At 45.2% G+C, this 72,089-nt stretch overlaps 1 protein-coding gene across 1 annotated transcript; it reads left to right on the forward strand.

The window, feature by feature from the left end:
* Positions 1 to 10,087: 10,087 nt before the first annotated feature.
* On the forward strand, positions 10,088 to 43,799 carry LOC149441066 (V-set domain containing T-cell activation inhibitor 1-like). The gene is made up of 5 exons (XM_089657801.1): positions 10,088 to 10,211; positions 10,587 to 10,769; positions 19,380 to 19,712; positions 35,688 to 35,966; positions 43,160 to 43,799. Exons 1-5 carry the CDS (start codon positions 10,088 to 10,090, stop codon positions 43,201 to 43,203), a joined length of 963 nt encoding a protein of 320 aa, XP_089513927.1. The 3' UTR covers positions 43,204 to 43,799.
* The last annotated feature ends 28,290 nt before the right edge of the window (positions 43,800 to 72,089 follow it).

The raw sequence follows: 72,089 nt of genomic DNA on the forward strand, positions 1-72,089 counted from the left end.
TCCAGGGGGCCCGTGAAGCCTCCCTGTCACATTTGTTTTACACTTGGACAGGATGGGCGGCATATACAGAAACCGATCCTCTCCATTTGGTAACCGGTTGTGGGCCACAATGAAATGGTTCCGAATTTAATTTTTATTTTTCATTTTGAATAGTACCTTGAACATTTCACTCATGAAACCACTGAAAGCCAGCTTCTTCTCCTCTCCCCCTTGTCGGTATTCAGTGGCTACAGGAGGGAAATGTTCATGGTACTATTCAAAATGAAAAAAAAAAAAATGTTAAATTCGGAACCATTTTGTTTCATTGTGGCCAGGGCTGCTGTTAGAAACCACGGGGCCCCATACAGCCAACCTGACAGGGCCCCCTAAACCATGGGGCCCCATACATCCAACCTGATAGGCCCTCCTAAACCATGGGGCCCCATACAGCCAACCTGACAAGCCCCCCCCCCCCCCCATTCCCACAATAAAACACAGTTTACTATGCTTCAATTATGAATGAACCAATCAATCACCAATCAATGGTACCAATCAATCACTGTGTTCATTCAGCAAAGGAAGGGTTGGTAAATGTGAGATATTTACCAGACCCTTCCGACACTCTCCATCCTGAAGGTCCCTATTGTATGCAGCTGATGGGAATGTATGGTGTACAGGGAGGGTAATGGGTGCACCAGGGTGGGCCAATTACTGTAGCTGTTTCCCTGTATGGCCCTCTCTGCAGCAGCTGAAAGCTGGCTTCTTCCCTCTTGCCCTCACTGGCTTTCAGTTGCTGCAGAGAGACCCATACAGGGGATCTGTTCCTGGAATTGCCCCCCCACGGTGCCAATCACTCTCCCTGCGCTTATCCAATTCACCCAGCTGCTTGGGCCCCATACAGGAGGACTGGTGGTACCCCATATCCACGGCCCTGAGTGTGGCCCACAGTTGCCAAATCACTTGGAGTGGAGTTCCGGCCCCCACCCCAAAAAAAAATTCAAATTCAGAAGCTACAAATACTGTAGCTGCTGACTTTTAATAGTAGGACACTTACCTGCATCCAGCGGTGTCCTCACCCCGAGCCAATTCTTCAATCGGGTGTTGGCGCTGCAATCTTGACTAAGGGAAACCAGTTTCCTACTGCACGTGCATGAAGCACACTGCACTTTGTAAATAGGCTGCAGTCCTCTTGGACCTTGGAAATGTTCCACAGGGCTGTGGGGGTGCTGAACTTCAGGGCTCAGGTTGCCGCAGTGAACTCAGCCGGACGTGGGAGTGGGTACCTGTCAAAACCAGGTAGCTGCTCCCCCCTAAAAGGTGCCAAATATGGCAGCGGGGAGGGGGGGGAGAGGCAGAAAAGCTGAGCTTCCACTTATGGGTGGAGCTCCACTTTAAGTGGCCCTCGCTCTTCAAAAGGTTGGGCACCCCTGGCATAGAGTCTGAATTTGTTGGAGATAGCCGCAATACGGCAATTTTTGTGGAATTTTGATAAAGGAACACTTTTATTTTTGCACTTTATTGTATAATATATATTCATTGTTTTCGCTGTAGGCACATAGACTTGTATACACGGACCAATAGCGCTGTATAGGGGTGATTGATATATTGCTGGAACGTTCTTCCGGCAGCAGGCAGAAGCAATCAACCATCAGGCTTTAGGAAAGCCGAAACAGACTTAAAAAATGAATTGCAGCTCATCTGACTACAGCAGAGCCAGATACTAATTTTAGCCGGAAAAGGACAGAAGAGCGACACCCGCGACACCTTGTATCTTGTAACAATATCACCATAAGATATGTGAAGTTTTGCATAGTCCTTATTACATATCTAGTATCAATGTGCTGACCACAGAAACATTTTTGTGTTCTAGATCTCCCTGATAATGTATATAAATTCCCTGTACGTGGAGTACCTAGGTAAGTCGCACTTTTATTCACCAAAGTAGTAGATATAGAGGGAACCAACCGCACCACATCCTGTTGTTTGCCAAAAGATTTCCATCAACCAAAAAAACTGAGACTTTCAGTGACGGTTCACACTGGTGCGATTTCTATGCGGATCTGATGCGATCCGAAAAGCATAGATCCTCATGTCATCGACAAAAGCATTACTTCCAATGCAGGCTGTTCACATATACAGTTGTGTTCAAAATAATATCCGTGTGTTGAAAAAAGTGAGTAAAGCTGCAAATCCTTCTAATCCTTTTATCTCCATCCACACAAATGCATTGGGAACACGACACATTCTATTCCAAATCACAACATGAAGAAAAATACATCAAATTTGTGTTGTTCCTCTAAAAATTGGAAGAAATGTGAATATTAGACGGTTCAAAAAAATGGCCGTGTTTGTATTCTTCTTTACAAACTCCAACATTCACTATATAAACTGAGAAATGTTTGAAGATTTTGCTTTCCTTTGAATGACTTCATGAATATTTGGTTGTAGTCGCACTGTTTCTGAGAACTGCTGTACATCTGTGTTGCATGGAGTCCCCCAACTTCTGGCCCCTGTGATCAGGTATTCCAGCCCAGGATGATTGGACCACATTCCACACTTCTTCTCTATTTCTTGGTTTGGCCTCAGAAACGGCATTTTTGATGTCACCCCACAAGTTTTCTATTGGATGAAGATCCGGGGATTGGGCTGGCCACTCCATAACGTCCATCTTGTTGGTCTGGAACCAAGATGTTGTACGTTTACTGGTGTGTTTGGAGTCGTTGTCTTGTTGGAACACCCATTTCAAGGGCATTTCCTCTTCAGCATAAGGCAGCATGACCTCTTCAAGTATTCTGATGGATTCAAACTGATCCATGATCCCTGGTATGTGATAAATAGGCCCAACACCGTAGTATGAGAAACATCCCCATATTATGATGCTTGCACCACCATGCTTCACGGTCTTCACAGTGTACTGTGGCTTCAATTCAGTGTTTGGGGGTCGTCTGACAAACTGTCTCCACCCACTAGACCCAAAAAGAACAATCTTCCTTTCATCAGTCCACAAAATGTTGCACCATTTCTCTTTAGGCCGGTCAATGTGCTCTTTGGCAGATTGTAACCTCTTCAGCACATGTCTTTTTCCCAACAGTGGGACTTTGCGGGGACTTCTTGCAGATAGCTTGGCTTCACATCGGCGTCTTCTAATTGTAACAGTCCTCACAGGGAACGTCACACCTTCTTTCATCTTCCTGGAGCTGATTGTTGGCTGAGTCCTCACAGGGAACGTCACACCTTCTTTCATCTTCCTGGAGCTGATTGTTGGCTGAGTCCGCCCCATTTTGGCTATTCTTCTATCCATTCCAATGGTAGTTTTTCTCTTTCTTCCACGTCTTTCAGGTTTTGGTTGCCATTTTAAAGCATTTGTGATCATTTTAGCTGAGCAGCCGATCGTTTTCTGCACTTCTTTATATGTTTTCCCCTCTCCAATCAACTTTTTAATCAAGGTACGCTGTTCTTCTGAACAATGTCTGGAACGACCCATTTTCCTCAGAATTTCAGAGAGAAATGCACTGTAACCAGCATGTCCAACATTTGCTGCCTTCCTTAAATAAGGGCAATCATTGCCACCTGTTTATCAAAGAATGAATGACCTCACTAATAGAACTCCACACGGCTATTATTGTGAACACGCCCCTTTCAATGAGTGATTCAATGACACAGAATCAGCAGCATGCATGTCATGACTGTCGGGTCTGTTGGATTTCTATGACTCTACTACACCTGCTAGGAAATTATCTGCCATGTAGAAATATCATTTCCACCAAAAACAGTGATTGATCCGGTTAGTGATGTCTGACGGCTATTATTTTCAACACAACTGTACAGTGAAGGAAATGTGTATTTGCTCCCCTCTGATGTTGAATGTTCGCCCCTCACACAGAAATGATCGGTCTAACAATGGAATGTTCGCCCCTCACACAGAAACGATCGGTCTAACAATGGAATGTTCGCCCCTCACACAGAAATGATCGGTCTAACAATGGAATGTTCGGTTTCCCACCGAGAGACAGAATACAACAACAAATTCAGCAGAAATGCGTCTAACAAATGATGACGGATCTGCATGTTCATGAGGGAAAGAAGGATTTGATCCCCTTCACAAAACATGACTTAGTACTTGGTGGCCAATCCCTTGTTGGCAATCACAGAGGTCAGACGTTTCCTGGAGTTGGCCCCCAGGTTCGCACACATCTCAGGAGGGATTTTGGCCCACTCCTCTTGGCAGATCCTCTCCAAGTCATTAAGGTTTGGTGGCTGACGTTTGGCAACTCGAACTTTCAGCTCCTCCACAGATTTTCCATCGGATGAAGGTCTGGAGACTGGCTAGGCCACTCCAGGACCTTAATGTGCTTCTTCTTGAGCCGCTCCTTTGTTGCCTTGGCCGTGTGTTTTGGGTCATTGCCATGCTGGAACACCCATCCACAACCCATTTTCAATGCCCTGGTGGAGGGAAGAAGGTTCTCGCCCAAGATTTGATGGTACATTGCCCCGTCCATCGTCCCTTTGATGCGGTGCAGTTGTCCTGTCCCCTTAGCAGAAAAACACCCCCAAAGCAGAACGTTTCCACCACCATGTTTCACAGTTGGGATGGTGTTCTTGGGGTCATAGGCAGCATTCTTCCTCCTCCAAACACGGCGAGTTGAGTTGATGCCAAAGAGCTGGATTTTGGTCTCATCTGACCACAACACTTCCCACCAGTCCTCCTCTGCATCATTCAGATGTTCAGTGGCAGACTTCAGATCAAATACTTATTTCCTTCACTGTATGTGGTGTGAATTTGATTCGGTCCAAAAAAGGTGAGTTTAGTTCGGATGTGGTGCAAATTATATCCCCTGCTATGCCCAGTCCCCTCAGAAATCACATTCAATTCGCAACTGTCACAGCAGAAATTGCACTGTGAAACTGCATCAGATTTGCATCGCATCAGCATGAACCGGCACTCAAGGTGCCAAAAAGAGAACAAAAACCTTAGTAATAACATCTCTTTTTATTGTACAAAACACAATACAGGAGATAGAATTTTGTTAAAACATTATAGTAACCAAGGCTGGCCATACATTATACAATTTTCTTGAGAATTTTGCTTTAGATTTACCAAAAACCATATACCGTAGTTTTCGCTCCATAAGATGCGCCTAGGTTTTAGTGGAGGAAAACAAAAACAAATATTCAGAACCAATGGACTGCAGACATAGTACAGGAGATGACCAGAGACTGAGGACACAGTACAGGAGATGACCAGAGACTGCGGACATAGTACAGGGGATGACCAGAGACTGAGGACACAGTACAGGAGATGACCAGAGACTGAGGACATAGTACAGGAGATGACCAGAGACTGAGGACACAGTACAGGAGATGACCAGAGACTGCGGACACAGTACAGGAGATGACCAGAGACTGCAGACATAGTACAGGAGATGACCAGAGACTGAGGACATAGTACAGGAGATGACCAGAGACTGCGGACATAGTACAGGAGATGACCAGAGACTGCAGACACAGTACAGGAGATGACCAGAGACTGCAGACATAGTACAGGAGATGACCAGAGACTGCAGACATAGTACAGGAGATGACCAGAGACTGCGGACATAGTACAGGAGATGACCAGAGACTGCGGACACAGTACAGGAGATGACCAGAGACTGCAGACATAGTACAGGAGATGACCAGAGACTGCAGACACAGTACAGGAGATGACCAGAGACTGCGGACACAGTACAGGAGATGACCAGAGACTGCGGACACAGTACAGGAGATGACCAGATACTGAGGACACAGTACAGGAGATGACCAGAGACTGAGGACATAGTACAGGAGATGACCAGAGACTGCAGACACAGTACAGGAGATGACCAGAGACTGCAGATATAGTACAGGAGATGACCAGAGACTGCGGACATAGTACAGGAGATGACCAGAGACTGCGGACACAGTACAGGAGATGACCAGAGACTGCAGACATAGTACAGGAGATGACCAGAGACTGCAGACACAGTACAGGAGATGACCAGAGACTGCGGACATAGTACAGGAGATGATCAGAGACTGCGGACATAGTACAGGAGATGACCAGAGACTGCGGACACAGTACAGGAGATGACCAGAGACTGCGGACACAGTACAGGAGATGACCAGAGACTGCGGACACAGTACAGGAGATGACCAGAGACTGCGGACACAGTACAGGAGATGACCGGAGACTGCGGACACAGTACAGGAGATGACCAGAGACTGCGGACACAGTACAGGAGATGATCAGAGACTGCAGACACAGTACAGGAGATGACCAGAGACTGCAGACACAGTACAGGAGATGACCAGAGACTGCGGACACAGTACAGGAGATGACCGGAGACTGCAGACACAGTACAGGAAATGACCGGAGACTGCAGACATAGTACAGGAGATGATCAGAGACTGCGGACATAGTACAGGAGATGATCAGAGACTGCAGACACAGTACAGGAGATGACCAGAGACTGCGGACACAGTACAGGAGATAACCAGAGACTGCGGACACAGTACAGGAGATGATCAGAGACTGCGGACATAGTACAGGAGATGATCAGAGACTGCAGACACAGTACAGGAGATGACCAGAGACTGCGGACACAGTACAGGAGATGACCAGAGACTGCGGACACAGTACAGGAGATGATCAGAGACTGCGGACACAGTACAGGAGATGACCAGAGACTGTGGACACAGTACAGGAGATGACCAGAGACTGCGGACATAGTACAGGAGATGACCAGAGACTGCAGACACAGTACAGGAGATGACCAGAGACTGCGGACACAGTACAGGAGATGATCAGAGACTGCAGTCTACAGTGTTTGTAGCTGCTGACTTTTTTTTTTTTCAGTTGAAACTCCGCTTTAAGGGGCAGCTGCTTTGGGCCCTGCCTGGCGTCACCACAGAAGAGCAGAGTGGCCGGCCCGGTATTATAACACGGCGGCAGGAATACCGGGCCGGCCACTCCATATTCCCTCCATAAGACGCACAGTCATTTCCCCCCCATTTTATATGAGGTCAAAGTTAAAGAACACTTTCAATTGTATCCAATCAGGCGGGCCCTTGCACTGTATAGTTGAAGTTAAATCTAAAGGAAATTGGACAAAAAATTGAATAATGTATGGTTGGCCTTTGACAAGAAAACTTTGAGATATTTCAGTCATTGCGTCACCAGGAAACCACAATATTCATAGACCCCACACAAAGAAGAGCATCGTTAGAATTCATTTATACATTTTTTAAAAGTTGCCTTGTTACCACAAGTTGTGTACAATTTGTTTTTCTTTTGAAAAAATATATGAGATCCTAAGTTCCCTAAAAATGCCTCGATTTGAGATACTCATGCCTCAATTTGTATAAACCCGTGACTGGAAATGAAATCTGACCGAATAGTCGCAAGCCTTGCTCACGATCACCCAAGCCTCTATTTCATATCTGTACCCAAGGTCAAATCCGGGCCTTGTGACAACACAGACCTCAATGGCAATTCCAGACCCGGAACTAAATACAGGGCCAAAAGCAAAACCGAGCCTCATAATAAATCCAACTAATCTACAAGTAAACCAAATGGAATACCACATCTAAAACAATATATAAATATACATATACAATAAATGGAATAATGAGAATAAATGTGAATGTCTAGTCCTGCCCATATTCGAGCCATCTAATACAGCCCCCTAGTGGCTGAACCAACAAAACCCAATACAATGAAATATTAAAAACAAATTATTAGCATAATATATCTATACATCCTTAAATCAAATATAGTCTACTGCAGGAGGGGGGGGGGGGGCATAAAAAAACAAAATAAAAATCTCAACTAATTAATACCAAAGCATGTATGTCCCAATCCACATTTAACCCTCATGGTACATAGTGTAACGGAACCGACCCCAACTGCGCTTGGGTACTTTCGTTAGAATACCGCTTCCCCATCCGAACACCGACCCCAGACACCACCGCCGACCATACAAGACTAGACGACACCAGTCTGTCTGAACACCGACCACTGACACCACCACCGACCATACAAGACTAGACGACACCAGTCTGTCTGAACACCGACCACTGACACCACCACCGACCATACAAGACTAGACGACATCACTCTGTCTGAACATGGAACTCTTTATTTGAAACTCGAACTGACTTTTTATACACTCAGGGGGCACTCCCCCCTCCCTGCATAATGACACAGGGCGGGGCAATCTACATTTAGCAACAAGAGACAAACAGGTATTCAAACTTCACACCAGCAGACAGTCCCATCATTAGGGAGGGCTGCTGGAGACACTCCCCCCCAACTAAGCTAATACACATAAACACATACATCCCATAATAGTTTGCTCCCAAGCCAGACAGACAATAGAACAATGGGATGCAGCCACATAGCTTTAAACAATCCACAACCCCCCCACCCCAATATCAGGACAGATCACCCTGTACCCCTAACAGGCACAGGGTAACTTACACATAATAGGGATATGGGGAGCGGAGACAGGGGTCTCCCCACCTCTCCAAAGTGAGCTGTGTTCCATGGGCCCCCCACCCAAAGTGACTCCCGTCACACATAGTATTCCATGCTATGGATCCATCTGGTCTCAAGTTTGGAAACTTCTCTCATAGTACAATTACATTTCTTTAGTAAGAATGTCAGTCATCTCTCAGTGGCATTTCACCTGTCGGTAGATGCTGGGAAAGTCAGTCACTGGCTGGCAACTATCTCTTCTGCACCCCAGAATCAAGACAGAAACCACTACTATCCTACTTTATAGAGGAATAATTGATGTCACTGCAATGCCACTTCTAAAGTTACACATCTTGGGACAGTTCCTGGCCACTGGACAATATCCTTCTTAGCCAAAAGACAATTTCCTTACTGGCCACTGTAAAATATTCTTCCTGGCCACTAGACAATACCATTCCTGGCCACCAAACAATATCCTTTCTGGCAAACCAGACAAAAAAAATCCTTCCTGGCCACAAGGAAATCTTTTCTGGCCAATTGTAAAATATCTCTCTTGGCCACTGGACAATATCCTTCCTGGCCACCAGACAATATCCTTCCTGGCCACAGGACAGTATCCTTCCCGACCACAGGACAATATCCTTCCAGGCCACAGGACAGTATCCTTCCAGGCCACCAGACAATATCCTTCCAGGCCACAGGACAATATCCTTCCCGACCACAGGACAGTATCCTTCCCAACCACAGGACAGTATCCTTCCCGACCACAGGACAGTATCCTTCCCGACCACAGGACAGTATCCTTCCCGACCACAGGACAGTATCCTTCCCGACCACAGGACAGTATCCTTCCCGGCCACAGGACAGTATCCTTCCCGGCCACAGGACAGTATCCTTCCCGGCCACAGGACAGTATCCTTCCCGGCCACAGGACAGTATCCTTCCCGGCCACAGGACAGTATCCTTCCCGACCACAGGACAGTATCCTTCCCGACCACAGGACAGTATCCTTCCCGACCACAGGACAGTATCCTTCCCGACCACAGGACAGTATCCTTCCCGGCCACAGGACAGTATCCTTCCCGACCACAGGACAGTATCCTTCCCGGCCACAGGACAGTATCCCTCCCGACCACAGGACAGTATCCTTCCCGGCCACAGGACAGTATCCTTCCCGGCCACAGGACAGTATCCTTCCCGGCCACCGGGCAATATTCTTCCTGGTCACTGGACAATAATCTCCACCGATTTCAGGAAATGTCCATGCAGAATATATTTCCTTTCCTCTGTTATCCAGTTATGTTTTATGTGTCATTTGTTGGCTCAACTACTAAGGTTAGATTGCTTTATGCTAGATTGTAAGCTCTCAGGATCAGGGCCCTCTGTTTCCTCTTGTACCAAATTGTATTGTAACTGTAATGTCTTTTTGTACAGCGCTGCGCACACTGTTGGCGCCATATAAATCCTGTATAATAATAATAATTAACAAAATTGAACCTGATCATATATTAAGTCAGTCACTGGATGACTCCTTTTACATCTCAGGACTCTGACTGACTTTCCAATTCTGCAACCACCCAGAATCACACATTTATACATTTCTTAGTAATATAAATGGAATTACTCTGGGGCGCATGCACGACCGTGGATGAGGAAGATCGCATCTCCCTGAAGCTCCGTGCATCCCCGGCCTTAGCGACTCACCCACAGCGCAACGTCAGCCTCCAGGTGTCCCTGGGTGAGACATATCAGCCCTGCACCCGGCCCAGCACATAAGGGGAGAGATAATGGGGAAGATCGGGCGCTGGAAGCCCCCTTCCCCGCCGCCACATGATCCGCGGCCATCCCCGCTGCAGCGGTTCCTCAATAGGCCACAATCCCGGCCTCAATTACGGCCGTGATCCCGAGGACAAGCTCTGGACCCCCAGCGGCGGCCAGAGGTACTGCAGCTAAATCCCATACTGTACAGCCAGCATCCCCAACCTCTCTTAACCCCCAGATGGAGGATCCTGAGCCCCTGACATTGGTAGGGAGCACGTTAGAACCAGACCACGCGACATCATCGTCCGCTTTCATTTTTTTTAACGTAAAGAAGCCTTGTTGTCCTCAATAGGCAACAAGCCTTACGTGGAATTTAAAGGGGACAGGCTCCAGCTCGTTTGTGATCTCTCTCCGATTACCCTGGTCAAGGCGCTGAAGCCAGTCACCACACATCTTCAACATTACTGTGCCCCTTATCGCTGGGGTTTTCCCTTCAAGCTGGTCATCTCCAAAGATGATTTCCAAGTTACCCTACGTGATTTTTTTTAGAGGTAGACTCCTTTCTGAAGTAATTGGGACTATCTCCTTTATCGGAAGACACCTTCTCATTACCGCCTACCCCATCTCGCCCTTCCATTACCCCCAACAAGATTTGGACACCAGTTTGTGGGAGCTGGAAGCGTCTTTCACGTACTCCACAATGTCCTCGTCCTCCTCGTTCCAGCGATGAGCCTACCTGATGCTCTTCTAGGGTGTTCTCCTGTGGATACTTCAGGGTTGTCCCTTACCCCCTCCCTCCCCTCCCTCCCATCTCTCCCCCCTCCCCCCCCCTTCCCTCTCCTCCTCACCCCTTCCCCCTCTTCCCTCCCCCCCTTCCTCCCCTCTTTCCCCCCTTCCCTCTCTTCCTTCCCTCTTCCCTCTCCTCCTCACCCCTCCCCCCCTTAACTCCATTCAGAAACGGTGGATGGCTTTGAAGGAATTCCGATCCTCAGGAGCAGATATTATTTTTGTCCAGGAGACTCATTTTAAATCAATAGGCTCCTGTTGTTTTGCCTCAAGGTTCTTTTCCCAATCCTATTCGGCCTTTGACCCATCTGGGAAGACCGGAGTGGCAATACTGATTTGGACACATTGCTCCCTTCGGGTTGTTACCTCCAGGGTTGATCACCATGGTCGCTTCATTATTTTAGAATGCATGCTTGGTGACACCCCCCTTATCTTGATGAATCTATATGCCCCGAACTCAGGTCAGTTACAGTTTCTTACACAAACACTCGACAAATTAGGATCCTTCTCTACTCCACACATGATTATAGGGGGTGACTTTAACTTAATCCTCTCACCACACAAAGATAGAAAGGTTCTCTACAAGTCCACTCCTTCGAAGCGGCAATGCTCCTCCTCGAAATCCTTTCGCAAATTGATCAGGGAACATCGTCTTTTTGATGCATGGCCGATTTGGCACCCCCTCCATAAACAATTCACCTTTTACTCCATCCCTCATCGTAGTTATTCATGCCTAGATACATTTTTTTATCTCAGCTCCTCTGTTCCCTCTCCTGGTTTCCTCTGACATCAATCCTATCACATGGTCTGATCATGCCTCCTTGACCTTAAACCTGTTATTCCCTAATGTTATACCAAAGGCAGGCCATTGGCGCCTCCATGAGACCTTTTTAACCACGGAACATCTTCATGCTGAGCTCTCTCCGGGACTTGATATGTGCTTTCACCACAATGTAGGCTCTGTATCATCTACCTCGACCGTATGGGAAGCCCACAAGGCGGTATTTCGAGGTCTTTGTATCTCCATGGGTTCTAGTTTGAAGAAATCCTCAGAGAATTCCAGGATTACCCTAGTCCGCCAGTTAACCCTGGCTGAACGTAGACTTCTCACAAAACCGTCTATTTCTGGGCTACATAAAGTGACCTCTCTTTGTGACCAAATCAAGGCTCTGGATGCCTGTAAGTCCACAAAATCTTTTCTCTGGGTCAAACAGAGATTGTACGACTTCTCTAACAAACATCACCATATGCTCGTCAATAGACTCAAAGCACAATCTCCCCCTACAATGCCAGACCATCTTATCCAGCTGAATGGGGACCCTACTTATGACCCCCATGTAATGGTCTCCCTTTTTGGCTCATATTATGAGTCCCTTTATAACTGTTTGACCCCAGACCTCCATCCTCCCCTCACAGAGACTTCTTTTGATAGGTTTTTTAGTCCTCTACTATTACCGAAGCTATCGCCTTCTGACATCTCGGCCCTTAACGCTGACATTTCATCTGAAGAACTATTTAATACAGTCAAACATCTCCCGTCACGCAAAACCCCGGGACCAGATGGACTTCCTTACTCTTATTACAAGACCTTCATTGGTAACCTGGCTCTCCATCTTTCTTTTTCAAGATTTTTTTCAAGGGTATTACTCCCCAGGCTGACTTCTCCCGTGCATATATTTCTGTAATTCCCAAACCTGACAAGGATAATTCTATCTTAGATAATTACCATCCTATTGCTCTACTAAACTCTGATTACAAGATTTTTACTAAGATCCTAGCCAATACCCTGTCCAGGCTCATCTCCAAGCTCATACACAGATACCAAGTAGGCTTTGTTCCTGCCAGACATGCAGCGGATAATACCAGGAGATCCATTGATCTGGTTGACTTGGTTAACCGGTCTTCTACCCCCACCATTTTATTGAGCTTAGATGCCCAAAAAGCTTATGACCGCCTCAGCTGGCCTTATATGTTATGGTCTTGGAGAAGTTTGGCTTCCGTGGCTCTTTCGTGGCAGCTTTAAAAGCTTTCTACTCTTCTCCTTCTTCACGGGTCAGACTGGCCTTTTTTCTCAAACCCCCTTTTTAGATGTCAAATGGTACGTGACAGGGATGCCCACTCTCTCCTCTATTGTTAATCCTCTGCTTGGAACCGTTGGCTATTGCAATCCAGTCTCACCCCCCGACATACAAGGGATATTATCTCATGGGCGTGAGTACTCTCGAATCCCCAAATCTCTCTTCCAGCATTGCATACAATTTTACGTCAGTTCGGGACCCTCTTGGGTTAAAAGGTTAATACCTCCAAAACTGAAGCACTCCCACTTTACATTCCACCAGCTGTCCTCTCGTCCCTCCAAGAATCCTTCCCTTATCGATGGTGCACTCATTCTCTAACATATTTGGGTACTAGCCTCACTTCCTCCTATATATATATATATATGATGCCAGATCCCCCTATTTATAGCTATCTCTCGCTCCTTGGAATTCTGGGATACCCTACCCATATCCTTCCTGGGACGCATCAACGTCATAAAAATGATTGTACTGCCCAAACTCCGGTATTTATTTGTGACTCTCCCCATTCCTGTTTCTATGTCCAAACTACACTCCCTCCAGAAATCTCTTCTACATTTCATTTGGCATAATAAGCGACATAGAATCGCACGTAGTGTACTACTTTCTCTGTGTTCTAGGGGAGGCCTAGGGGCACTGGATACTGTGACCTATTACTATGCTACCCACCTCCACTTCATTATATCATGGTCCACCCACTACCCTCCCAACCTGTGGACTGAGATCGAGTCCTTACAATTGACTCCAACTCATCCTTGTTCTCTCCTCTGGTTGACCTCGGCGGTGGACCTTATTTATTTATTTATTTTAGGTACTTATATAGTGCTGTCAATTTACGCAGCACTTTACACATATATATTGTACATTCACATGAGTCTCTAACCCTCAAGAGGCATACAATCTAAGGTCCCTGTCACAGACTGCCAGTGCCTCTCCCATCCCCCGCCATATCCCTCCACCCCTCCCTTCCACCTAGCACATTCTGAAGTCTGCTGGGCCGGCCGCTGCTGAGGCAACCTAGCCGCGTCCCACTTGATTTTCAAAACCATCGCACAGGAAGCAGCCCTCCTCTCTCTGTTCTTGGCCATGCGGCTGGAACCATCTTGCTCCCAGAAAGATGTTGGGAGGCTCGGGTGAGGGGGACCAAGCCTCCCCAGCCATCCCCCCTGCACACTCTGCAGACCCCAAAAGGTCAGGACTGTAGCCCTCTACAATACCCCAGGGTTGGGAGTCTCCACAGCTCTGCATGAGCCTTCTCCTCAAAGGTCAGACCCCACAGCTGAGACCCTGCCAGTCTGTAAGACTGTCTACTGAGCACCCTTGCACCCTGTCTGCTGCTGAGTGCCCTGGGAGCTTCTGCTGAGGGAGCCTGCACACTGTCTGTGGCTGCGTGTCCCTGGAGGCTGTCTGCTGCTGAGTGCCCTGGGAGCTGCTGCTGTTGTCTGCTGATCACTGGTTGTCACTGGAACGCTGACCACTGGTCATCCCTGTCTGGAGCCGCCTGCCGCTGAGGGTCTGCAAGCTGCTTACCTTGAGTGTCCTGAACTCTCCCCGCTGTGTGCACCGACCACCCGTGTCCTGAACTGTCCCCGCTGTGTGCACCGACCACCCGTGTCCTGAACTTTCCCTGTTGTGCGCACTGACCACCCGTGTCCTGAACTGTCCCCACTGTGCGCACTGACCACCCGTGTCCTGGACTGTCACTGTTGTGCACACTGACCACCCGTGTCCTGAACTGTCCCCACTGTGTGCACCGACCACCCGTGTTCTGAACTGTCCCCGCTGTGTGCACCGACCACTGTGTCCTGAACTGTCCCCGCTGTGTACACCAACCACCCGTGTTCTGAACTGTGCCTGCTGTGTGTACCGACCATCGTGTCCTGAACTGTCCCTGCTGTGTGCACTGACCACCCGTGTCCTTAACCGTCCCTGTTGTGCGCACTGACCACCTGTGTCCTGAACTGTGCCTGCTGTGTGCACCAACCACCCGTGTTCTGAACTGTCCCCGGTGTGTGCACCGACCACTCGTGTCCTGAACTGCCCCACTGTGTGTGCACTGACCACCCATGTCCTGATGGCAGGCCCGGAGTATAGCTACCTGTGGTGCCCCTGAGTGCTTGAGCCATCGCTACCCGTTGAGTCCCCGTGAACCCAATGACCCTAGAAAGCTGGGTGGGAGCTGTGCTGTGGCCAGTCTCCACAGCTAGAGTCCCGTTGAATCCCCGAGGCCCCTGCCCAGTGGTAGGTTGCCGCCTGTTGCCCGAGGCCCCTGCCCAGGGGTAGATTGCTGTTTGTTGCCCGAGGCCCCTGCCCAGTGATAGGTTGCCGCCTGTTGCCCAAGGCCCCTGCCCAGTGGTAGGTTGCCGCCTGTTGCCCGAGCCCCTGTCCAGGGGTAGGTTGCCGTCTGTTGCCCGAAGCCCCCTGCCCAGTGGTAGGTTGCCGTCTGTTGCCCGAGCCCCTGTCCAGGGGTAGATTGCCATTTGTTGCCCGAGGCCCCTGCCCAGTGGTAGGTTGCCGCCTGTTGCCTGAGCCCCTGTCCAGGGGTAGGTTGCCGTCTGTTGCCCGAGGCCCCCTGCCCAGTGGTAGGTTGCCGTCTGTTGCCCGAGCCCCTGTCCAGGGGTAGGTTGCCGTCTGTTGCCCGAAGCCCCCTGCCCAGTGGTAGGTTGCCGTCTGTTGCCCGAGGCCCTGTCCAGGGGTAGATTGCCGCCTGTTGCCCGAGGCCCCTGCCCAGTGGTAGGTTGCCGTCTGTTGCCCGAGGCCCTGTCCAGGGGTAGATTGCCGTCTGTTGCCCAAGGCCCCTGCCCAGTGGTAGGTTGCCGTCTGTTGCCCGAGCCCCTGTCTAGGGGTAGATTGCCGTCTGTTGCCCGAGGCCCCCTGCCCAGTGGTAGGTTGCCGCCTGTTGCCCGAGGCCCAAGCCCAGTGGTAGGTTGCCGCCTGTTGCCCGAGACCCCTGCCCAAGGGTAGATTGCCGCCTGTTGCCCGAGGCCCCTGCCCAGTGGTAGGTTGCCGTCTGTTGCCCGAGCCCCTGTCCAGGGGTAGATTGCCATCTGTTGCCCGAGGCCCCCTGCCCAGTGGTAGGTTGCTCGAGTCTCCAATCCGCTGTCCAGTCACGGAGGGAGCTCGGCTGAGGCCCCAAGCCTGGGGGGGGGGGAGATTGCCTGCCTGTCGCTGAAGACCCCCCCCCCCCAGCCTTGAATCGTCCCTGGTTTGTGCACACATCACCCTCCCTGCCATTTCCCTATTGAGTGTCTGTCAATTTGTTGCATCAATAAAGTTTTGTGTGTTCCCCATCTTCTCCGTGTGCTCTGTCCTGCCTACACTTCCGTTACAGTCCCTAACTCACATTCATACATACACATATTAGGGCAATTTAGACAGGATCCAATTAACCTACCAGCATGTCTTTGGAGTGTAGGAGGAAACCGGAGTACCCCGAGGAAACCCACGCAGGCACAGGGAGAACATGCAAACTCCAGGCAGGTGGTGCCGTGGCTGGGATTCAAAACAACGACCCGAGTACTGCCATGGGGAAGTGCTAACCATTTAGCCACTGTGCTGTGTTGCATCTATCCATCGAAATGCAAGACTAGGTTTGCGTTGACCTCAGATTTCTCCCCACTGACTAATATCCTCTTTAATCCCAACCTTCCAGATAGTTTGTCCATGCCCCGGGTGCTCCCTTGGGTCACAGCCAATCTCTTCCAACTACGCCACTTAGTACATCCTGTGACTTGGAAGCTGCAACCATTCTCATACCTCCAGAAAAAAGATCTGCCTTCCCAACATTTATATATCTATCTCCAGATACGCCACTTTTCTCTACCATGTCCCCCACATTGACTCTTGGGAAACTCACTCCCTTTGAGGGTCTGTGCATACAAGGTCCACATCAAAGGGGCATAATTTCTAATACATACAAACTTCTTATGGATGCTCCCCCCTCTCTAACGACACTCATCATTACATGCGCAAGTGGCCCCAGTTTTTGGTACAAAACTCCCGATGTAATTCATGCCTTAACCCGAATGCTTCTTCTGCCTGCTGGCGTTGCGGGAAAGACTTTGGCTCCCTCTTCCACATTTTTTGGATTGTGGATCCATTGTTCCTTTTTGGGAAGAGGTTTTGTCCTTTTTACAATTGCTGTTGCAGACCTCCCTCCCCTTTTGAGCCCCTATCCTTTTTATTGAGTCTGCCATTCCCAGGTCTTCCCAAAATGGCGGCTAGAAGAAGCATTCCGATGTGTTGGCTATCCTCTATACCTCCTTCTATGTCAACTCTGTTTAAAATTATTGCTGATGTGAGACAGATGGAGTACCTGACTGCTTTACACGCCTGTTCGATTGCTGTGTTCGAGGCAGTGTGGCACCCATGGGATAATTTCACTTCCTCCCACCTTTCTCCAAATGTACGGTTCTGATGGCCTCCCCACTGTTGCTATGTGACACTATTATGTTTGTAACCATGCAGCTTTTACTATCGATGTGCTCCCTCTTTCCCTGTGTTCCTCTTTCAATTTACTGTTTGTATATATATATGTACAGTGGGGATGGAAAGTTTGGGCACCCCAGCTAAAAATTTGTATTAATGTGCATAAAGAAGCCAAGGAAAGATGGAAAAATCTCCAAAAGGCATCAAATTACAGATTAGACATTCTTATAATATGTCAACAAAAGTTAGATTTTATTTCCATCATTTACACTTTCAAAATAACAGAAAACAAAAAAATGGCGTCTGCAAAAGTTTGGGCACCCTGCAGAATTTATAGCATGCACTGCCCCCTTTGCCAGGCTGAGACCTGCCAGTGTCATGGATTGTTCTCAATCATCGTCTGGGAAGACCAGGTGATGTCAATCTCAAAGGTTTTAAATGCCCAGACTCATCTGACCTTGCCCCAACAATCAGCACCATGGGTTCTTCTAAGCAGTTGTCTAGAAAACCGAAACTGAAAATAGTTGACGCTCACAAAGCTGGAGAAGGCTATAAGAAGATAGCAAAGCGTTTTCAGATGTCAATATCCTCTGTTCGGAATGTAATTAAGAAATGGCAGTCATCAGGAACAGTGGAAGTTAAAGCAAGATCTGGAAGACCAAGAAAAATATCAGACAGAACAGCTCGCAGGATTGTGAGAAAAACAATTCAAAACCCACGTTTGACTGCACGATCCCTCCAGAAAGATCTGGCAGACACTGGAGTTGTGGTCACTATTCCACTATAAAGAGATACTTGTACAAATATGGTCTTCATGGAAGAGTCATCAGAAGAAAACCTCTTCTACGTCCTCACCACAAAAATCATCGTTTGAACTTTGCAAATGAACATATAGACAAGCCTGATGCATTTTGGAAACAAGTTCTGTGGACCGATGAGTTTAAAATTGAACTTTTTGGCCGGAATGAGCAAAGGTACGTTTGGAGAAGAAGGGGCACAGAATTGAATGAAAAGAACCTCTGTCCAACTGTGAAGCATGGGGTTGGATCAATCATGCTTTGGGGTTGTGTTGCAGCCAGTGGCACAGGGAACATCTTACGAGTAGAAGGAAAAATGGATTCAATAAAATTTCAGCAAATTTTGGATGGTAACTTGATGCCATCTGTGAAAAAGCTGAAGTTAAAGAGAGGATGGCTTCTACAAATGGATAATGATCCTAAACACACCTCGAAATCCACGGGGGATTACATCAAGAGGCGTAAACTGAAGGTTTTGCCATGGCCTTCACAATCTCCTGACCTCAACATCATTGAAAATCTATGGATAGACCTTAAAAGAGCCGTGCGACAGACAGCCCAGAAATCTCAAAGAACTGGAAGACTTTTGTAAGGAAGAATGGGCAAAGATACCTCAAACAAGAACTGAAAAACTCTTGGCTGGCTACAAAAAGCGTTTACAAGCTGTGATACTTGCCAAAGGGGGCAGTACAAGATATTAACTCTGCAGGGGGCCCAAACTTTTGCAGACGCCATTTTTTTGTTTTCTGTTATTTTGAAAGTGTAAATGATGGAAATAAAATCTAACTTTTGTTGACATATTATAAGAATGTCTAATCTGTAATTTGATGCCTTTTGGAGATTTTTCCATCTTTCCTTGGCTTCTTTATGCACATTAATACAAATTTTTAGCTGGGGTGCCCAAACTTTCCATCCCCACTGTATGTGAAAACCAATACAAATTGTTACTATAAAATGGAATTACTCTTAAATACACACTGTGACATATAGGGATGATGTGAAACAAATTCAGAATGAGGCTGATTCATTTTTAGCGAATATTTCTGCTCCCCTCCACAGATCAGACTGAAGTGGTTGCTTCCCTCTATGGCACGGTCATCCTCGGCTGCTCATTTCCCTTCATACGTGGGACGGAAGGTCTGGTAGTGGTCTGGGAGAAGATTGGTCTGGATGGAAAAGGATTTATCGCACACAAGTTCAAGAACGATCAGGACAGTCCCACAGATCAGAATGTAAGCTACACAGGACGCACAGAACTGTCCAAAGAATTCTCCAACGGAGCAGTGAACCTGACACTGCGAGAGGTCACCTTCAATGATGAAGGGACATATTACTGCCGAGCAGCCAATAGAAGAGGCCATGGTGACAAGAAGGTGAACTTAACCATAAACCGTAAGTTCTGCTCCACCAGGTCCATGACCTAAAATATGCAGTTTATCTGGTTCCTCAGTTAACCAGCACTATAATATTATGTATACACTATATTGCCCGCAGTATTGGGCCTCTTGCCTTCCCACACACATGACCTTTAATGGCCCCCCAGTCTTAGTCAGGGTTCAATATTGAGTTGGCCCCGCCCTTTGCAGCTATAACAGCTTCAACTCTTCTGGGAAGGCCGTCCACAAGGTTTAGGAGGGTGTCTATGGGAAGGTTGGACCATTCTTCCAGAAGCACATTTGTCAGGTCAGGCACTGATGTCGGGGGAGGAGGCCTGGCTCACAGTCTCCACTCTAATTCATCCCAAAGGTGTTCTATGGGGTTGAGGTCAGGACTCTGTGCAGGTCAGTCAAGTTCCTCCACCCCAAACTGGCTCTTCCATGTCTTTATGGACCTTGCTTTGTGCACTGGTGTGCAGTCATGTTGGAACAGGAAGGGACCATCCCCAAACTCCTCCCACAAAGTTGGGAGCATGAAATAGTCCAAAATGTCGCCTTTCTCTTCACTGGAACTAGAGGGCCAAGTCCAACCCCTGAAATACAACCCTACACCATAATCCCCCCTCCACCAAACTTTACATTTGGCACAATGCAGTCAGGCAAGTACCGTTCTTCTGGCAACTGCCAAACCCAGACACGTCCATCAGATAGCCAGACAGAGAAGTGTGATTGGTTACTCCAGAGAACACGCCTCTCCTGCTCTAGAGTCCAGTGGCGGCGTGCTTTACGCCACGGCATCGGACACTTTGCATTGCACTTGGTGATGGAAGGCTTGGATGCAGCTGCTCGGCCATGGAAACCCATTCCATGAAGTTCTCTACGCACTGTTGTTGGGCTCATCTGAAGGCCACACCAAGTTTGGAGGTCTTTAGCTATTGACTCTGCAGACAGTTGGCGACTTCTGCGCACTGTGCGCTTCAGCATGCGCTGACCCCGCCCTGTCATGTGACGTGGCCTACCACTTGGTGGCTGAGTGGCTGTTGTTCCCAGTTGCTTCCACTTTGTTATAATCCCACTAACAGTTGAGCGTGGAATATTTAGTAGCCAGGAAATGTCACGGATGGACTTATTGCCCAGGTGGCCACCTATCACGGGACCACGCTTGGAGTCACTGAGCTCCTGAGAGCGACCCATTCTTTCACCAATGTTTGTAGAGGTAGTCTACACCTGAATCCAATGATTTGGCGGGGGTCCCAATACGTTTAGCAATATAGTGTAGTTGGTGATAGTGGACCTACTGCACAGCTTGCACACATGATGGTGGTCTCTGTGACATATGCTCTGTAACTCATAATGTGCTCACTGTATCATCAGATCTGTTTTTTTTATCATTAATAGGGAGCTGGACATTTCTTGACAAGAGTGGATATATACCCTAAGTCTATGCTTTTTATTATTATAATTATTATTAAAGAGATCCCGTCAGGTCTGCCAGTTCCCTGCAAAAGAAGAGGTATTACACTCACATCTCCTACCTTCGCTCCTTTCCATCACTGTTGCCAACATAAGTGTCCTTGGCATTCCACACTTCTGAGAGTGTCAGATACCTGAGCTCCTGCCATAGACCTTGGTTTCTTCCTCTGGCCACCAGATCAATACAAGACATAGCAAAGACATAGGAAACGGAGGATGGAGCCACTGTATGGCTGCAGTGCTGGAATGGAGGAGAGGTAGGAGGCTGTTGAGATCTGTGTTCATTTGATCTGAAACCATTTATTACATCATTTTGCTTGTACAGTCTCAAGGAGCCGTACTGACTAGGCCTACACTGTTGTTTTCACTTTGAGCAATTAAAGCTTCAGTAATACTGTGTTCTCATGTATTGTACAGAAGGCAAAATATGAATTTTATGAAGGCAGAAATTCCTCATCAATAACTTATGATCTCGGAGCTCCCAACTGGAGAATTTGCATAAAACAGTACTACTATCATTCTCATTCTCAAGCTCCATATTTGCAGGGTGTACATATGGTGTTTCCGGAGCCTTGAAAAAGTCTTCCTCCCTCCTGAAATGTCCCCCATGTTGCCATGTGACAACCAGAACAGTCAATGTACTTTATCGGGATTGGATGTGATAGACCAACACAAAGTGGCATATAATTGTGAAGTGGAAGTAAAATAAGAAATGGTTTCCAACATTTATGACCAATAAATCTGTGAAAAGTGTGGTGGAATTTGTATTCGGCCCCCCGGAGTCAATACTTGGAGGACCCCCTTTGGCTGCAATTCCAGCTGCAAGTCTTTTTGGGGATGTCTCTTCCAGCTTTGCACATCTAGAGAGGGACTGTCACGTACCTGATGGGAGACTGAAATGACGAAGTCGGCCTCACTTGTGTCACTAGCTCTGACACCCCTGGAGTTGGAACAGAGGGAGTCTAGGACCCAGGGGAACAAGAGTGCCAGTAGTTGTTGTTTGCAGCTCTTGCAGATGAAGACCTTGGAAGGCTGATGATCCTCTGATTTTGGCACAGTAGTAGTAGGTAGAGCAGGTTTGTAGATTGCCAGGCGTGCACCAGAGCAAGGCAGGTAGTGAGGACAAGAGACAGGAGCAGTGTCATGGGATAGCCAGGGTCATCAACAGTCGGGCAGCGCGGTACAGAATAAGGAGGAAAGCCAAGGTCAGGAGCAGAGCCGAAGTCAGGAACCAGGAGCAGGAGAGCAATCAGAGTCAGGTGAGGAACAAGCCGGGTCAGCAACAAAGGAATCACACAGGAACAAGCAGGACACGGGGGGAGCTGAAGACCAGTCAGCACTGAACATGAGCAGAGACACTCTTTAAATAGGCCGTCTGGCACCAATCTTTGCCGTACGTATGCTTGCGTGTGCACGATCGTGCATTCCTGCACGCATGCGCACAACCGGCAATTCTCCTGCGAGAATTCCTATGCGCATGCGTATTTCTGATCGCAATTCTTCTTGCCGGAAATCCCTTACATTGCCCCCTTCTTAGGGGCAGCCTCCGGATGCCCACTATGGCTCGTTTTTCGGGGTGAAGATGGAGGTAGGCTTAAACTATCCGTGGGACATAGACATTAGTGGATGGTTCCCAGGAATTATCCTCTGGTCCATAACCCTTCCATTTGATGAGAAACTGGGTCTGTCCGCCCCTCTTCCTACAATTCAAGATAGCCTCAACCTCGTACTCTTCATTTCCTTCAACCAGCAGTGGAGCAGGCGCCTCTAGATCTCGATTGGGAAATCCACTTGGGATATGCGGTTTAAGCAAGGAGCAATGGAACACCGGGTGGATCTTCATATTAGAGGGTAGTTTCAATTCGAAAGCTATAGGGTTAACCCTTCTCTTGATAGTAAATGGCCCCAGGTATCTTGGACCAAGCTTTCTTGACGGACAACTTAATTTCAGATTTGCCGTGGATAACCAGACCTTATCCCCTTGTTTCAGTTTTAAGTTTCCTCTTCTCCTTCTGTCAAAAAATTTTTTGTTACTCGCCTGAGCTTCGGAAATAATTTTCTGCAATATTTCGTCGTTCCTCTTGAGGAACTCCATCCCTTCTTGTACTGCCGGGACAGCAGGTTCCACTGGTATTTCCGGAAGGAAGGAAGGGTGATATCCATAGTTGGAGTTAAAGGGGGATTGCTTGATAGCCAAGTGAATGGAATTATTGTAAGCGAATTCTGCTAACGGAAGGAGAGATATCCGGTCATCCTGAGAGTATGAGGAGAAGCATCGGAGGTATTGCTCCAGAGTTTGGTTCTTTCTTTCCATCTGTCCATTTGTTTGTGGGTGATATGCAGAGGAGAAGCGTAACTCGATCTCTAATGCCTCACACAGAGCTTTCCAAAATTTGGATGTCTTGGCTTTGTCAGACTTGTTCTTAAGGCAGACTGTACAAGATCTCACATAGTCCTGGCAATCCTTTATTGAGTATGGCCGCCAGAAGGAGCGAGAGACCAAATTTGAAGTCTTATGAATCCTGAAGTGGCCTGCTAAGGAGTGATTGTGGCATCTTTTGAGGATAAGAGTCCTGAGTTCTTCGGGTACAAAGATTTGTTCCTTGTGAAAATACAGACCGTCCTTTAGCTGCAGATGCATATCTATGGAAGGCGGATGATTATCCACCACTTCTCTTATTTGTGTTACAAGGTCTGTCTGTAGGAGTAGAAAATTCTTGGCTGGCAGAATCGTGTCAGGTTCAGACTGTACGATTGGGTCGGGAAACATACGGGAGAGTGCATCAGGTTTACTGTTTTTTGATCCAGGATGCTAAGTCAAATGAAAGACAAAGCGGGAGAAAAATAGCGCCCAACTTGCTTGTCGTGGCCTGAGGCATTTTGCCGTTTTCAGGTATTCAAGGTTCTTATGGTCTGTGAAGATGAGAATAGGATGGGATGCTCCCTCCAGTAAGTAACGCATTTCCTCAAGTGCTGCCTTGATGGCTAGCAGCTCTCTGTCTCCCACATCATAGTTCCTTTCAGAGACATTGAATTTCCTGGAGAAAAATGCAACCGGGTGCAAAAGTGATTTGAGTCCCTGTCTCTATGACAAGATGGCTCCTACAGCATTCTTAGAAGCGTCTACTTCGAGGACAAAGACTAGAGCAGGGTCTGGGTGCTTCAGGATAGGAGCGAAGGTGAACATGGTTTTTAATTGCTCAAAGGCTGCTTAGGCCTCGGGAGTCCACTTGAAGGGAATATGGTGCTTGGTGAGCTGTGTCACTGGTGTGATGATCCCAGAGAAGTTTTTGATAAATTTCCTGTAGAAATTTGCAAATCCTACGAAACACTGCACTGCTTTCCTATCTCCTGGAATGGGCCATTCTAAGACAGAGGAAACCTTTTGGGGGTCCATAGAGATGCCCTCGGGGGTGATCACAAGTCTGAGAAACTGGATAGATTGTCTCTCAAATTCACATTTTTCGGCTTTTGCGTAAAGGTGATGTTGGCGTAATCTATCCAGAGTTTTCTTTACGTGATCCCGATGTCTTTCTATTGAACTGGAGAAAACTAAGATGTCATCCAGGTAAACAATTATGAATAGATCCAAATAGTCCCGAAATATATAGTTTACGAGATGTTGGAAGGTTGCTGGGGCATTACAGAGACCAAAAGGCATCACCAAGTATTCAAAATGCCCGAACTGGGTTCGAAAGACCGTCTTCTATTCATCACCTTCACAAATTCTTACTAGATTGTAAGCACCCCTCAGATCCAGTTTTGAGAAGAAACATGCTCCTCGCAGCCTTTGGAAAAATTTGGGGATTAGAGGAAGGGGATAGCGATTTTTGACCGTTATCTTGTTTAGGTCACGGTAGTCCACACAAGGTCTGAGGGTGTGATCCTTCTTCTCAACAAAGAAGATGCCAGCTCCTGCTGGTGATGTAGAAGGCTGAGTAAACCCTTTTTCTAGACTCTCATCGATATAACCCCGGAGGACCTCTAATTCGGCTTCGGATAGGGGGTAAATTCGTTCAAAAGGGATTTCGGGCAGTAGCCAATCGGACAATCATAGGAACAATGAGGAGGAAGAGTATTGGCACTCTTTTCATTGAATACATCCAGATACTCGTGATACACAGGAACGAGTTTCATGGTCTCGGGATCAGAGTGAATACTGAGAAGAGGAGTTGCTGCACTTGTTTCTTTAGGGATACAGTGATTCAAACAGTATTCCAAAGAGAAGAGGATCTCTCCAGACAACCAATTGATGGTTGGGTTGTGTGCTCTTTGCCAGGGCATGCCGAAAATAACTGGAAAAATCGGGGAGGTAATAATATCCAGACATAGAAATTCCTGGTGTCCTGAAGGAGAGTAGCATAACGTTGGCATGGTTTCTTGTGTCACAGGGCCGGAACTGATACCGGACTCATCTGCAAGATGAACTGCAAGCTTTTGTGCCTTGATACAGAGCGGAATCTTATTTTGGGTAGCGAAGTTTGCATCCATAAAACAACTACAAGCGCCTGAGTCTATAATGGCCGGGACCGTGATCGTCCTTTCGGCCAGTTGTAGTTGAACAGAGAAGGAGAGATTTGTTCGGCTTCTTGGGGATGCATCATATAGAACCAGTTGGGAGAGGGCTTATGAGGTTTTATTGGACACGTCACCACATAATAACCTGCATCACCACAGTAGAGGCAGAGGTTGGACTTCTGTCGTCGAATGTGCTCTGCTGCGGATAACTGTGGTCTCCAAAAGCTCCTCCTAGATGGCTTAGTGGGCAATTCTGATGGAACAGCATTCGTAGAGGGCACAGGGGTCCCTATTTCTGAACATATCAGAATCTCCCTGTTAGTTTTCTCATCCTGTCTCTCCCAAATCCGACGGTCAATGTGGATCGTCAGGTCTATCAGGTTCTCCAACCTGGTTGGTACCCCCACTCGGGCAAGCTCATCCTTCAGGGTGTCAGAAAGACCAAGACGGAACTGATAGCGGAGAGCAGACTCGTTCCACTGAGTATCGGAACTCCAGATGCGGAACTCAGTAACATATTCTTCCACAGGTCTTTGGCCTTTCTGTAGCTTACTAAGCATAGATTCAGCAGTTTGGCGCAGGAAAGGATCAGCATAGATTTGTGCCATTGCTGTGAAAAAAGAGTCCACTGAAGTTAGAGCCGGGTCATGTTGCTCACAAAGGTGGTGTGCCCAGGATTGAGGTTCATTCCTAAGAAGTGTGGTGACAAATCCCACCTTGGTTCTTGGTGATGAAAAGGTCCTTGGAAGCAGCGAAAAATATAGCTCGCAGGAGTTAAAAAATGTTCTGAACTTCCTGCGGTCTCCTGTAAAAAACTCAGGCTTAGGCACCCAGGGTTCCAGTAGGACAGGGGCTCCAAAGATCATACTGGGCTCCGTTTGGTTGCATCTAAGGCTGCAGTGAGATCCGTGTCTGTGGGGTCATTAGAGTTGGTTAGCATTTGTCTCTGCAGGTGTTCAAAGTTTCTCTGCAGATCTTGCACCAAGTTAAACAAGGCAGCTACTGCTTGGCAAATGTCCCCCAGTGGAGAGGCCTCCCTTTCAGACTCCATCATTGGCTGACTGGTACTGTCACGTACCTGATGGGAGACTGAAATGACGAGGTTGGTCTCACTTGTGTCACTAGCCCCCCTTTGTTTTTGTTTTTTTGCTGGCTGAACCCTTGCTGGGTACTTTCAATTGTCTTGTTTTTCTGGCCGAGTTTGACGACTGTTATGTTTCGGTTGTCATGTTGCCCCCAATCCCGTCCAGCCACTGACGACTTGGGTGTAGATGTTTTTCCCAAATGCATATCCCTACAGCTATCTATGTTTTTTACTGTAATGTTTCCAGTTTATCTATTAATGTTACTTGTTTTCTGTTTTGTTCCATCGATGGTATCCCATTTACCTTTTCTGCTGGTACACATGCAATATCCATTGTCATTTTGTGATGGCTTTACGACTTCTGTCATATAATGTTAAAGGCCTTAACTCCATTCAGAAACGGTGGATGGCTTTGAAGGAATTCCGATCCTCAGGAGCAGATATTATTTTTGTCCAGGAGACTCATTTTAAATCAATAGGCTCCTGTTGTTTTGCCTCAAGGTTCTTTTCCCAATCCTATTCGGCCTTTGACCCATCTGGGAAGACCGGAGTGGCAATACTGATTTGGACACATTGCTCCCTTCGGGTTGTTACCTCCAGGGTTGATCACCATGGTCGCTTCATTATTTTAGAATGCATGCTTGGTGACACCCCCCTTATCTTGATGAATCTATATGCCCCGAACTCAGGTCAGTTACAGTTTCTTACACAAACACTCGACAAATTAGGATCCTTCTCTACTCCACACATGATTATAGGGGGTGACTTTAACTTAATCCTCTCACCACACAAAGATAGGAAGGTTCTCTACGAGTCCACTCCTTCGAAGCGGCAATGCTCCTCCTCGAAATTGATCAGGGAACATCGTCTCTTTGATGCCTGGCGAATTTGGCATCCTCTCCATAAACAATTCACCTTCTACTCCATCCCTCATCATAGTTATTCATGCCTAGATCATTTTTTTATCTCAGCTCCTCTGTTCCCTCTCCTGGTTTCCTCTGACATCAATCCTATCACATGGTCTGATCATGCCTCCTTGACCTTAAACCTGTTATTCCCTAATGTTATGCCAAAGGCAGGCCATTGGCGCCTCAATGAGACCTTTTTAACCACGGAACATCTCCGTGCTGAGCTCTCACCGGGACTTGATATGTGCTTTCACCACAATGTAGGCTCTGTATTATCTACCTCGACCGTATGGGAAGCCCACAAGGCGGTATTTCGAGGTCTTTGTATCTCCATGGGTTCTAGTTTGAAGAAATCCTCAGAGAGTTCCAGGATTACCCTAGTCCACCAGTTAACCCTGGCTGAACGTAGACTTCTCACAAAACCGTCTATTTCTGGGCTACATAAAGTGACCTCTCTTCATGACCAAATCAAATCTCTTGATGTCTGTAAGTCCACAAAATCTTTTCTCTGGGTCAAACAGAGATTGTATGAATTCTCTAACAAACCTCACCATATGCTCATCAATATACTCAAAGCACAATCTCCCCCTACAATGCCAGACCATCTTATCCAGCTGAATGGGGACCCTACTTATGACCCCCATGTAATGGTCTCCCTTTTTGGCTCATATTATGAGTCCCTTTATAACTGTTTGACCCCAGACCTCCATCCTCCCCTCACAGAGACTTCTTTTGATAGGTTTTTTTAATCCTCTACTATTACCGAAGCTATCGCCTTCTGACATCTCGGCCCTTAACGCTGACATTTCATCTGAAGAACTATTTGATACAGTCAAACATCTCCCGTCACGCAAAACCCCGGAACCAGATGGACTTCCTTACTCCTATTACAAGACCTTCATTGGTATTCTGGCTCCCCATCTTCTTCTTTCTCTTTTTCAAGATTTTTTCAAGGGTATTACTCCCCAGGCTGACTTCTCCCGTGCATATATTTCTGTAATTCCCAAACCTGACAAGGACCTTTCCATCTTAGATAAATACCATCCTATTGCTCTACTAAACTCTGATTACAAGAGTAGGCTTTGTTCCTGCCAGACATGCAGCGGATAATACCAGGAGATCCATTGATCTGGTTGACTTGGTTAACCGGTCTTCTACCCCCACCATTTTATTGAGCTTAGATGCCCAAAAATCTTTTGACCACCTCAGCTGGCCTTATATGTTATGGTCTTGGAGAAGTTTGGCTTCCGTGGCTCTTTCGTGGCAGCTTTAAAAGCTCTCTATCAGGGGCGGACTGACCATTGGGAAACTCAGGCACTGCCCGAGGGCCCGGGGTCAGTAGGGGGCCCCATGAGATGTCCCTGGTACCTTTTCATAGGGTTTTTTGGGTGTGATTTGAGTGTGGGCAAGGACACAGGGGCCCCAAGATCCCCTATTGCCCGGGGGCCCCATGAGTTGTCAGTTTGCCCCTGCTCTCTACTCTTCTCCTTCCTCACAGGTCAGACAGAGAAAAAATCTCAAACCCCCTTTTCAGATGTCGAATGGTACGTGACAGGGATGCCCACTCTCTCCTCTATTGTTAATCCTCTGCTTGGAACCGTTGGCTATTGCAATCCAGTCTCACCCCGACATACAAGGGATATTATCTCATGGGCGTGAGTACTCTAGAATCCCCAAATCTCTCTTCCAGTATTGCATAAAATTTTACGTCAGTTCGGGACCCTCTTGGGTTAAAAGGTACTACCTCCAAAACTGAAGCACTCCCACTTCACTTCCCACCGGCTGTCCTCTCGTCCCTCCAAGAATCCTTCCCTTATCGATGGTGCACTCATTCTCTAACATATTTGGGTACTAGCCTCACTTCCTCCTACAGTTCTATATATGATGCCAATCCCCCCCCCCCCTATTTATAGCTATCTCTCACTCCTTGAAATTCTGGGATACCCTACCCATATCCTTCCTGGGACGCATCAACGTCATAAAAATGATTGTACTCCCCAAACTCCGGTATTTATTTGTGACTCTCCCCGTTCCTGTTTCTATGTCCAAACTACACTCCCGCCAGAAATCTCTTCTACATTTCATTTGGCATAATAAGTGACATAGAATTGCACGTAGTGTACTACTTTCTCTGTGTTCTAGGGGAGGCCTAGGGGCACCGGATACTGTGACCTATTACTATGCTACCCACCTCCCCTTCATTATATCATGGTCCACCCACTACCCTCCCAACCTGTGGACTGAGATCGAGTCCTTACAATTGACTCCGACTCATCCTTGTTCTCTCCTCTGGTCGACCTCGGCGGTGGACCTTGCATCTATCCATGGAAATGTAAGACAAGGTTTGCGTTGACCTCAGATTTCTCCACACTGACTAATATCCTCTTTAATCCCAACCTTCCAGATAGTTTGGCCATGCCCCGGGTGCTCCCTTGGGTCACAGCCAATCTCTTCCAACTACGCCACTTAGTACATCCTGTGACTCGGAAGCTGCAACCATTCTCATACCTCTAGAAAAAAGATCTGCTTTCCCAACATTTATATATCTATAACTATATCTATAACATTATATCTCCAGATACGCCACTTTTTCTCTACCATGTCCCCCACATTGACTCTTGGGAAACTCACTCCCTTTGAGGGTCTGTGCATACAAGGTCCACATCAAAAGGGCATAATTTCTAATACATACAAACTTCTTATGGATGCTCCCCCCCTCTCTAATGACACTCATCATTACATGCGCTAGTGGTCCCAGTTTTTACAATGTGACATTGATCTGACTCAGTGGAAGAAAATTTGGGAAAACACATCTAAATCTTCTGTCTGTGTGGTTTATAAGGAAAATACATACAAAATTCTGATGCTGTGGTACAAAACTCCCGATGTAATCCATGCCTTAACCCGAATGCTTCTTCCACCTGCTGGCGTTGCGGGAAAGACTTTGGCTCCCTCTTGCACATTTTTTGGATTTGTGGATCCATTATTCCTTTTTGGGAAGAGGTTTTGTCCTTTTTACAATTGCTGTTGCAGACCTCTCTCCCCTTTGAGCCCCTATACTTTTTATTGAGTCTGTTATTCCCAGGTCTTCCCAAAATGGCCAGAAAACTGGCCAATGGTCAATGGCTTTCATCTTGTTACTCTTCCATAAAGGCCAGATTTGTGGAGTGACGACTAATAGTTGTCCTGTGGACAGATTCTCCCCCCTGAGCTGTGATCGCTGCAGCTCCTCCAGAGTTTCAATAGGCCTCTTGGCTGCTTCTCTGATGAATGCTTTCCTTGCCCGGCCTGTCAATTTCGGTGGACGGCCATGTCTTGGTAGGTTTGCAGTTGTGCCGTACTCTTTCTATTTTCGGATGATGGATTGAACACAGTGCTCCGTGAGATGGTCAAAGCTTGGGAGATTGCTTTATAACCTAACCCTGCTTTAAACCACTCCACAACTTTATCCCTGACCCGTCTGGTGTGTTTCTTGGCCTTCATGATGCTGTTTGTTCACTAATGTTCTCTAACAAACCTCTGAGAGCTTCACAGAACAGCTGGATTTATACTGAGATCACATGACACACAGGGGGACCTTAATTAGGTGACTTCTGAAGGCAATTGGTTCGACTAGATTTTAGTTAGGGGTATCAGATTAAAGGGGGCTGAATACAAATGCCGCCACACTTTTCAGATATTTATTTGTAAACAAATTTGAAAACCATTTCTCATTTTCCTTCCACTTCACAATTATGTGCCACTTTGTGTTGGTCCATCACATCCAATCCCAATAAAATACATTGATGGATCTGGTTGTAACATGGCAACATGGGGGGGGGGGGGGCCGGAATACATTGTAACATGACAACATGGGGGACATTTCAGGGGGGTGGGAATACATTGTAACATGACAACATGGGGGACATTTCAGGGAGGTGGGAATACATTGTAACATGACAACATGGGGGACATTTCAGGGAGGTGGGAATACATTGTAACATGACAACATGGGGGACATTTCAGGGGGGTGGGAATACATTGTAACATGACAACATGGGGGACATTTCAGGGGGGTGGGAATACATTGTAACATGACAACATGGGGGACATTTCAAGGGGGAGGAAGACTTTTTCAAGGCTCTGTATGTGATGCAATAGTATGTCAACAAAGCATAAATGCACCAGCTTTTGACAGATCTGACATCTGAGAATCACCCACGAGTCATGTACAGTCATGGCCAAAAATATTCCCCCCCCCCTTCCCCCTTCCCCCTCAGATAACGCACCACCTCACCCAAAAATTTGCTGCAATGACAAATGTTTCAGCATTCTCATGTTGATGTCTTTTGTTTGTAATGGTGACACAAAAAAAGGGGAGAGACAAAAGCCAAATCTGACCCATTCCATGCAAAACCCCAAAAATGAACTGGACAAAATTGTTGGCACTTTTTCAAAATTGTAAGAAATAATTGCCTTCCAGGTTTGTGATGCTCCTGTAATTTGTCATTAAACTCCCCGTATCCATGACCAGGCACTGACAATATAGAAATCACACCAACAACCAGGTACAATGGTGACAAATGGCCTCCACCTTTCTGTTGGGTATCTCTGTGTGCCACATGGAGCATGGAGGAGAGGAAGAGCAGCAAAGAATTGTCTGAGGATTGGAAAACAAAAATGGTGAAAAAGCATGGACCATCTCAAGGTTATATCTCCAGAGATCCTAATGTTCCTGTGTCCACTGTGCAAAACATTGTCAAGAGGTTTACAGGCCGTGGGACTGTAGCTAATCTCCCTGGACGTGGACAAAAGAGAAAAATTGATCAAAGATTGCAACGGAAGATTGTTGGGATGGTGGCTAATGAACCTCGATCAACTTCCAGACAAATCCAAGCCGACCTTCAGGCACAGGGTACACGTGTGTCCGCTCGCAGTATGCGTCACAATCTGAATGAAGAGGGGCGCTATGGTAGGAGAATCAGGAGGACCCCACTGCTGACACAGAAATATGGTAGGAGACCCAGGAGGACCCCACTGCTGACACAGAAATATGGTAAGAGACCCAGGAGGACCCCACCGCTGACACAGAAATATGGTAGGAGACCCAGGAGGACCCCACTACTGATATAGAAATATGGTGGGAGACCCAGGAGGACCCCACTGCCGACACAGAAATATGGTAAGAGACCCAGGAAGACCCCACCGCTGACACTGAAATATGGTAAGAGACCCAGGAAGACCCCACTGCTGACACAGAAATATGGGAGGAGACCCAGGAGGACCCCATCGCTGACACAGAAATATGGGAGGAGACCCAGGAAGACCCCACCGCTGACACTGAAATATGGGAGGAGACCCAGGTGGACCCCACTGCCGACACAGAAATATGGTAGGAGACCCAGGAGGACCCCACTACTGATATAGAAATATGGTGGGAGACCCAGGAGGACCCCACTGCCGACACAGAAATATGGTAAGAGACCCAGGAAGACCCCACCGCTGACACTGAAATATGGTAAGAGACCCAGGAAGACCCCACTGCTGACACAGAAATATGGGAGGAGACCCAGGAAGACCCCACCGCTGACACTGAAATATGGGAGGAGACCCAGGAGGACCCCACTGCCGACACAGAAATATGGTAGGAGACCCAGGAGGACCCCACTACTGATATAGAAATATGGTGGGAGACCCAGGAGGACCCCACTGCCGACACAGAAATATGGTAAGAGACCCAGGAAGACCCCACCACTGACACAGAAATAAGGTAGAAGACCCAGGAGGACCCCACCGCTGACACCGAAATATGGGAGGAGACCCAGGAGGACCCCACTGCTGACACAGAAATATGGGAGGAGACCCTGGAGGACCCCACTGCTGACACAGAAATATGGTGTGAAACCCAGGAGGACCCCACTGCTGGTACAAAATAAGATAGGAGACCCAGGAGGACCCCACTGCTGAAACTGATTGGAAGCCAGATTGGAGTTTGCCAAAACTTACCTGAGGAAGCCAAAATCCTTTTGGGAAATGTTCTGGGGACAGACGGAACAAAATGACAGCTTTTTAGTAAAGCCCATCATTCTACTGTTTTCAGAAAAAGCAAAAAAGCCTTTAAAGCATAGATTCCAGTCCCTCCAGTCACACATGGTGGGGGGGGGGGGTCACAGTCCCTCCAGTCACACATGGAGGGGGGGGTCACAGTCCCTCCAGTCACACATGGTGGGGGGTCACAGTCCCTACAGTCACACATGGTGGGGGGGGGGTCACAGTCCCTCCAGTCACACATGGAGGGGGGGGTCACAGTCCCTCCAGTCACACATGGTGGGAGGGGGGTCACAGTCCCTCCAGTCACACATGGTGGGGGGGGGGTCACAGTCCCTCCAATCACACATGGTGGGGGGTCACTGATGTTTTGGGGTGGCTTTGCTGCTTCAGGCACTGGATGTCTTGGCCGTGTACATGGCATTATGAAATCTGAAGACTACCAAAGAATTCTGGGGTGCAATGTAGGGCCCGGGGTCAGAAAGTTGGGTCTCCAGTGTCAGAGGTCATGGGTCTTCCAGCAGGACAATGACCCAAAGCACACGTCACAAAGCCCCCAGAAATGATGTCAGACAAAGCGCTGGAGAGGAGTGGACTGGCCAGCAATGAGTCCAGATCTCCATCCCATAGAGCTCCTGTGGAGAGATTTCCAGAGGGGAAAGGAACCTTCCAATCAGAGAGACCTGGAGCAGTTGGAGGAAGAAGAGCGATCCAAAATTCCATAGTATAAGTAAGGTACAAAGTGATTGCTTTTCAAGTAAGCAGCTGTACACTCAAGGCAACCAACAGAAATCAAAGCAAAAACAGATAGTGCAGCGCTAATAGTGATAAGAAATGAAGTAGAATAATCTGGATAGACCATGAATATTACCAAATAGACAGTAGGATAAAACTGATGCATATAAACAGGATAATATGCCAAAATAAGTGCAAATAATCAAAAGTAGAGTGACAAATAATCTAATATAACAAATATATTCCAGTACTAAAAGTAGATATAAATATAAAAATGTCCGAAGATGTGACTAAATTTGTGAAAAAAAGTCCCCACAACTTCAAACCGGTGCGGAGGGAGACTGACAGTCGTCTTTAGCCTCTTCTATTCTCTAACAATTGCCCCAACAGTTGATATATTTTCACCAAGCTGCTTGGCAATTGCCCCGTAGCCCTTTCCAACCTTGTGGAGGTCCACAATTTTGTACCTGATGTCTTTTGACAGCTCTTTGGTCTTGCCCATGGTAGTAGTTGGCGTCTGACTGACTGTGGGGTGGACAGGTGTCTTTAAAGAGCTCAGACAGGGGCTACTAAGTGAGATGAATGAGTGGAGTAGAGGGGGACTTTATAAAGGCTCAGTAACAGGTCTTTGGGAGCCAGAATTCTTGCTGTTTCTTAGGGGTTCAAATACTTCTGTTCAGCCGTGCGAGACAAATACATTCTTTACAAATCATACAATGTGATCTCCTGAATTCTGTCCTCAGAGTGGGAATCCCCTGCAATGTGATCTCCTGAATTCTGTCCTCAGAGTGGGAATCCCCTGCAATGTGATCTCCTGAATTCTGTCCTCAGAGTGGGAATCCCCTGCAATGTGAATGTCAGACCCTCCATGATGGAGAAGTGGGACAACTTGCAGAATCGCAGGGGGTTCAAATACTTCTGTTTCTCACTGTATACTGTAAATGCCCAGCTGTTCTAAAAATAATAGATGCTTGTGGCACTGACCTCTGGAAGTCCTCCCCACTGCTAGTCCTCATTTGGGTAAAATGACAACCAGCATCAATAAACCCATTTCCTACAGTCATGGACAAAAATCTTGTGCCCCCCCACCCCCCCGGCATTTCTGTCAGATAACGCCCCAATCACCCTGGAAATTGTTGCAATTGCAAATGTTTCAGCATTCTCATGTTTATTTCTTTGGTTTGTATTGGTGACACAAAATGTAACTTTGTTGTTCTGTTGTAACATTAAGTTCTTTTATTTGTAGATTTAAATGCAGCTGACTCAACAGTTACTGTCATTCACATTGATGGGAAGAAGCGTCTGAAATGTATGGATATTGGCGTGTTCAGGAATCCGTGGGTCAAGTGGTACGATGAGCAGAAGACGGGTCTGTCCCAACATGGAACACGTAATGTAACTGACATCGGTAATGGCCGGAAGAAGGTGGAGTCCGTGCTGAACATGGATGTGGAAACAAATAAGCAGTACTTCTGTGTGGTGAAAGAGGGGAGACTGAAGAGGACCGCCCGAGCTGTGATATCAGGTATTATTATTATTATTATACAGTATTTATAAAGCGCCGATAGTTCGCTCAGCGCTGTACATTATAAAGGGGGACAGTACATGTGACAGAACAATACCAATACAATGTGATACATGAGGGGATCGAGGGCCCTGATCCTAGGAGCTTACAATCTAGAAGGGAGGGGATGGTGGCACAGGAGGAGATAGCTGTGGGGGATGGGGTGGTAGGAAGAGTGGAGGAGGTCGGCAATTAGCAGGGGGTGGGGTAGGCTTCCCTGAAGAGATGGGTTTTCAGGGTGCGTCTAAAGAAGAGGAGAGTAGGTGATAATCTGATGGATTAGGGTAGGGAGTTCCAGAGGATGGGTGACACCCTGGAGAAGTCCTGGAGGTGGGCATGGGAGGAGGAGACCAGGGAACTAGAGCGAAGGAGGTCTTGTGAGGAGCGGAGTGTGCGTGTTGGGCGGTACTTGGATATTAGGTCAGTGATGTAGTTCGGGGCAGTATGGTGGACGGCTTTGTACGTCAGTATTAGGATTTTGAATTTGATCCGTTGCGCAATCGGAAGCCAGTGGAGGGATTGGCAGAGGGGGGTGGAGGACACTGAGTGGAGGGATTGGCAGAGGGGGGTGGAGGACACTGAGTGGAGGGATTGGCAGAGGGGGGTGGAGCCAGTGGAGGGATTGGCAGAGGGGGGTGGAGGACACTGAATGGAGGCCAGTGGAGGGATTGGCAGAGGGGGGTGGCGGAGATGGAGCGGTTGGAAAGGTGAATGAGTCTGGCAGCCGTATTCAGGATGGACTGAAGCGGGGATAGCCAGCGGCGAGGCAGGCCAGTGAGGAGGGAGTTGCAGTAGTCGAGTCGTGATATGATGAGGGAGTGGATGAGCTGCTTAGTGGTTTCTGGGGTTAGGAACGTGCAGATTTGGGGGGATATGATCACCATGTATAATACATAAGGGGGGATATGATCTCCATGTATAATACATAAGGGGGGATATGATCTCCATGTATAATACATAAGGGGGGATATGATCTCCATGTATAATACATAAGAGGGATATGATCTCCATGTATAATACATAAGGGGGGATATGATCTCCATGTATAATACATAAGGGGGGATATGATCTCCATGTATAATACATAAGGGGGGATATGATCTCCATGTATAATACATAAGGGGGGATATGATCTCCATGTATAATACATAAGGGGGGATATGATCTCCATGTATAATACATAAGGGGGGGATATGATCTCCATGTATAATACATAAGGGGGATATGATCTCCATGTATAATACATAAGGGGGGATATGATCTCCATGTATAATACATAAGGGGGGATATGATCTCCATGTATAATACATAAGGGGGGATATGATCTCCATGTATAATACATAAGGGGGGTATGATCTCCATGTATAATACATAAGGGGGGATATGATCTCCATGTATAATACATAAGGGAGGATATGATCTCCATGTATAATACATAAGGGGGATATGATCTCCATGTATAATACATAAGGGGGATATGATCTCCATGTATAATACATAAGAGGGGATATGATCTCCATGTATAATACATAAGGGGGGGAAATGATCTCCATGTATAATACATAAGGGGGATATGATCTCCATGTATAATACATAAGAGGGGATATGATCTCCATGTATAATACATAAAGGGGGATATGATCTCCATGTATAATACATAAGGGGGGATATGATCTCCATGTATAATACATAAGGGGGGATATGATCTCCATGTATAATACATAAGGGGGATATGATCTCCATGTATAATACATAAGAGGGGATATGATCTCCATGTATAATACATAAAGGGGGATATGATCTCCATGTATAATACATGAGGGGGGATATGATCTCCATGTATAATACATAAAGGAGGATATGATCTCCATGTATAATACATAAGGGGGGATATGATCTCCATGTATAATACATAAGGGAGGGATATGATCTCCATGTATAATACATAAGGGGGGATATGATCTCCATGTATAATACATAAGGGGGATATGATCTCCATGTATAATACATAAGGGAGGATATGATCTCCATGTATAATACATAAGAGGGGGATATGATCTCCATGTATAATACATAAGGGGGATATGATCTCCATGTATAATACATAAGGGGGGATATGATCTCCATGTATAATACATAAGGGGGATATGATCTCCATGTATAATACATAAAGGAGGGATATGATCTCCATGTATAATACATAAGGGGGGGATATGATCACCATGTATAATACATACGGGGGGGATATGATCTCCATGTATAATACATAAGGGAGGATATGATCTCCATGTATAATACATAAGGGGGGATATGATCTCCATGTATAATACATAAGGGGGATATGATCTCCATGTATAATACATAAGGGGGGGATATGATCTCCATGTATAATACATAAGGGAGGATATGATCTCCATGTATAATACATAAGGGGGGATATGATCTCCATGTATAATACATAAGGGGGGGGTATATGATCTCCATGTATAATACATAAGGGGGGATATGATCTCCATGTATAATACATAAGGGGGGATATGATCTCCATGTATAATACATAAGGGGGATATGATCTCCATGTATAATACATAAGGGGGGATATGTTCTCCATGTATAATACATAAGGGGGGAATATGATCTCCATGTATAATACATAAGGGGGGATATGATCTCCATGTATAATACATAAGGGGGGATATGATCTCCATGTATAATACATAAGGGAGGATATGATCTCCATGTATAATACATAAGAGGGATATGATCTCCATGTATAATACATAAGGGGGATATGATCTCCATGTATAATACATAAGAGGGGATATGATCTCCATGTATAATACATAAGGGGGGGAAATGATCTCCATGTATAATACATAAGGGGGATATGATCTCCATGTATAATACATAAGGGGGGATATGATCTCCATGTATAATACATAAGGGGGGATATGATCTCAATGTATAATACATAAAGGGGGATATGATCTCCATGTATAATACATAAGGGGGATATGATCTCCATGTATAATACATAAGGGAGGATATGATCTCCATGTATAATACATAAGAGGGGGATATGATCTCCATGTATAATACATAAGGGGGAAATGATCTCCATGTATAATACATAAGGGGGGATATGATCTCCATGTATAATACATAAGGGGGGATATGATCTCCATGTATAATACATAAGGGGGGGATATGATCTCCATGTATAATACATAAGAGGGATATGATCTCCATGTATAATACATAAGGGGGATATCATCTCCATGTATAATACATAAGGGGGGATATGATCTCCATGTATAATACATAAGGGGGGATATGATCTCCATGTATAATACATAAGGGGGATATGATCTCCATGTATAATACATAAGGGGGGGATATGATCTCCATGTATAATACATAAGGGAGGATATGATCTCCATGTATAATACATAAGGGGGGATATGATCTCCATGTATAATACATAAGGGGGGGTATATGATCTCCATGTATAATACATAAGGGGGGATATGATCTCCATGTATAATACATAAGGGGGGGATATGATCTCCATGTATAATACATAAGGGGGATATGATCTCCATGTATAATACATAAGGGGGGATATGATCTCCATGTATAATACATAAGGGGGGAATATGATCTCCATGTATAATACATAAGGGGGATATGATCTCCATGTATAATACATAAGGGGGGATATGATCTCCATGTATAATACATAAGGGGGATATGATCTCCATGTATAATACATAAGGGGGGATATGATCTCCATGTATAATACATAAGGGGGGATATGATCTCCATGTATAATACATAAGGGGGGATATGATCTCCATGTATAATACATAAGGGGGGATATGATCTCCATGTATAATACATAAGGGGGATATGATCTCCATGTATAATACATAAGGGGGATATGATCTCCATGTATAATACATAAGAGGGGATATGATCTCCATGTATAATACATAAGGGGGGGAAATGATCTCCATGTATAATACATAAGGGGGATATGATCTCCATGTATAATACATAAAGGGGGATATGATCTCCATGTATAATACATAAGGGGGGATATGATCTCCATGTATAATACATAAAGGAGGATATGATCTCCATGTATAATACATAAGGGAGGGATATGATCTCCATGTATAATACATAAAGGAGGATATGATCTCCATGTATAATACATAAGGGGGGATATGATCTCCATGTATAATACATAAGGGGGATATGATCTCCATGTATAATACATAAGGGGGATATGATCTCCATGTATAATACATAAGGGGGATATGATCTCCATGTATAATACATAAAGGAGGATATGATCTCCATGTATAATACATAAGGGAGGGATATGATCTCCATGTATAATACATAAGGGGGGGATATGATCACCATGTATAATACATACGGGGGGGGATATGATCTCCATGTATAATACATAAGGGAGGATATGATCTCCATGTATAATACATAAGGGGGGATATGATCTCCATGTATAATACATAAGGGGGGATATGATCTCCATGTATAATACATAAGGGGGATATGATCTCCATGTATAATACATAAGAGGGGGGATATGATCTCCATGTATAATACATAAGGTGGGATATGATCTCCATGTATAATACATAAGGGGGGATATGATCACCATGTATAATACATAAGGGGGGGATATGATCTCCATGCATAATACATCAGGGGGATATGATCTCCATGTATAATATATAAGGGAGGATATGATCTCCATGTATAATACATAAGGGGGGATATGATCTCCATGTATAATACATAAGGGGGGATATGATCTCCATGTATAATACATAAGGGGGGATATGATCTCCATGTATAATACATAAGAGGGGGATATGATCTCCATGTATAATACATAAGGGGGGGATATGATCTCCATGTATAATACATAAGGGGGATATGATCTCCATGTATAATACATAAGGGGGGATATGATCTCCATGTATAATACATAAGGGGGGGATATGATCTCCATGTATAATACATAAGGGGGGATATGATCTCCATGTATAATACATAAGGGGGATATGATCTCCATGTATAATACATAAGGGGGGATATGATCTCCATGTATAATACATAAGGGGGGATATGATCTCCATGTATAATACATAAGGGGGATATGATCTCCATGTATAATACATAAGAGGGGGGATATGATCTCCATGTATAATACATAAGGGGGATATGATCTCCATGTATAATACATAAGAGGGGGGATATGATCTCCATGTATAATACATAAGGGGGATATGATCTCCATGTATAATACATAAGGGGGGATATGATCACCATGTATAATACATAAGGGGGTATATGATCACCATGTATAATACATAAGGGGGATATGATCTCCATGTATAATACATAAGGGGGGATATGATCTCCATGTATAATACATAAGGGGGGATATGATCACCATGTATAATACATAAGGGGGATATGATCTCCATGTATAATACATAAGGGGGGATATGATCTCCATGTATAATACATAAGGGGGATATGATCTCCATGTATAATACATAAGAGGGGGGATATGATCTCCATGTATAATACATAAGGTGGGATATGATCTCCATGTATAATACATAAGGGGGGATATGATCACCATGTATAATACATAAGGGGGGGATATGATCTCCATGTATAATACATAAGGGGGGATATGATCTCCATGTATAATACATAAGGGGGATATGATCTCCATGTATAATACATAAGGGAGGATATGATCTCCATGTATAATACATAAGGGGGGATATGATCTCCATGTATAATACATAAGGGGGGATATGATCTCCATGTATAATACATAAGGGGGGGATATGATCTCCATGTATAATACATAAGGGGGATATGATCTCCATGTATAATACATAAGGGGGGATATGATCACCATGTATAATACATAAGGGGGGATATGATCTCCATGTATAATACATAAAGGGGGGGGGGGATATGATCTCCATGTATAATACATAAGAGGGGGATATGATCTCCATGTATAATACATAAGGGGGGGATATGATCTCCATGTATAATACATAAGGGGGATATGATCTCCATGTATAATACATAAGGGGGGATATGATCTCCATGTATAATACATAAGGGGGGGATATGATCTCCATGTATAATACATAAGGGGGGATATGATCTCCATGTATAATACATAAGGGGGATATGATCTCCATGTATAATACATAAGGGGGGATATGATCTCCATGTATAATACATAAGAGGGGGGATATGATCTCCATGTATAATACATAAGGGGGATATGATCTCCATGTATAATACATAAGAGGGGGGATATGATCTCCATGTATAATACATAAGGGGGATATGATCTCCATGTATAATACATAAGGGGGGATATGATCTCCATGTATAATACATAAGGGGGGGATATGATCTCCATGTATAATACATAAGGGGGGATATGATCTCCATGTATAATACATAAGGGGGGATATGATCTCCATGTATAATACATAAGGGGGGGATATGATCTCCATGTATAATACCTAAGGGGGGATATGATCTCCATGTATAATACATAAGGGGGATATGATCATGTCCCATAGACTTGCATTGAGTTTTAAGTTCACTGTCAAGCGTTCATTAGGTTTGAATGTTTGACTGCAAACCGAACATGGGGGTGTTCTGCCCATCACTAATGGTAACGCACTCAGTCAGATTAGCACCAGTTGCACAGCTCCCGATGTACACAGCCTTTTTAACGCAGGACAATGTCTTTTGATACACTGACTTGCAGCCTGGTGCTGCCATCTGTTGGCGTGTAACAAAACTAGTACCAAAACGTTTTGATACCACCTAAGATGTTCTCATAGGTTCCTCCATGTTCCTCCATGTTCTGCCTGAAGGTCAGAGAGTGAGGTCACCAGGGCTCTATGTACAAGCTCCAACCTCATGGGGGCAAATAGGAAGGAACATCCTCTGGTCCTCCAGAATGGATTGGAGGGCTTACAAAACTCATTTATGTTTTATGAATGCTCCATTTATGGAGAACGTCTGGATGAAGATGAGACCTTTACCAATTTTTTTCTTTTATTTTGCAGATGGGAAACCTCTGACTTTCCCTAAAATACCACTTCCAGAATGAGAAACAGCCCCATAACAAGAAAATCCTCCCCCTGATGATCTCTTCTCCTCTGTGATCCTTGATGTCAAGTCCTTTCCAACCCTTAGTCACATGACCTCCATTCTCTTCATAGGGCTGATAGTAGCTTCTGAAGGCTTTACACCTCGTGGAATGTATTCCGGATAAAACGTTTCTGAGCTTATAAAAGAAGATGAGTCTACCTAACTCAGCCATGTGCGCCCCTTATAGAGCTTCCAAGGGTTTGCAAGAATTAGAAACAACTACTGAGAATTTTCCAAGAATGGACCTTCACTCCTCAAAAATAATCTGTAATAATTAATAATTCCTCAATACTGTGATAGTGAACTAGAGTCTCCACGACCAATCTGGTTGGGAGTTTTTGCCGAATCTCAGGAGCACCAAGTCTTGCTTCAGCTCCACACAAGTTGGGGAAGATATGGTCACCTCAAGGTTGTGGAGCTCAGAATTGTCTGCACTTTACTGCAAACATTTGCTTCTGTAATGGCTGAATGTCCTCCCAATCCAGTCCCACCATCAGGAACTGTCTGGGGACATTTATCAATGACTTATATGGTACACAAATTGTCCTACTAACTCCATAAGAAGTCAAGAGGTTCTGCTTAGAAACGTTCCTAAACAGACCTTCAAATGTTGTTCTGTAACTTCAGTCTATATTGTAGATTTTATACTTTGCTACATTTTTACTCGTTCATATGATTGCTAATGTCTACGACCGCCTTCTAGAGACTGTAAAGGATCGCAGCTTATATTTTTTTATACTTACCTGCTCTGTGTCATGGTTATGCACAGAGCAGCCCCCATCCTCTTATTCAGGGACCCCGTCGAGGGCCCTCATAGCAAGTCACTTACGGGGCACCTGTGTGTGCTCCCTCCTGAGCCGGCTCTGTGTGTCTCTCTTGCTGTGATTGACAGTGGCTCCTGCTGCTGCCTCTGAGCCAATGAGTTGGGAGAAAGCCACTGCTTTCTTGCACATTGATGGATCGAGATGGGACTCAGATGAGTATGGGGGGGGCATTAACCTCCCTGGTGGTCTGATTATTTCAGATTTTTGGTGCTGAAAGCGGTACCGTTATTTTGCATGGAAATATGTAGTTTTTTATTGTAGGCTGTAATTTTTAGGAATAACTCACTGAAATCTGTCCGAACAAGAGTCTAGTAAACATCCCGGGGATGATAAAATTTGAAACACAAAATCATAAATTATAATTTAATAAAAAATAATAATATAATAAATGTAATTCAATAATATAATCAAACCAAAAACACTGAAATGTGAAATAGAGCGCCAAGTTGGCCCATCGCTGAGCTCAGTCGCAGAATCGTTTTCAGTGTCTGATGAGGAATTTCCCCCACCAATCATTATCACTCAATTCTGCAAGTGGTTCTGATTTACTATCGCTGTTCTCTAGCCGGTCTAAAACCGCGTCTGACCTAAAGGGACGCTTTTTGGACGCCATGGACGTTTCTCAGTTTCCAGGCAGAAAGAACAGTAAATATACAGGCAGGGCGCCGGACAAAGCACTCGGGACAAAATGTATGTGAAATGGTTTGATACAGGAATGTTATACGATGTAAAATCCTTTTGAAAAAAATGAAATTTTTTTAAAATGTTCAAATTTCCCGCCGCCGGCGTCCGTACGTCCCGACGTCACAGGGACCGGAACACAGAAGCCGGATGCCGGCATCAGCAAGAGGAGATGGCTGGGGACGATGCAGGGGACACATCGCGGGAGCGAAGGACAAGGTAAGTGCTGCAGGGAATCCCTGAGCAAACGCCGCATGGTAAGCCCGAGTGTAGCTCAGGGGGGTTACCGCTCTTGGTACAGAAACTTTACCCCGAGCTACACTCGGGAATACCGCCAGGGGGGTTAAAGTGTTACTCAACTCCGGACCCCGCATTCACTATATCCGCACTCCTCGGACCCCGCATTCACTATATCCGCTCTCCCCGGACCCCGCATTCACTATATCCGCTCTCCCCGGACCCCGCATTCACTATATCCGCTCTCCCCGGACCCCGCATTCACTATATCCGCTCTCCCCGGACCCCGCATTCACTATATCCGCTCTCCCCGGACCCCGCATTCACTATATCCGCTCTCCCCGGACCCCGCATTCACTATATCCGCTCTCCCCGGACCCCGCATTCACTATATCCGCTCTCCCCGGACCCCGCATTCACTATATCCGCTCTCCCCGGACCCAGCATTCACTATATCCGCTCTCCCCGGACCCCGCATTCACTATATCCACTCTCCCCGGACCCCGCATTCCCTATATCCGCTCTTCCCAGACCCCGCATTCACTATATCCACTCTCCCCGGACCCCGCATTCACTATATCCGCTCTTCCCGGACCCCGCATTCCCTATATCCGCTCTTCCCAGACCCCGCATTCACTATATCCACTCTCCCCGGACCCCGCATTCACTATATCTGCTCTCCCCGGACCCCGCATTCACTATATCCGCTCTCCCCGGACCCCGCATTCACTATATCCGCTCTCCCCGGACTCTGCATTTACCATAGCCGCTCTCCCCGGACTCTGCATTCACTATATCCGCTCTCCCCGGACCCCGCATTCACTATATCCGCTCTCCCCGGACCCCGCATTCACTATATCCGCTCTCCCCGGACTCTGCATTCACTATATCCGTTCTTCCCGGACTCTGCATTCACTATATCCGCTCTCCCCGGACCCCGCATTCACTATATCCGCTCTCCCCGGACCCCGCATTCACTGTATCCGCTCTCCCCGGACCCCGCATTCACTGTATCCGCTCTCCCCGGACCCCGCATTCACTATATCCGCTCTCCCCGGACCCCGCATTCACTGTATCCGCTCTCCCCGGACCCCGCATTCCCTATATCCGCTCTTCCCAGACCCCGCATTCACTATATCCGCTCTCCCCGGACCCCGCATTCACTATATCCGCTCTCCCCGGATCCCACATTCACTATATCCAGTCTCCCCGGACCCCGCATTCACTATATCCGCTCTCCCCGGACCCCGCATTCACTATATCCGCTCTCCCCGGACCCCGCATTCACTTTATCCGCTCTCCCCGGACCCCGCATTTACTATATTCGCTCTCCCCGGACCCCGCATTCACTATATCCGCTCTCCCCGGACCCCGCATTCACTATATCCGCTCTCCCCGGATCCTGCATTTACTATATCCGCTCTCCCCGGACCCCGCATTCACTATATCCACTCTCCCCGGACTCTGCATTCACTATATCCGCTCTCCCCGGACCCCACATTCACTATATCCGCTCTCCCCGGACCCCGCATTCACTATATCCGCTCTCCCCGGACCCCGCATTCCCTATATCCGCTCTCCCCGGACCCCGCATTCACTATATCCGCTCCCCCCGGACCCGCATTCCCTATATCCGCTCTCCCCGGACCCCGCATTCCCTATATCCGCTCTCCCCGGACCCCGCATTCACTGTATCCGCTCTCCCCGGACCCCGCATTCACTATATCCGCTCTCCCCGGACCCCACATTCACTATATCCGCTCCCCCCGGACCCCGCATTCACTATATCCGCTCCCCCTGCTCTGTTCTATCAGCAGATGGATTGGGGACAGTGAAATAAGGGGAGGAGCAGAGAAGACAGGATCAAACAGCACTTTTACACAATGCAGAGGATTAACCCCTTAGGTCCCACAATGAGTATAACAAGCATGCTTTGCTGCATCTACAGACTGATTTCACTGTTGGGGGTTCAGGAACACTTTAAGATAAAAAAAATTCAGCTCTATAAAGAGTTTTCTCTGTTGCACTTTATAACTATCGGTTTACATATATTTCTTGGGGATCGTATCCTGTATGCAGTATTTTTTATATTTCTGTAACACTTGTACAGGGATCCCGAGGTTTATATGATCTGGGGATAGTTTGCTTTTCTTGCTACAATCAGAATGATCCATTCCTTAAAGAGTAAAATCCCCTCTGTGAGGTGAACATTGCTGGGATTGTAGCAAGATTTGTTGCAGATCTGTACCTTTTGTTATTCTGAAGAAAGAGCTGTTTGTTTGTTTGCTTGTTTGTCTGTCTGTGTCCATGTGTGGAGTGAATTTGTATGGGAATGGACTGTAGCTGTGATTTCCTTTGTGAGCATCTCACCAAAAATGACGTTTCTGTTGCAGGGATGCCCAAAATCTGACTTGTATCTTAGAGCAAGTCTTAAACTTCTGGGAAAATCAGTGAGCCAATCACACAAGCAAGAAATTCAATTTCTGGGGGGGGGGGGGGGTCTAGGTCGCCATGCTGAATTTTACAGCGGCTGTAAGGAAAGGTAATTTTTTTATAACATTCACTTACTACATGATTTGTGTTTAAATTGTTTGCGCTCCATTGTTTATTATTTATTTATTAACATTTTGTTTATATTCGTTCAATTTATTTCCCGCGAAAGTGGAGTTATCCTTTAAAGTGGGACTTTAGCAGCCGATATTGGTTTTGGATGAAGTACGGAAGGCTCTGAACTTTTTTTCAGGCTTGTTTTTTCTTTTTGGCCACGGATGATATGGGTAATATTTCCCTCCCTGTCCTGGTGTCTATAGTGCGGCTTGTAAACTATCCTGATGTCTCCTTCATGTTGAGGTATTCAATTCTCATTTTATGAGAGAGAGAGAGAGAAGGGTTGATTTACTGTAAAAATGCTCTAAGGCTGAAAAATGCGGCAAAAAGCTTCAAACTGGCGTTTTTGGACTTCTTTTGAGCAAAAAAAGTCACATAGACTGTAATCAGTGTTTTTTGGTTGGAAAACAAACCCAGGACTAGTCGGTCGGTTGCTAGTTTATAGAAGATTTATCGATGATATTATTATAATTTGGAAAGGTACAAGAGAAACATTGGAGGAGTTTATCCAAGAGATGGGGAATAACTCTTTCAATATATCATTTACTGAAAATATTAGTGAAGAGGCAGTGGACTTTTTGGATCTGACGATTTATAAGAAAGATGACAGGTTTTACACTAAGACATATTTCAAGCAAGTAGATAGGAATGGATACATTCCAAATTTTAGTTGTCATCATAGAAATTGGCTAAAATCCATCCCTAAGATTCAACTTATTAGGATTAAACGTAATTGTGATGATGAAGGTGTTTTCTTGGAGCAATCTGAGTTGTTATTGCAAAGGTTTAGGGAAAAGGGCTATGGAGAAGAAATTCTGGCTGCTTCATTGGAACAGGTTAAAAAGATTAGTAGAGAAGAACTTTTAAAGAAAAAAGAAAATGAAAAGAAGTTAGGAGATTTGGCTTTCATTACAGGATATTCTAAGCATTATAAATTGGTTGAAAACATCATTAAAAAATATTGGCCAATTCTAATAAGGGATGAAACTCTGAGGAAAGTGCTACCTATGAAACCGTTGTTTATTTACAGAAAACCACCAACTTTAAGAACGCGACTTGTGAAAAATGTTCCAGATGTACCGAGGAAAGTGGTTACATTTCTAGATAGGGCTGGTTTTTTCAAGTGTGGGAGATGTTTGGCCTGCAGATCCTTGAAAGGGGACAGTAAAAGGCATTATAAGGATTTTCAATCCTGTTCTAATGGTGCATCCTATAAGATCAAAAAGTTTATATCATGTGACAGCACGCATGTCACCTATTTGTTGGAGTGCTCTTGCAAACTCCAGTATATAGGGAGAGCAACGAGAAAACTTGCCACCAGGTTGTGAGAACATATTAGAAACATAAAGAAGGGATTTAAACATCATAGTTTGTCATACCATTTTAGAAAATATCATAATAGAGATCTGGCATCGTTGAAATTTTGTGGGATAGATAGAGTAGAGGCCCCTTGGAGGGGGGGAAATATGGTAATAAATGTTTCTCAAAATGAAACGAAGTGGATATACCAGATGGGTACATTGTATCCTAATGGGTTGAATGCAGATATTGATATAAACTGTTTTTTGTCCAATTGGTAGAATATAGTTAATGTCCGAAGTGCGTTTTCATGATTAGGGGTATTTGTATTTTTATATTATATATATCTCTGGATTTTACTTTCATTTTTTTCATTTTTATTTCATTTTCATTTTTATTTTATTATTTATTTTTATTTTATTTTTATTTATACATTTTTTTATTTATATTTATTTTTATTTTTATTTTCATTTTTATTTTTATTATTTATATTTATTTTTATTTTTATTTATATTTATTATTATTTATTTTTATTTTTAATTTTATTTTTATTATTTTTATTTTTATTCTTATTCTTTTTATTTTTATATTGATTTTTTTAATAATTTATGTATCTTAATTTCCTGTCTCTACCCTATGCTTAGGGATATAAGACATAAGGTTATGGGTAAAAGTATGGTTTTTAATACAAATGTAATTGTCTTTGTTGTGAGGGGACCTCACATGGGTATACAGAGGGATGGCGGTGATGGATGGGTGGGCGGTTTTGTGTCCAGAGTAATTAGTGGGAGGGATCTCCCACTGCTTTATAAACGGCTTGGCAGAGGAAAAGAGCATCTTGATAACGCCCTGTGGGTGGGGCGAAACGCGTTGACGCACTTCCGGTTGCCTGTTCCGGCGTCTGACGTCATTTCCAGTGAGTGGAACGCACGCCGAGCGGTGCGTTTCAAGGGGCCATCTTTGCATAGTGGATGAGTCTGCATCTGAGGTCTGTCATCCTGCTGTATACCTGGCTGTGGGGTCTCTATACAAAAGTCGCTGTACATGAAAAATAGATTGTTTTTAAAGAAAAATCGTTTTGTTCCAATAAAATGCGGGTTATATCCTGCTAAAAGATGAGTGGTCTGGAGAAATTATTTTGATTGGAAATCATTACGGTATCACACTATGGTTTTTTCTTCTTCCTGATTTTCTCTGGGGGATTCGGTGAGAGGAGTAACCAGAAGAGGTATCCATATCCGAGAGGAGGCAGCATTTGGAGGTCTTATACAAAGTAAAGGGGGTCCAGGAGCCCTTAATATCCCTGAAAGGCATTTGACTCACCATTATCTGGTGAGTGCGGTTAATGTTGGTTTTGCACTGGTGGATGGTGGAGGTATCACTGGTGGATTGTGGAGGTATCACTGGTGGATGGTGGAGGTATCACTGGTGGATTGTGGAGGTATCACTGGTGGATGGTGGAGGTATCACTGGTGGATTGTGGAGGTATCACTGGTGGATGGTGGAGGTATCACTGGTGGATGGTGGAGGTATCACTGGTGGATGGTGGAGGTATCACAGGCACGGAAGAATCTAATGAAATTACAATATAATTAATTTTGTCACTGGACTTATTAATTCTAAAATCATTTATATATATTAATTTTTTATCACTATTTCATGAACACAAAAATGTTTTTGTGTCACAGTTTTTTAAGTTTGTAATATTTATTAATTACCAATTTAAAGGGTTGGGTGATGCAATTTATTATGTGGGTTTGCGCTGGTATCTATTGATCTAAGTTTTTTTGGTTTTTGCACCTGTGTACAGAAGCATCTCACGGGGAATAGTGTGTGTAATAAGAGAGTCCTTGGCGCTGAGGTTTTTTCTTCTTTACAAAAAAGTCACATAGACTGTAATCAGTGTTTTTTGGTTGGAAAACAAACCCAGGACTAGTCGGTCTCTAAAGAAGTTTTTTTAGCTGTAAAAATGCTCTTAGGCTGAAAAATGCCGCAAAAAGCTTCAAACTGGTGTCTTTGGACTTTTTTTGAGCAAAAAAGTCACATAGACTGTAATCAGTGTTTTTTGGTTGGAAAACAAACCCAGGACTAGTCGGTCTCCAAAGAAGTTTTTTTAGCTGTAAAAAAGCTCTAAGGCTGAAAAATGCGGCAAAAAGCTTCAAACTGGTGTTTTTGGACTTCTTTTGAGCAAAAATGTTACATAGACTGTAATCAGTGTTTTTTGGTTGGAAAAAAAATCCAGGACTAGTCAGTCTCTAGAGAAGTTTTTTTAGCTGTAAAAATGCTCTTAGGCTGAAAAATGCAGCAAAAAGCTTCAAACTGGTGTTTTTGGACTTTTTTTGAGCAAAAAAGTCACATAGACTGTAATCAGTGTTTTTTGGTTGGAAAACAAACCCAGGACTAGTCGGTCTCCAAAGAAGTTTTTTTAGCTGTAAAAATGCTCTTAGGCTGAAAAATGCAGCAAAAAGCTTCAAACTGGTGTTTTTGGACTTCTTTTGAGCAGAAATGTTACATAGACTGTAATCAGTGTTTTTTGGTTGGAAAACAAACCCAGGACTAGTCGGTCTCTAAAGAAGTTTTTTTAGCTGTAAAAATGCTCTTAGGCTGAAAAATGCAGCAAAAAGGTTCAAACTGGTGTTTTTGGACTTTTTTTGAGCAAAAAAGTCACATAGACTGTAATCAGTGTTTTTTGGTTGGAAAACAAACCCAGGACTAGTCGGTCTCTAAAGAAGTTTTTTTAGCTGTAAAAATGCTCTTAGGCTGAAAAATGCAGCAAAAAGGTTCAAACTGGTGTTTTTGGACTTTTTTTGAGCAAAAAAGTCACATAGACTGTAATCAGTGTTTTTTGGTTGGAAAACAAACCCAGGACTAGTCGGTCTCCAAAGACGTTTTTTTAGCTGTAAAAATGCTCTTAGGCTGAAAAATGCAGCAAAAAGGTTCAAACTGGTGTTTTTGGACTTTTTTTGAGCAAAAAAGTCACATAGACTGTAATCAGTGTTTTTTGGTTGGAAAACAAACCCAGGACTAGTCGGTCTCTAAAGAAGTTTTTTTAGCTGTAAAAATGCTCTTAGGCTGAAAAATGCAGCAAAAAGGTTCAAACTGGTGTTTTTGGACTTTTTTTGAGCAAAAAAGTCACATAGACTGTAATCAGTGTTTTTTGGTTGGAAAACAAACCCAGGACTAGTCGGTCTCCAAAGACGTTTTTTTAGCTGTAAAAATGCTCTTAGGCTGAAAAATGCAGCAAAAAGCTTCAAACTGGTGTTTTTGGACTTTTTTTGAGCAAAAAAGTCACATAGACTGTAATCAGTGTTTTTTGGTTGGAAAACAAACCCAGGACTAGTCGGTCTCTAAAGAAGTTTTTTTAGCTGTAAAAATGCTCTTAGGCTGAAAAATGCGGCAAAAAGCTTCAAACTGGTGTTTTTGGACTTTTTTTGAGCAAAAAAGTCACATAGACTGTAATCAGTGTTTTTTGGTTGGAAAGCAAACCCAGGACTAGTCGGGCTCTAGAGAAGTTTTTTTAGCTGTAAAAATGCTCTAAGGCTGAAAAATGCAGCAAAAAGCTTCAAACTGGTGTTTTTGGACTTTTTTTGAGCAAAAAAGTCACATAGACTGTAATCAGTGTTTTTTGGTTGGAAAGCAAACCCAGGACTAGTCGGTCTCCAAAGAAGTTTTTTTAGCTGTAAAAATGCTCTTAGGCTGAAAAATGCAGCAAAAAGGTTCAAACTGGTGTTTTTGGACTTTTTTTGAGCAAAAAAGTCACATAGACTGTAATCAGTGTTTTTTGGTTGGAAAACAAACCCAGGACTAGTCAGTCTCCAAAGAAGTTTTTTTAGCTGTAAAAATGCTCTTAGGCTGAAAAATGCGGCAAAAAGCTTCAAACTGGTGTTTTTGGACTTCTTTTGAGCAGAAATGTTACATAGACTGTAATCAGTGTTTTTTGGTTGGAAAACAAACCCAGGACTAGTCGGTCTCTAAAGAAGTTTTTTTAGCTGTAAAAATGCTCTTAGGCTGAAAAATGCAGCAAAAAGCTTCAAACTGGTGTTTTTGGACTTCTTTTGAGCAGAAATGTTACATAGACTGTAATCAGTGTTTTTTGGTTGGAAAACAAACCCAGAACTAGTCGGTCTCTAGAGAAGTTTTTTTAGCTGTAAAAAAGCTCTAAGGCTGAAAAATGCGGCAAAAAGCTTCAAACTGGTGTTTTTGGACTTCTTTTGAGCAAAAATGTTACATAGACTGTAATCAGTGTTTTTTGGTTGGAAAACAAACCCAGGACTAGTCGGTCTCTAGAGAAGTTTTTTTAGCTGTAAAAATGCTCTTAGGCTGAAAAATGCAGCAAAAAGCTTCAAACTGGTGTTTTTGGACTTTTTTTGAGCAAAAAAGTCACATAGACTGTAATCAGTGTTTTTTGGTTGGAAAACAAACCCAGGACTAGTCGGTCTCTAAAGAAGTTTTTTTAGCTGTAAAAAAGCTCTAAGGCTGAAAAATGCGGCAAAAAGCTTCAAACTGGTGTTTTTGGACTTTGTTTGAGCAAAAAAGTCACATAGACTGTAATCAGTGTTTTTTGGTTGGAAAACAAACCCAGGACTAGTCGGTCTCTAAAGAAGTTTTTTTAGCTGTAAAAATGCTCTTAGGCTGAAAAATGCAGCAAAAAGCTTCAAACTGGTGTTTTTGGACTTCTTTTGAGCAGAAATGTTACATAGACTGTAATCAGTGTTTTTTGGTTGGAAAACAAACCCAGAACTAGTCGGTCTCTAGAGAAGTTTTTTTAGCTGTAAAAATGCTCTTAGGCTGAAAAATGCAGCAAAAAGGTTCAAACTGGTGTTTTTGGACTTTTTTTGAGCAAAAAAGTCACATAGACTGTAATCAGTGTTTTTTGGTTGGAAAACAAACCCAGGACTAGTCGGTCTCTAAAGAAGTTTTTTTAGCTGTAAAAAAGCTCTAAGGCTGAAAAATGCGGCAAAAAGCTTCAAACTGGTGTTTTTGGACTTTGTTTGAGCAAAAAAGTCACATAGACTGTAATCAGTGTTTTTTGGTTGGAAAACAAACCCAGGACTAGTCGGTCTCTAAAGAAGTTTTTTTAGCTGTAAAAATGCTCTTAGGCTGAAAAATGCAGCAAAAAGCTTCAAACTGGTGTTTTTGGACTTCTTTTGAGCAGAAATGTTACATAGACTGTAATCAGTGTTTTTTGGTTGGAAAACAAACCCAGAACTAGTCGGTCTCTAGAGAAGTTTTTTTAGCTGTAAAAATGCTCTTAGGCTGAAAAATGCAGCAAAAAGGTTCAAACTGGTGTTTTTGGACTTTTTTTGAGCAAAAAAGTCACATAGACTGTAATCAGTGTTTTTTGGTTGGAAAACAAACCCAGGACTAGTCGGTCTCTAAAGAAGTTTTTTTAGCTGTAAAAATGCTCTAACGCTGAATTATCCGCAAAATGCGGTATACCAGCATTCTGGACTTTGTGTGAATTGCTTACATTCATTCTGCTTCCGATGTACAAGATATAATTCACTGCTGTCAGCGGAGGAGGGGCAGATTGCAGCATCTTCATTGGTCATTATGTCAGCATTACATTGTTCATGGTAATCGCGTTATCTTTCTCTGTCATGACATTGAAGCCCCGCCCCCCACGCTTTACAGTATCGTGTTATAAACTGCTAATGTGAGATCAGACATTGTATGTAATTTTGTAACAATAAAGGTCTGTCATTTTATACAAATATGTTGTCTCATTTTGGATTTTGGTGCCTTTAATCCCTTGACCAGGACATTTTTTTTTTTTTGCTATGCGCTACCTTAACTGGTAATTGCTCGGTCATGCAACACTTTACCCAAATGAAATTTCTCTCTTTCTAATATATATGTATATAATATACTGTATATACACACACACATATACAGTATCTCCCAGAAAAGAGTCCACCCCTCCCCGGACTGTATACAATGTATATATATATATATATATATATATATATATATAAACACACACAGTGTAGAAAACGTGTATTTGCTCCCCGGCTGATGCTGAATGTTCGCCCCTCACACAGAAATGATCGGTCTAACAATGGAATGTTCGCCCCTCACACAGAAATGATCGGTCTAACAATGGAATGTTCGCCCCTCACACAGAAATGATCGGTCTAACAATGGAATGTTCGCCCCTCACACAGAAATGATCGGTCTAACAATGGAATGTTCGCCCCTCACACAGAAACGATCGGTCTAACAATGGAATGTTCGCCCCTCACACAGAAACGATCGGTCTAACAATGGAATGTTCGGTGTAACACTGAGAGACAGAATACAACAACAAATTCAGCAGAAATGCGTCTAACAAATGATGACGGATCTGCATGTTCATGAGGGAAAGAAGGATTTGATCCCCTATCATTCAGCAGGATTTCTGGCTCCCAGGTGTCTCTCATACAGGTAACAAGCTGAGATTAGAAGCAGTCTCTTAAAGGGAGTGCTGCTAATCTCATTGTGTTACCTGTATAAAAGACACCTGTCCACAGGAGCCATCAAACCATCAGATTCCAAACTCTCCACCATGGCAAAGACCAAAGAGCTGTCCAAGGATGTCAGGGACAAGATGGTAGACCTACACAAGGCTGGACTGGGCTACCAAACTATGGCCAAGCAGCTTGGTGAGAAGGTGACAACAGTTGGTGCAATCATTCACAAATGGAAGAAACACAAAACAAGTGTCAGTCTCCCTAGGTCTGGTGCACCATGCAAGATCTCACCTCGTGGAGTGTCAATGATCATGAGAACAGTGAGGAATCATCCCAGAACTACACGTGAGGATCTTGTCAATGATCTCCAGGCAGCTGGGACCACAGTCACCAAGAAAACAATTGGTAACACACTACGCCGACAAGGACTGAAATCCTGCAGTGCCCGCACGGTCCCTCTGCTCAAGAAAGCCCATGTCCAGGCCCGTCTGAAGTCTGCCACTGAACATCTGAATGATGCCGAGGAGGACTGGTGGGAAGTGTTGTGGTCAGATGAGACCAAAATCCAGCTCTTTGGCATCAACTCAACTCGCCGTGTTTGGAGGAGGAGGAATGCTGCTTATGACCCTAAGAACACCATCCCAACTGTGAAACATGGTGGTGGAAACATTCTGCTTTGGGGGGGGTTTCTGCTAAGGGGACAGGACAACTGCACCGCATCAAAGGGACGATGGGCGGGGCAATGTACCATCAAATCTTGGGTGAGAACCTTCTTCCCTCAGCCAGGGCATTGAAAATGGGTCGTGGATGGGTGTTCCAGCATGACAACTGGAGAGTTTAATAAAAGACCATATAGAGGAGTTCTTGCTGGAAAAAAAATATTGTAACCAACAGACAGCATGGATTCATGAAAGACAGAAGTTGTCAAACAAATCTGGTTTCTTTTTATGAGGAGGTGAGCAAACCCTTGGATGGTGGCGGTGGACATGGTATACTTGGACAGAGGGGTGGCAGTGGATGTGGTATACTTGGACAGAGGGGTGGCGGTGGACGTGGTATACTTGGACAGAGGGTTGGTGGTGGATGTGGTACACTTGGACAGAGGGGTGGCTGTGGACGTGGTATACTTGGACAGAAGGGTGGCGGTGGATGTGGTACACTTGGACAGAGGGGTGGCTGTGGACATGGTATACTTGGACAGATGGGTGGCGGTGGACGTGGTATACTTGGACAGAGGAGTGGCGGTGGATGTGGTATACTTGGACAGAGGAGTGGCGGTGGATGTGGTATTCTTGGACACAGGGGCGGCGGTGGACGTGGTATTTTTTGATAGAGGAGCGGCGGTGGATGTGGTATACTTGGATAGAGGGGCGGCGGTGAACGTGGTATACTTGGACAGAGGGGTGGCGGTGGACGTGGTATACTTGGACAGAGGGGTGGCGGTGGACGTGGTATACTTGGAAAGAGGGGTGGCGGTGGACGTGGTATTCTTGGACAGAGGGGTGGCGGTGGACGTGGTATACTTGGACAGAGGGGTGGCGGTGGACGTGGTATTCTTGGACACAGGGGCGGCGGTGGACGTGGTATTTTTTGATAGAGGAGCGGCGGTGGATGTGGTATACTTGGATAGAGGGGCGGCGGTGAACGTGGTATACTTGGACAGAGGGGTGGCGGTGGACGTGGTATACTTGGACAGAGGGGTGGCGGTGGATGTGGTATACTTGGACAGAGGGGTGGCGGTGGACGTGGTATACTTGGACAGAGGGGTGGCGGTGGACGTGGTATACTTGGACAGAGGGGTGGCGGTGGACGTGGTATTCTTGGACAGAGGGGTGGCGGTGGACATGGTATACTTGGACAGAGGGGTGGCGGTGGACGTGGTATACTTGGACAGAGGGGTGGCGGTGGACGTGGTATTCTTGGACAGAGGGGTGGCGGTGGACGTGGTATACTTGGACAGAGGGGTGGCGGTGGACGTGGTATACTTGGACAGAGGGGTGGTGGTGGGCGTGGTGTACTTGGACAGAGGGGTGGCGGTGGACGTGGTGTACTTAGAGTTTGCAAAAGCATTTGACACAGTGTCCCACACACGGCTAATGTGTAAGGTAAAGTCTACAGGCTGCTCATGAAGGGGGTAAAACCTTCCGCTTATCACGTGGTTAATCTATAATAAACCGACTTTAACCAGCAACATAGCAATTGGCCAGTAGTTGCTTGTGGCTGCTGTCGTTGCTGCCAGACTGTCCTGTGATTGGCCAATTTCTAATAAACTCTCGATAACAATTAGGAGACTGCAGATGATACAGAAGTGGAACACTGGGCAGCAGCAAGATACAGGATAATAAAGAGAAAGGCTAAGCCCAAATGTACTGGCGACAAAGAGCACAGTTTGGAAGTATTGTGGCCGCCCAAGTGTGCTTTAGAATTTTTTATGGCACTGTAAGCTACAGTTCAGAGCAGAGGGAAACTCCTTCTCAGCCCCAGTCACATGGCCCAGCAGAGGAGAGGAGGTCCCATCACTCCAAAATGAAGCCGAATCAAGTGAGTTTGAGTGGGGAGACTTGTACTGAAGGGGGTCTGTGCTGTACCTGATGATCTGTACCCTGTGGGGGGTGGAGGCTGTACTTAGTTGTTAGACTGCAAGCAGGTGTCTGAATTGGGAGGAGTTAGGTGGTCTGTACTGGGTTTAGGCTGGGGGGGGGGTTATACTGAGGGTTTAGGCTGGAAGGGGGGTTTGCACTGGGGGAGGAATTAGCTGTGAGAAAGGGAGGTTTGGTACTGAGGAAGAGGTCTGTATTGGGGGGTTAAGCTGGGGGGGGGGTCTGTACTAGGGGATACTATACTGGGGGATGTTGGTTTGTACTGAGGGATTAGGCTGAGAGGGATGTCTGTACCAAACAGGCTGGGGGGGTCTTTACTGGGGATTAGGCCGGGGGGGGGGTTATACTGAGGGGTTAGGCATGAAGGGGGATCTGTACTGGGGGAGGAATTAGCTATGAGGAAGGGAGGTTTGGTACTGGGGAAGAGGTCTGTAATAGGGGCAGTGGGACAGGAGGAGCGCAGAGAGACAAGTGGGGAGCAGTGGGACAGGAGGAGCACATAGGGACAGGTGGGGGGCAGCGTGATGGGGGCATGGGACAGGAAGAGCGCTGAGGGACAGTGGGACAGGAGTTGCGCAGAGGGACAGGTGAGGGGCAGTGGGACAGGAGGAGTGCAGAGGGACAGGTGGGGGGCAGTGGGACAGGTGGGGGGGCAGCATGATGGGGGTGTGGTACAGGATAGGGGCAGTGGGACAGGAAAAGAACAGAGGGACAGGTGGGGGGGGGGCATGGGACAGGATTTAGGCAGCGAGATAGTAGGAGCACAGAGTGACAGGTGAGGGGCAGTGGGGAGAGATGGGGGGTAGTGGGACAATGTGGGGGACAGGAGGGGGGAAGAGGAACAGGTGTGGGGCAGGGTGACAGGTGGGGGCAGTGTGACGGATGGGGGGCTCCTCCACCCTGAGCTCATCCTCTTCTTCTTCCTCCTCCGCTGGCACCTTCTGGCCATCCTGCACATCCTGGCGCACAGTGACAGCGGGCCCCACCCCTCACGCAATCCGAGCGCACATGGGGGATCGGCGCACCACTCCGCTCTCCTCTGCAGCCAGTCCCTTGGCCCGGGTGACCCTCCTTGTGTGTCAGCTTGTCTTGGCTGTACCCTCACCCATGGCGACCCTGCACACACAGTGTCCCTTCTGCCTGGGGGGGCATACCGCCCCCCTGTAAACTGCCGCCCTAGGCAAACACCTTGTTTGCCTCACGGCAGATACGCCCATGGGGGGGGGTCTGTGCTAGGGGATATTGTACTGAAGGGTTAGGATTGGAGGGGGATTGTGTACTGGGGGATGTTGATTTTTACTGAGGGATTAGGCTGAGGGGGATGTCTGCACTGAACAGTTAGTCTGGGGGGTGTGTACTGGGGATTAGGCTGGGGGGTTTATACTGAGGGGTTAGGTTGGAAGGGGGTGTCAGTCCTGAAAAGTTAGGCTGGGAGAGCCTGTACTGGGGAGAGACTGCACTGAGGGATTAGGCTGGGGGGTAGGTGTGTACAGGGAGGATAGGCATCCATACTGCACCCTGACCGGGGCTATTTAGGGCAGACAGTGCGGCGGCACCCTTGGCACCACCAAAGTGGCATTTCTTCCCCTTTGGAGGTGATTGGAAGACAGCTGGATCCCGAACGACTGGTAACATTGAGCAGAGTGGCCCTTGGTGGTATTTTGGTGGCGTTAATACGCCTGTTATACAGTATGGATAAGACATTGATATTGGGCATAATGTTTTTTACAGCATTGGTTCCATGCTGGTAGGAGAATATTTTGCAAAGTCAACTCAGCTTTACCGTGTTAGCAGGGTTTGGACTGCTCTTCACACTCGCTACACTAAGGCTCACATATCAACGCCTGTGGTCATTTATCTACACGGCTCAAAAAAAATGAAAGAAAGACTCTGAAAACCCATCAGATCTCAATGGGGACAAATTTCCTGCTGCATCTCTATACTGACATGGACGGGGGGATGTGTTAGGAACGTAAGGACGCCCCATCGATTGATGGAAATGATCGACCTACAGAGGACTGAATTCACAGACACCCCGAAAATCAAAGTGAAGAAATGATGCAGCAGGCCAGTCCATTTGGCTGAAATGTCATTGCAGCAACTCAGAATGGTCCTCAGTAGTCTGTGTGGCCCCCCACGTGTTTGTATGCGTGCCTGACAACGTCGGGGGAGGCTCCTAATGAGACCACGGATGGTGTCCTGGGGGATTTCCTCCCAGATCTGGACATCTTCGTGGTGCCGCTCAGCTCCTCCTCTCCAAGCTCCACCTCCTCACTGGTGATTGGGCGCCTGTGTGCCTCTCCTGAGCTACAGTCCTGCGGCCAATCACCGGTGAGGAAGCGGAGCTGTTGAGTGATCCCAGGGGTGTGGCCAGATGACAGAGGTGGCATGTCATCCCTCCAACACATCACCTGGAGACGGATAGAGGAGCGGTGTCTCAGTTCCTAAGACCATTGGAAATATGTGTTTTCCGATGGTCTTAGTTGACCCCTGTGAAATGGTCGTTCGACCCCCAAAGGGGCCCCGACCCACAGGTTGAGAACCATTGCCTTAGACAGTCCTTCCTTGTGCCTTGTTTTCAGCTGAACCTTGAACTCTTTGCTCCTCCCATGAACTTCCTGATTTAAGCCATGTCTCCGCGCTTCCTGTTTGCTAGATTATTGTGCTCTCCAGCCAATATCTCACTCTTGTTTCTCCTGCTGCTGCTAGTACCTTCACTACCGACCTTTGGATTGTTTTTCAACTATGCTTCTGGGAACCTTAGGAGAATGTTCATGCCTGTAGATTAACAAGAGAATTCCATCAGAGGTTTCCTCTCAAACCTGACCCTAAGACATCCTGGGAGGAGGGAAGTGCTGTCAGGGCCTGGACTTCAACTCGAGACCTCTACTGGGTACAGCAGTAACTCTTCTCAATGAGCTACCTGAGATGCTGGACAACATTTTGCTTGATCCATTACAATCCTGCCTTGTGCCTTGTTTTCTGCTGAACCTTGAACTCTTTGCTCCTCCCATGAACTTCCTGATTTAATCCATGTCTCTGCGCTTCCTGTTTGCTAGATTATTGTGTTCTCCAGCCAATATCTCACTCTTGTGTCTCCTGCTGTCATCCGTACCTTCACTACCGACCTTTGGCTTGTTCTTCGACTACGCTTCTGCCTCATCCCAACCTGCAACCACTTGTTACTGAATGTGCTTCTGCTTGATCCCTACCTGCCGTATCTGTTACTGGGTCCTGGCTTGCTCACCTCCTGGGAGAACTGCGACCTGGTACTAACACGCAGCAAAACCCATCTCCATCATCTGGAGCTCTGGTGAATACTGGTTAGTGCTTAGACCCCGCACCTCAGGTGAGCCTCCGTCATCTGCCAGGGTGAACTGCTTGTATACCTATTCTGTTGGTTGGTCCGCTGCTATAGCTACTGGTCTCCGAGACTGACCTCTGACTGTGATGAAATAATCTGGCCCAAATATGAAGGCCGCTATAGCAAATGCCGTGACTCTTTCAGGCAGCAAATTTCAGAGCTGCAAAAGTTTGGTGTTACCTACTAAGAAAAAGTTTCAGAACTGGAAAGTGTGGTAAAGGGGCAACAGGAGGAAATCCATGCTCTGCAAAGATGATTGCTGGATTTATGTTCCCACAATGTTGCTAACACAGGTATGCTTCTGCCACCGAAGTTCAATGGACGCCATCACAGAGGTTTCCTTAACCAATGTCGCATTTATTTTCAAATGCAAGCTGCTGCATTTAATTTTGAGAAACAGAAGGAAGGCCTGGAGTAAGAAGAAAGAAGACCTGAACGAAAGGCCGACATGACGGGGGTTAAAGGGGGTTGGGAGAGGCAGAGTACCATTAGCATAAGGAGGAGTCAAGATATTTAAGGAAGGAGTGGGGGGAGCTACGAGGGGTGGTCTTACAGGGTGTGGCAGGGTTTTCTTTTTAGTCTGGAGAGAGTTTTCACAGGGCAAACTTCCCGCCCTGGTTTGTCTGGGTGGTGGTTGTGTAATATTGGTGCTGGGGGACATGTGACAGGGTGCAAGGTCCTCGTTGGTTAAGGTGGGCACAAGAAAAGGCACTTTGTAGGAACCTGTCTGAGGTACGGCTTCCAGTTGCTCTGGTGAGGGTATCTGCAGTGGTGTCTCCGAGTCGGTGATGTTGTGGCTGGAGGCCTAGTTAAGCAGGACGCAGGTATTCGTTTTTCTTGATGCTTATTGGGACCATGCAGGAACGTATGTTTATACTGTGTGTTTCTGTTATTTAAAAATGTTATTTATGGATGGTTGTCATAAAAGGCCAGTTTTGGGCCATTAACTCTATTTGTTGTCAGTGTGGTTACATAGTTTAAGGATGGGGGGTAGGTATTGTTTGAGTGGGACTTACAAGCCATCTTTAGTCCCCTGGTCATGTCTGTTATAAACCTCCTGACTGTGGAAGCCCTAGCTTGGTCCTCTCCTTATATAAAACAAGACAGAGCAACTCTGAATAATTTTGAGACTTTTGTGACTGCAATGAACCAGGTCTTTGATGATCCCAACCGCTGCGCTACTGCTGAAGCAAAACTGCATAGTTTGCGGCAGGGTAGACCCTCTGTTGCTGAGTACACAGCTGAATTCCGACGATGGATCTCAGACATCATCTGGAACCCAGCAGTGCAAAAGAGTCAGTTCCACCAAGGGCTCTCTGAACAGGTAAAGGACGACCTTGCCAGAGTAGAGACTCCTAATGATCACAAGACTTTCATCCAATTATGTATCTGGATTGAGGAAGGAGAGATTGGGAATGTTTGGAAGTAATGGTGGCATGAGTTTCTCTAATAATCAGCTCATTCAGAATGATCCAAAAGTTTCTCCAGAGTCTAACACACCTGACCCTATGCAGGTAGAGTAGATGCTATTAGGAAATACATTTCTACTCGAGAGAAAGAGAAGACGCTCTGAGAACATATGTCTATATTGTGGGGACTCTGGGCATTACACAGTTAATTGTCCCAACAAAGTTAAAAGAACAATTGCTACTATTGATGTTATAGTGCCTGAACATATAAACTCCATTACCTAGTGTATCTCCTCACTGATCCAAGAAGAAAATAAAGTTGGTTCTATACAGTCTCATTTTATCATCCTTACCAAACTCCTCACTGAGGACCATGAAATTCCATGTTCTGCTATGCTGGACTCTGGGGCTGGGGGGAACTTTATGGAAATAGAGTTCGCTCACAACAATAATATTCTCACAAGAAGCAAATCTGCCCCTATTGACATGGAGATGGTTGATGGTTCATCTTTATCATCAGGACTGGTTACCCATGAAACGGTTCCTCTGGTACTCTAATTTGAGGCTGACCATTATGAGACCATCAGCTTTCAGCTGATTACTTTACCCAAATTTCCTGTCATCCTGGGCATTCCTTGGTTTTCTACCCATAATCCCTCCAACAACTGGGGAACATGTACTATAAATTTTACATCCCCTCATTGCGAGTGTCACGTACCTGATGGGAGGCTGAATTGACGAGGTCGGCCTCACTTGTGTCGCTAGTCCTGACCCCGCTGAGGTTGGAACAGAGAGAGTCTAGGGACCAGGGGGACAAGAGTGCCAGTGGTTTGCTTGTGGCTCTTGCGGATGATGGCCTTGGTAAGCAGGATATCTGTGGATTTGGGTACTGCAGAAATAGCCCTGGCAGGTTCGGTGGGTTGCCAGATGCACAGCAGAGCCAGGTGTGCAGCCAGGACACAGGACTTGAGTGGAGTCATGGGATAGCCAGGGTCATAACAGTCGGGCAGCGCGGTACCAAATCAGAGGGAGAAGCCAAAGTCAGGATCAGAGCCAAAGTCAGGAACCGGGGACAGGAGAGTACTCAGAGTCGGGTCAGCAACAAGGAACACATACTGGAGCAGGCAGGACACAGGAGAAAGCTGAAGACCAGTCAGCACTGAATCAGCGCCAAGGTGCTCTTTAAATAGCCTGCCTAGCGTTGATCCCCGCCGCACGTGTGCGCTTGCCTGTGCACGATCGCGCATTCCCGCACGCCTGCGCACAACTGACCCTTCATCACCACGATCTTCTGTGCATGCGCGTTTCCAATCGCACATCTCCTTACGGAGACTCTCTTACAGCGAGGGTCATTGTAGGGAACGATGTCGTACAAGTTATCTACCAATCAGGGAATCACAAGTTGATGTGGTAACTACCCAATCATACAACCTGCTTCGACAATATCATGAGTTCCGAGATGTCTGTGATAGAAAGAATGACAATCAATCACCTCCTCATCGCCCATACGATTGGCCCATTCAGCTGCTTCCAGGGGCAGAAATACCATTTGGCCACCTTTTCAATCTATCAGAACCTGAATTAAAGGCGCTCAGGGAGTGGCTTGAAACTTTAGAGAAGGGCTTTATCAGACCCTCAACATCTCCTGCAGGGGGCAGCCCTGTTCTTTGTTGAGAAAAAGGACTCCACTTTCGTCCATGCATCAATTTCAGGGACTTTAATAAAATCACAATTAAGAACCGTTATCCACTTCCTTTAATTGCTGAAAATGTTGTAAAGACTCCGCTCTGCCAAAGTCTTCACAAAACTTGCCTTACGGGGGGCATATAACCTTGTATGCCTTTATCATGGAGATGAATGGAAAACCTCCTTTAGAATCAGATATGGACACTTCGAGTCCCTAGTTAAGCCTTTTGGCCTATGCAACACTCCTGCGACTTTTCAGGACTTCATCAGTGATGTTTTTCGAGATCTGTTGGACCAGTTTGTTATTGCTTATCTGGATGATATTCTCATCTTTTCGGGTAACATGCAGGAGCATCGCAAGCATGTCTGCACTGTATTCTAAAGGTTAAGGATGAACCAACTTTACATCAAACTGGAGAAATGTGAGTTTGAACAAACCCAGATCCAGTTCTTGGGATATATTATTTCTCCAGAGGGAGTGAGCATGGATCACGAGAAGATCAAATAAGCAGTGGATTGGACTGCCCCTGGAAACGTTAAGGAAATACAAGGATTTGTTGTAGGAAATTCAAAAGAAACTTCTCTACTGTAATAGCACCAACTACACAGCTGACAAAGAAAGGAGTGCCCTTTGCATGGTCACCTGAAGCACAGACTCCTTTTAGCAAGTTCTTTTCACTTCTGCACCAATATTGGTGCATCCAGATCCTGAAGTACCTTTTTATTGTAGAAGTGAATGCCTCAGACTCTTAGAATTACGACATTGGGAATAAGGAGTTGCTGGAAATTAAGGAAGCTTTTTCTGAATGGAGGCATCTGCTGGAAGGGGCTAAGTATCCTGTGACTGTCCTCACGGTTCATACAAATCTAGAATTCATCCGTTCTGCCAAGAGATTGTCTTCTAGACAAGCACACTGGTCGTGTTCTTTTCCAGGTTTAAATCTATTATCTCGTATCGACCTGGATCAAGAAATTGTAAGGCTAATGCCTTATCATGGATGTTGTCTGGGCCTCTCCAGGAAAACAACTCTGAATGCATAATTCTGCCTCAAAAGACCTTTCTAGGGGCCACAAGTTCTAAGGGACTCTTGAATCTTCTCAAAGAGGGTTATGATAATGACCCACTTCTCAATCATCCACCTAAGGACAATAACTGGCTTTTAGGAATGGCTTTTGGATTCAAGGGCATCATCTCTACATACCTGAATCTGCTCGGGTTGAAGCCCTTAGGTTGGTTTATGATTCCAAACTTGCTGGGCATTTTGGGATTTCTAAGACTGCAGAACCTTTAACACGCTCATTTTGGTGGCCTGATTACAAGAAGGATGTCAAGTGTTATGTGGCCTCGTGCCTGACCTGTGCACGTAATAAGCCTCCCCGGGATTCTCCTTTGGGTAGCTTCAGCCAGTCCCTGTTCCATCAAGACCATGGGGGTCAATTTCTAAGGACTTTGTGGTTTATGTACCTCCCTCAAAAGTAATGACAGGAGTCACATTGGGTGGGGGGCCCATGGAACCCAGCTCACTTTAAAGAGGTGGGGAGACCCCTGTCTCAGCTCCCCATATCCCTCTTATGTGTAAGTCACCCTGTGCCTGTTTGGGGTACAGGGTGATCTGTCCTAATATTGGGGTGGGGGGTTGTTGATTGTTTGATGTTATGTGGCTGCATCCCATTGTTCTATTGTTTGGGAGCAAACTAAAATGGGATGTATGTGTTTATGTGTATTAGCTTAGCGGGGGGGGGGGGGTGTCTCAAACAGCCCTCCCTCCTGATAGGACTGTCTGCTGGTGTGTAGTTTGAATACCTGTGGGTCTCTTGTTACTAAATGTAGATTGCCCCGCCCTGTGTCATTATGCAGGGAGGGGGGGGGACTGTCCCCTGAGTGTATATATCTTGTATCTGTGTTCAAATAAACTAGTCTACCTCCTGGTTTACTTCAAGAGTGGTGTCATCTAGTCTTGTATGGTCAGCTGTGGTGTCTGTTGGTGGTGTTCGGACGTGGAAGCGGTATTCTAACAGAAGTGCTTAAGCGCAGTCTGGGTCGGTTCCGTTACAATCACCATCTTGGCCCATTTTATTTCAGTTAAGGGGGTGCCCACTGCTGAACGAACTGCAAAACTGATGATTTGAGAAGTCTTTAAACTGCATGGAATCCCTGATGATGTAGTGTCTGACAGAGGTGTGCAGTTTACTTCGATATTCTGGAGAAGTTTTTGCTCAGCCTTGGGTGTTGCAATCAATCTGTCCTCTGCTTTTCATCCCCAGTCTAATGGTCAGACTGAGAGAACTAATCACACTCTGGAGCAGTACCTTCGATGTTTTGTCACTTATCTTCAGGATGACTGGGTGGACTGTCTTCCTATAGCAGAGTTTGCATATAACAATTTTAAGCATAACAATATATATGTGACTTTTCTATGAGCAAATACATCAAATCAAAAGATAAAACAAAAACTAATATAAAAAAATTATAAAATTATATATAAAAAAAATATTAATTATATATAAAAAAATTATGTCCAAAAATCCCACCGTGTCCAAAAATAAAAATAAAATGATAAATAAAATTTCAAAAAGTCCCAAAAAATAATCCTCACAAGTGTAATACAAACACTCAAACTTTTTTTCTTCTTCTTTTATCACCAAAACCTTCTTAATACCCGCAACACTTGATATTCATGCACCTCAAAAAAAGAGAAAACTCGACATAGTGTCATACCTTAAATAATGTAAAACACACGTGCCACTCGCTGTGCAGCATGCAAAATACAATAAATGTGTATACTCTAACCCAGTGTCAAAACACATACAATTAAGTGAAATGACAATAAGAGTGAAAACACATTCACATAAGATATGCCATGCAATGTGTGAAAAACCACGCCACAGATAACACTGCCAGTGTATCACACCACACCCTATATATATATATAAAGTGGTAACCAAACCACCACTCTCCAACTCTAATATGGATGGGTAATTACCCTATAGCAGAGACAGCAGGGCAGATTAACCACTCTGGGTTACAATCTCCTCTCATTGATTTCCTCCAACGATTATGATTTCCTCCTCCACTTTCCTCCAGAAAACCAGTCACCATATAAAAAGTATTCTTCTTTATTAAAACTCACATAAATTTTGTGGTAACAGCTCCTCCTCACAAGCAGTATGGACATGGACAGGTTCAGGGAAACATAAACCGCATGTTCCCACTTCCAAGATGGCCACGATCGCACTTCCGGTCAACGTCGATGCGTATGACGTCACGTGTTGCTGACGCGTTTCGTCACTTCCTTTGACTTTTTCAGAAGGGTAAGGACGTCTGTGCATAGACTCCTTATGTACCGCCCTTTCTACATGAACGGCACCACTCAACGCCATCTTGGAAGCTGGAAAACGTTGCCCACACCTGACTGCATTGTATCTAATACAAAAATTCAACTACCACCTATACATAACTAAGACCTTAAGCCTCTATACAGTAAAACACCACATATAAGGTACCAATACGATGTAAATTAAATATAAGTACCAAGACTAATTACATTACCATTCCTATCTCGATACACAGATACAGGTGTATACTTCATAGGACCACACATATGTATATATCCAAAACCATCAAGATCACACTAATAAGACATATGATATATAAAATACATATATATATCAAGATATGATATCAAAATAAACATGTCTACAATTGTTAGAGAATATATCCATTTCATTTTACATAACTAAAACACATACTAAAAGCTCCCTCTACTGGTCAAAAAAAAAATAAAACATTTCTATAATATCTAGACTTCTGTCCTATATTTGTTCATCCCCAATACACTTATTCTAAATCTATATATCGATATCAATATTTAACCTCATCCTGCGCCCGTGATTCAAGACACATAACCTAACACCTAAAAAATTAATTAGTGCTAATACATCAATATAATAAGTAAAAAGAATAATTAAAATTCCAAATATCCTACCATTACTATCAGTAATTATTTCATTTAAAATTATATTACCTCAATGATTCCATCCGTTACTTTCATGAATCCATATACACTTCCCTCATATATATGGGGTATATTACAAACCATATCCTATAATTTGAATATAAAATATAAATAAGATATGAGTAAAATATCTACTGAAAGATATACTATTAAAAATCCGCAATAAAACAGTTCAAATCTAGTTCAATATTTAAACCATTCGGTTTTAAAGTATTCAATTTAAAAATCCAATATGTCTCATTTTGCGATATACTCTTTACCTTGTTACTACCTCTCCAATGGGAATCCACCATGTCAATACCACAAAACTTAATTACACTAGGATCTGAATTATGGTATTCTTTAAAGTGACGGGAGACACTATGGTCCTTCTTACCTTTTAAGATATTGGTCACATGTTCTTTTAATCTAGTGCCCAACTTCCTTTTTGTTCTACCTACATATTGTAATGGGCAAGGACATTCTAAAACATAGGTCACGTATTTAGTATCGCATGTGATAAATTTCTTTATATTAAATTCCTCTCCTGTATAGACTGATTTATGATTCAAGATTTTTCTCTCCTTAATACCTGTCACTTTACATATTACGGTTAATCTGCCCTGCTGTCTCTGCTATAGGGTAATTACCCATCCATATTAGAGTTGGAGAGTGGTGGTTTGGTTACCACTTTATATATATATATATAGGGTGTGGTGTGATACACTGGCAGTGTTATCTGTGGAGTGGTTTTTCACACATTGCATGGCATATCTTATGTGAATGTGTTTTCACTCTTATTGTCATTTCACTTAATTGTATGTGTTTTGACACTGGGTTAGAGTATACACATTTATTGTATTTTGCATGCTGCACAGCGAGTGGCACGTGTGTTTTACATTATTTAAGGTATGACACTATGTCGAGTTTTCTCTTTTTTTGAGGTGCATGAATATCAAGTGTTGCGGGTATTAAGAAGGTTTTGGTGATAAAAGAAGAAGAAAAAAAGTTTGAGTGTTTGTATTACACTTGTGAGGATTATTTTTTGGGACTTTTTGAAATTTTATTTATCATTTTATTTTTATTTTTGGACACGGTGGGATTTTTGGACATAATTTTTTTATATATAATTAATATTTTTTTTATATATAATTTTATAATTTTTTTATATTAGTTTTTGTTTTATCTTTTGATTTGATGTATTTGCTCATAGAAAAGTCACATATATATTGTTTAACTAGCCTTCAAGGGTGAAGGTAGATCACTTTTCTGGGATATTATAAGTTTAAGTGTTGTGATATATAAGTATAAATTTTAAGCATAGTTCCACCTCTCAAAGTCCCTTTTACTTAAACAACGGTTGTCATCCAGTTTTTATTCCTGATCTCCCTATCACAACTCCAATTCCTGCTGTTACCAACAGAATAACTACATTGCAGGAGATTCAAGAGAAATTGATTAAGACTTTGAGGGAAGCTCAGGAATGTTACAAAAAGGCTGCCGACAGACATCGCAATTCACTTCCTACCTTTCATGAGGGTGACAAGGTTTGGTTATCAGCTAAAAATGCAAAAGTTCATATTCCTTCTGCTAATTTGGGTCAAAAGTGTGTGGGTCCTGTTCAGATTTCTGCTCAAATCAACCCAGTCACCTTCCGTTTAAAACTTCCTGACAATATGAAGATTCTCCCTGTTTTTTACATATCACTGCTCAAACCGTTTCATGAAAATCCTTTCTCTGGAAGAATTCTTCCACCTCCTCCACTCATTAAGGTACAGGGTGAAGAAGAATTTGTGGTGGAGAAAATTCTCGATTCCAGGATCTTTAGGAACACATTACAATATCTGGTTCAATGGGAAGGTAATGGGCCAGAAGAAAATTCTTGGGAACCTTAGGAGAATGTTCATGCCTGTAGATTAACAAAAGAATTCCATCAGAGGTTTCCTCACAAACCTGGCCCTAAGACATCCTAGGAGGAGGGAAGTACTGTCAGGGCCTGGACTCTACTGTGTCCAGCAGTAAGTCTTCTCACTAAGCTACCTGAGATCCCGGACAGCACTTTGCTTGATCCATTACAATCCTGCCTTGTGCCTTGTTTTCTGCTGAAACTTGAACTCTTTGCTCCTCCCATGAACTTCCTGATTTAAGCCATGTCTCTGCACTTCCTGTTTGCCAGATTATTGTGCCTTCTCCAGCCAATATCTCACTCTTGTTTCTCCTGCTGCTGTCCGTACCTTCACTACCGACCTTTGGCTTGTTCTTTGACTATGCTTCTGCCTCATCCCAGCCTGCAACCACTAGTTACTGACCCTTGGCTTGTTTACTTTCTACACTTCTGCTTGATCCCTACCTGCCATAACTGTTACTGGATCCTGGCTTACTCACCTCCTGGTGGGGTGATCCTGAGAACTGCAACCTGGTACTAACATGTAGAAAAACCCATCTCCACCATCGGGAGATGTTGAATACTGGTTAGTGCTTAGACCCTGCACCTAGGGTGCCATTGTCTAGCCTGTAGAGGTCTATGCGTCCCTCCACGGATAGGCCTCCCCAGACCACCACTGACCCACCACCAAAATGGTCATGCTGAACCATGTTACAGGCAGCAGAACGTTCTCCACGGCTTCTCCAGACCCTTTTACGTCTGTCACATGTGCTCAGGGTGAACCTGCTCTCATCTGTGAAAAGCACAGGGTGCCAGTGGTGGACCTGCCAATTCTGGGGTTCAATGGCCAATGCCAATCCAGCTCTATGGTGCCGGGCAGTGAGCACAGGGCCCACTAGAGGACCTCAGGCCACCCTCATGAAGTCTGTTGCTGATTACTTGGTCAGAGACATTGACACCAGTGGCCTGCTGGAGGTCATTTTGTAGGGCTCTGGCCATTCTCATCCTGTTCCTCCTTGCACAAAGGAGCAGATACCAGTTCTGCTGATGGGTTAAGGACCTTCTACGTCCTGTCCAGCCCTCCTAGAGGAACTGCCTGTCTCCTGGAATCTCCTCCATGCTCTTGAGACTGTGCTGGGAGACACAGCAGACCTTCTGGCAATGGCACATATTGATGTGCCATCCTGGAGGAGTTGGACTGCCTGTACAACCTCTGTAGGGTCCAGGTATGGCCTCATGCTACCAATAGTGACACTGACCCGAGCCAAATGCAAAACTAGTGAAAAACAGTCAGAAAAGATGAGTAGGGAAAAATGTCAGTGGCCTCCACCTGTAAAACCATTCCTGTTTTGGGGATTGTCTCATTGTTGCCCATCTAGTGCAGCTGTTGTTAATTTCATGAACACCAAAGCAGCAGAAATTGATGAACAACCCCCTCTGCGACTTCCCTGACCAGATCCATATCCCAGGAGTGTCATTGACTTGATGCTACTCAGATTACAGTCTTCCTTTCATTTTTTTGAGCTGTGTATATTGTCAGAATTGTGATGAGAGAAGCGCTGTTTTTGTGAGGAAATACTCTGATTTTGACTCATATTATGTAATATTTGAATTTTGTATTTAAACAGCAGCTCACAGAGACTATAAATATAGAGGTTCGTACCCTTCCCCAGTTCAAAAGCACCCAGTTTTACTCTTAGAGTGATTTCTTGTGTGCAATATTGTGTATTTAGTGAATTGTGTAGATTTCTGCATTTTGGCATTTAGTTCTGATTTTCATGCATTTCGTATTTATTGCACTGCTGGTGT

The sequence above is a fragment of the Staurois parvus genome, unplaced genomic scaffold (assembly GCF_062004578.1).
Source record: "Staurois parvus isolate SC_StPar_1 unplaced genomic scaffold, SC_StPar_1.0 ptg001029l, whole genome shotgun sequence".
In the NCBI taxonomy this organism is placed as follows: domain Eukaryota; kingdom Metazoa; phylum Chordata; class Amphibia; order Anura; family Ranidae; genus Staurois; species Staurois parvus.

What these genes read in the sequence shown, in the direction of transcription:
- LOC149441066 (XM_089657801.1), top strand. Translation starts at nt 10,088, where the DNA reads ATGGAATTACTCTGGGGCGCATGCACGACCGTGGATGAGGAAGATCGC. An exon ending in CAGCCTCCAGGTGTCCCTGG is followed by an intron (nt 10,212 to 10,586) that starts GTGAGACATATC and finishes TGTCCTCAATAG; the next exon opens with GCAACAAGCCTTACGTGGAA. An exon ending in TGATTTCCAAGTTACCCTAC is followed by an intron (nt 10,770 to 19,379) that starts GTGATTTTTTTT and finishes TCCCCTCCACAG; the next exon opens with ATCAGACTGAAGTGGTTGCT.